This window comes from Haliotis rubra, unplaced genomic scaffold, assembly GCF_003918875.1.
Source record: "Haliotis rubra isolate DU_JTF1 unplaced genomic scaffold, ASM391887v1 Scf1377, whole genome shotgun sequence".
Lineage (NCBI taxonomy): Eukaryota > Metazoa > Mollusca > Gastropoda > Lepetellida > Haliotidae > Haliotis > Haliotis rubra.
In genome coordinates, this window is record NW_025765311.1 from 38,426 (window position 1) to 110,514 (window position 72,089).

The following is a 72,089-nucleotide window of genomic DNA, read 5'->3' on the forward strand; positions in this document are numbered from 1 at the left end:
TAGTTGTAATGTCCCGGATGTCCGATGTTTCGTAATAATCGTGTTTCACTGTATTATTGTTCATACATGTTAATGCTCCTGTCAAAGAGGGGTTTGCATGTATCGTTGTTTCACAGGGACGGTGGTTAAAGCGTTCCCTCGTCATCCCGAATACAAGATCTCGATTCCCCACAGGGGTACTATGAGTGAAGCCCATTTCTGGTATCCCCCGCCGTGATATTGCAGGAACATTGCATAAAACGGCGTAAAATCCCATTCACTCACTGTTGAGTTGCAAACGTTCAGTAGTCATGACTGTCGGTCCACATTCACACCAGGGGATCGGTTTATTTGAATAATGAATGTAGTATAGTATGTCGCTTCAAAGCCACTTTTAGCAATATTCCAACAAAATCACGGCATTGGACACCAGGAATGGGCTTCACACATTGTACTCATGTGGGGGATCGAATAAGGATGTACTTGGATTGGCGATGTGGACTAACCTGGTTCGGTGTACTTGGTTCGGGAGCTCCTGTACTTTCTTAAGCTTCAAACCTTTACAAACAGTTTCTTTGCAGATCGGATATATGAATGTCATGCCAATCCTCATTGTTCCATAGCTTTTGGCATCGCTATTTCAGTATCGCCTGCATGGGTTTCATAACAAGGGCATCCCATTACAAAACGACCAATATGACAAGAAGTCGACATCGGCCATTCAGAAAGCAGCTTACTGTTAAATATCGATTCAAATTCAATTGGATGGCCCAAACTCTATGACATTAAAGTTGTTTCCCTTTCAATACGCTTATCTAACTGAAGCCAGAAACAGACATCATTATTTCCGTGGAATAAGGCGTTGTGACGTAACTGTCGTTCGGAATACCCCGTGTTAAATTTTTCGAGGTTTCGTGATTGAAATACGTATTCCGACCTTCACTTTCCATATATTGTTGGCATGGTTTTATGGAAAGTTCGTTGTGACGTGACCCTCAAATTTAAGTCCTCACATCTCTATTTAACGACAGAGGCGGTGGGGAAGCCCAGTGGTTAAATTGTTCACTCACCGAGCCGCAGACCAAGCTTCGATTCTAAACATGGATACATGGATTTCGTGTATCTCCCGCCATGATAATCCTAGATTATTGAAAAAAGCTCACTCACTCACTCACTACTAACGATAGTGATCACACAAACCTCTACTTGTAAGGGTTGATAACTTCCTAAATGACAAGTCAAGTGCATGTTGTTTGGTTTATTGCACGGACATGGTCAGCACTGACCGCAGCTGAGTCTACACGAAGACAACATGTAGCCGGGGTTCCGTCCCCACTCCCCCCATCATCGACCAGCTCCTGCAGTCGGTGTTTGCATCCACACAGGATCCACCTAGAAATACAAGAATGAAAATGTATTCTCGTTTATGCAATTTGTCCACAATTACAAACACGTTTTTCACACCTACAATGCCAATAAAGGCAGCATAAATGACACATGGAATTTGAAAAATCGACAATTTTCGGTAACGATCGATATTCTTCGGCATGAAATAGTGCCCTATATTTTAAAGGTAAGTCAGTCAATGAGTCAGCGATTTGATGGGACATATTTTATTTTTTAGCCAACCTTGCTCTTTTCAGTGCGGGGCAGATTAAGACCAAGTTCGTCAATGGCGAACGGCACGACACAATTCTGTTTGCGATGACTAAATGTACGTAAACTCATTATGACAGTGAGATGTAAGTGTCTCCAAAAGAATGGCGACTAGCGCGCTGACAGGCGCCCTCGGTTCAACATGTTTTGGTGCATGTCGTTTGTGCATACAGTGAAATAAAGAAGAAAATGGGTGAGTTACCGCTACAAATTCTGAGCAGGGATTTTGGCTCGGAATCGAGAAATCACGATTTTTCGAGCTTCAGAAGATTCTAGCTCCCAAAGTACTTCTTCGATTATTGTGCTGTATGTCTCATTTTGTTGGTAAATCTATTGGCTTGAAATGTGTGCATACTTTAAATGGGACAAATACAGTGAGTATTGTTGAATTCGCGCTGAAACGAACCTGGTGTGTTTGACCTCGTTAATCCCTTTCCTTTTATTAAGGGTAATGCTATTTTTGAGGGCATTATCATTTTCAGAAGTCCGAGGTCTTCCATTAATTAATGAAAAAAACGAGGGCTTCTGCAGATCATAATGCCCTCAAAAATAGCATTATCGTTATTATTGCTAAAATACATGGAATTTGTGTTGAAAAGAAAAAAGGAAACAATGAAGGAATTTGACTCAAAACCAACTTCCATGTAATAGTTAATAGTGCAATTGTTAAGGTTAGCACCAGCAAGAAAGCCAATATTACCGCTATTTAAAGCGGGAATTCGGGTTGCGTTGACTTGTTTGCCCCAGAATATCTGCCAGTCCAAAGCCAAAGTCGAATGAACCGACGCACCCACTATGACGTCACTTGACAACAGAACTGATAGTGGCCCGTCGTTAAGGTTGAGCGGTCCAATATCATTTGCAGCAGCCCGCAAATTTCTGATAATAGGACGGCCGTTTCATGATAATTCCATGTGTTTTAGCTATAAATAGTACAAAGACCCGTCAGTGACAGTATATACATTGATGGCAGATTTTAGCCCTGTGGTCTGTGGTTTAACGCCACACTCAGCAGTAGTCATTCGGGCTCAGGGGAATATAAACAAACATCGAGGGTACGTCAGCCCATGGCCCCCTCGATTCCAGTGAACAACGAATTTATCTTACCGAACACCTCAAAGGTAATTTTGAACTGTTTGAAGCACGGGTATGGAATCATAGTATGGAGTACCAGACGACAAGAAAAACAAATTTAGAGTTATCTCCCTTCCATCGATTTGTATTCGCAAAACATCGGTAATTTACGTACATCATAGATGATTCAATGTTATTCGAGATAAAAAGATACTACTACCAAGTACCAAATGAGTTTGGCATTCCCAGCGGGGTACATAGAAAAGGTTACTCGCTTGTAAGCGGGGTACATTGAAAATAATATTAGAGCGCTCAGCCAATGTGTGAGGCAAGATAAATGGCTATATGTAAATAATCGAGTCAGGACTAGGCCATCCAGTGATCAACTGCATGAGCATCGATCTATGCGATTGAGATACGACGACATGTATCAACCAAGTCACCTGACCACCCGATCCGTTAGTTGCCTCTTACAACGAGCATGGGTTACTGAAGATCAATTCTAACCCGGATCTTCACGAGTTCAAAGGACAGGTATAGTGCTGACAAAAGAAGGTTCTTATTAATAATGAATGCTGATTTTGTACCAATGATCATAGGATACCGGTACGCCAAACGGACGCAACTCTATCTACTGATGTCACACTAGACATACACTACAAAGTGAAAGATCATGGGTAAAATTCCATGTCGAACCTGCTCCTCCGCCTCCTGAGCATCTGTTGCAACTTTGTCTACAGTACACGTTCATGTAGCGAGGATTGGAGCCACACTCTCCTAGAGAAGCCCATGACCTGCAGTTGCGGTTCCTGTCCAGACAGTTGCCTAAAACAGCCATAAGTGTTATTCAAATATTTTTTGTTAAATTCTTGAGGCTTCCAGTTTGGCCGTGTATTACAGAAGCATCCCATTATAGACTTTCATACCTGAACCAGTTCCGGTTCCGGTTCCAGTTCCAGTTCCAGTTCCGGTTCCAGTTCCAGTTCCAGTTCCAGTTCCAGTTCCAGTTCCAGTTTCAGTTTCAGTTCCAGTTCCTGTTTCAGTTTCAGTTTCAGTTTCAGTTCCAGTTCCAGTTTCAGTTTCAGTTTCAGTTTCAGTTTCAGTTCCAGTTCCAGTTCCAGTTTCAGTTTCAGTTTCAGTTCCAGTTCCAGTTCCAGTTCCAGTTTCAGTTTCAGTTTCAGTTCCGGTTCCGGTTCCGGTTCCAGTTCCAGTGCCGGTTCCGGTTCCGATTTCGGTTTCGGTTCCAGTGCCAGTTCCAGTTCCGGTTCCGATTTCGGTTTCGTTTCCAGTGCCGCCGCCCCCAGTGTTGCAGTCCATCATCAGACGCTGGCTTCTCTCAGCATCTGCAACATTAGCAGGAAACACATCACATAAAACTACCCTTATTCGAATTATACTATCAGAATACAGGAATCTGGTAGCCAGTTACTGTAACAGCTGAATGCTTGGGATCGTTACTCGTGATTTTAATTTTGGATGTGGGGAAAAACATATTTAAGTCTTGATTGAAACATGATAATCTGGACCAGTCGCGTCCACGTGAAGCACAATAACAATGGATATGACATTTTGCTTACTTCGGGTTGCCATACATCTTCTAAGGTACGTGTTCCCGCAGGGAAATACCTCCTGTATCAGAGAGAACAGCTGGGGGTCGTATTGCCGTAGTTTCTCGCGGGTGTTGACGCGGTTGTGGATGCCGTTGGGGACGGTGGAGTAAGCGTTGACGTTGAAGTAGCTTTGTGTCCCTTCCGCCTGAAGAGAAATGGTGACAATCTCTGTACTCACATGTCAATAGAATACGACAATTCAAGAAAATAACCAGTTTCGGTAATTAACTGAAGCCGACTTCATTGGGCACCCCAAGCGGAAATGTGGTGAAAATTTACGTAAATGAATAACTGAAAGATGACCGACTATCAGATGAACACAAACATAAAGTATACACATACACTGACATTCTTCCTTTGATCCGATGTTTCTTGTTTTATAATATAAGTTGCATGCTTCAACGTATTTATCTTACTGCCATGTTGAATGTTCAACACGATAAGCTCGCTACCGACTACATGACATGTAAACAAAATGGCGTTTGCCTCTCGACTGGATTTTTAAAATCAGTGAAACATATTCTGACAAGCGTAAAACTGCTATAAAAATGGCTAATTGTGTTTGTCTTGAGTGTGTCAAAGATGCAATGTATTCAATAGTTTAGTCGTGAAAGTCGACAAAATAAATGTGTACATAGTGAACTCAAAAACAGCTAATCGAACGGTTTTCGAACTCCGGACACTGCATGCGTCATATTATGACGTCATACGATTGTAAGCAATACAGCTTCTCGGCGGAGATTTTGGCGGTTACTGTGTCCACGGGTAACATTTTTTCCAGTTGTCACCCTCGTTGTGACACGGAAACTTGTTAAAGAGTCATTGACCACTGAAATTAAAGCATTTCACATGAAGGTAAGATAATATAAGTGATCGCCTACTGGCTCGGGTGGCACGGGTACATCAGACCATATTATCCTCGAGCGAAGCATACAGCATATTTACCGCCATGTTAAAGGGGTTTAAAATTAATAAGCTGATAAGCTCGCTACCGACCTTATGACATGTAAACAAAATGGTGTCTGCTCCTCGACTCACAGTCACAGTTAGATCACGCCTTTCGTAAGCCAATGATGTAGCACTGACTTACGAATAGGTCTCATCGTTACGAAGGCGTTGTGGATCGGGAGCCTGAAGTGGTTACAAAGAGTGCAGGCATTCACTTTGACAGATGCTATAATGATGATTCGAGTTCCACAACTTCTCTGAATGAACAGAAACGTTTTGTACCATGTGTTTAGACAACCTGCGTAATCTGAGTCAACAGCCACCATAGTTCTGGCTGATAAGATCTGGCTGAAATGAGGATTGGATAGGCGACATTGTTATTGTTATTGGCTGTTATCATCATGAAGCTGTTATCATGTAGCCAGAAAACTGCATAGAACGCATTCTCAAGCACACGCATACAAACACGCGCGCCACGTACAGTCATACTCACACACATTCATTCATACTCGATATGTTTGTACTTACAAAGTATTCTTCAATGTGGTCATGGCGTACGTCCTGCGCCACCTACCGGCAGACCTGGCCTGGTAGAAGAGCGACTGTAGACGACTCTGCCAACCTGGGATGGCATACTTGGCACCGAGTAGATGGATGCCATGGGCGAACTCGTGCAGGAAGATGTCCTCGAACCGATACCTGATGCCATATTATGGACAATACTTGAATCGTTCACATTCTCATAAAGTTCAAGAAGCATTTTCAAATACTTTGCTGTCTCTTTTTAACTTCTTTCAAAATAGTAATTTTAGACAGGATACCATAACCGTGTGATCGCACGGTAGAAGCATCCCCTTAGAATAGCCGAGGGTAGCACATGAAGAGTTACGTCCCTTCTTTTGTGGATCTTCTCGGGTTTTGTTTAATTGAGAAAGGTTTTCAACAGTTTCGTCGGGTAGAAATCATTGTCATTTTACCTGTCTATATTGTAACAAAGGATGTTTTCCTCGCCTCCTGTTGACACGGGGGCGTGTTCCGTCGCCCCAAGTCCACGTGCTCGGGCGTTCCAGGCGGGGCCAAGCCAAGCATGTTCCGGAATGGACACCGTCCCTTCCCGAGCTCCGATCACTGCCACCCTCCCCGACAGTCGGTAGTAGGACTGCCGGACACCGCTGTGGTCGGCGAGGAGGAAGCGAAGAATGTAACAGGCGCGGCGAAGAGCGTCGTCGGGGACGTTAACGGAACCTGCGGTGCATACGGGTATACAAGGATTGAAAAATAAATAGTATACAAAATTACAATAAGCATGCTTAAAAGAACTATAAGAAATATATATATAAAAGATTTGTCATTCGCATGACGTCCCACGTACCACCATCTGTTGATCTTATTTATCACTGAAATGGGTTTTTTCTCCAGAAGGAAAACAAATTTGTCTGATGGTTTCAATCTTGACCAAATTTTTAAAAATTTCATTCGCCAAATCAAGTATTAAAGAAACCAGCCAGAAGTATAAAGCAAAGGCAAAGAATTTCCTTGTAATATTCCTTGTTGTTTTGTTTTCTTTCTTTTTTTGCACTGGATCGCATTGAGCAATATTTCAGCTCTATGAGAAGTATATAATCGGGTCTGGATAAATAAGCCCGAGATTCACATTATTGGCATCGTTCCACCGTTGGGATACCAAGCCATGCGTCAACCAAGTCATCGAGCATATTCATCCATTCCCCCTAGTCGCCCCTTAAAACACTGTGGGGATGCTGAAGACTAGTGGTAACCCGGATCTTCACGTCCAAGTCCAGGTCAGAGATCTTCACGTCCAAGTCCAGGTCAGAGATCTTCACGTCCAGGTCCAAGTCAGAAATCTTCATGTCCAGTTCCAAGTCATAGATACTCAAGACCACAAGAGAAAGTCAAACTCCGCCGCTATTTATATTAATACACAGTGAAAAACTATGAGATATACATCGGATCTTTTAAGACAGAAGTGTAGATTGTAACAACCAAAGAACTCAAAAGTATTCAATTAAGTTTTATGAGTGAAATCCATAGCATTTGTTGTTGCCGTTATTGTGTTGCGTCAGTAAGCAATATTCCAGGCTTAACGCGGAGGTATGTTAATTTGTGAACTTCGTTTAACGCCAAACTGAGCAATATGACAGCATCCTGTACATAATCAGAAGAGATCATTCAGTGATTGAGATCATGAGCACCTGAAACGATGTCATGCACCAATACGATGTATCAAACAAGTCAGCGAGCTTGACCACTCGATCCCGTTTGGTATGGCTTGCTGACGAACACTGCTTCCTAAGGAATATAAAGGTAAAGGTCACTGATATGACATGCAAAGTTGCGCCACCTTGCCGTGCAAGGGTCCTCTGAAGGTTTTGACACAAGTTGATGAATTCTGATCTGAGAACGTTTTTTCCAGAATGGTATCGATTTTACAACCGACTTCAAACGAGAGGACAAGTGAATAACCCATGCTTGTCGCAACAGCCGACGAACGGGATCGGGTGGTCAGGCTCGCTGACTTGGTTGACACATGTTATCGTATCCCAATTGCGTAGATCAATGCTCATGATGTTCATCACTGGATTGTATGGTCCAGACTCCAATATTTACCGACTTCCGCCATAAACCTGGAATATTGCTGATGACGGTGTTAGTAACAAACAAAGATAAGATCACCTAATACGGGTATCCCATACGCCTCTGTATATTTCTGGTAGAAATACGACAATCCACTCGGTCTGATGTTGCTTGCGCTCCTTAACTGCGCAGGAACTCCCCGGATGTCGCTACACGTGTTGGTGGAGGTGGAATGGCCTGGACGCCCACCAGGCGCATTCATCGGGGCAAAGGCTTCATTAAAACAGTATAACGTAAGTTCAAGCTTGAATGTCAAACAGCAAGTTTGTATTAGCCTGGAAACAAACAGTAACGAATATTTTACCACTGTAACGCGGGTATCAGCTGCTGGCAATCGACATGGCATTCATTTTAAATATTCGCAAATCTACTGTCACTCTTTCACCTGAAGAAGCTTGACATGTAAACGTTTGAAATAACATAAAACGCCTATTCTGTTAGATGCAGCCTATTGACTCCGACGTTTGTCGGAATGTGATGCAACAACTAGAGCCAGGGCATTTGTATTCAATATCTGTCAGGTTGTCGTGTGAGCAGTCACGTTAGATACATCCCCATGTCCTCTCCTAACCTCCCCCATAAGATTATTTGGATCCGAGATTAATTAGCTCAACGCCTGTGCCGCCACACCCTCAGTTACCCGTCACTAAAAAGGAGCAGGAATGTACTGTCGTCCGACCAATGGGTGGTTCCCAGATAACAAGTCTTTTGTCATTAGACCAAGCTAAAACGGAACCTACAAACATGATCCAAGCGGCACCTACTTCCATGTTCCCAATCTGTACCCACCACCATAGTGCCAAATGGAACCTACTACCATCCCAAACGGATCCTACGTCCATGTTCCCAAGCAGACCCTACCACATTGATACCAAACGGAACGTATAAACGCTTTCTCAAGGTTCTAGTACACAGACATCAATAGGGCAGACATTGTCGCTTCAGGACGAGACACGTAGCAAATGGCTGTCTATACACTAATCAAGGAAGTGCGTTATGTTCGAGTTGGCGTCATATGAAGGTTCTTCCAAGCGTTTATTAGTAATGTTTTCTACTCAGTCGACTAAATACTTTGTTATGGTGCCCCATTTGACGCTAGATAACACTGAAGGATGTCACATACAGTGGTCCATTGTCGTGATCATCTTAAGCATTACAGGTGAAATTAACGGTGACATAACAAGCTTCACTCAGATCATGGGGAGATTTTCTTTCTTTGTCCGGGTGTAAATTTATAAAACTTTAAACAAAAAGCAAAGGTATTGGAAACAATATAGTGATTCAAACTAATACTGAACGGACACTGGCAAATCGCAAAACAAACCCATCTTATCCATATGGCCGTTTATCAGCAGCGGTGACAGGGAGTGTAGTTGCCGGGAAACAATTCTCAGCTGCCGTGAGTTGCTTTCTGTGCATTAGATTTAACAGAAAGCCACGAACCTTAGAAAGTGGAACGATATGAAGTATTTCTCTCTCACAGAATGCATAAATTATACAATACATACCTCTTTGACAACATTCGTGAACATGAAGATACACAGCTTCACAGGAGGTTTAGAAAGGTGTTATATTTTCTGGAGGACAACGTCTTTTTCATATTTTGATGCGACGTTTCGGTATAGATTTTTACACCGTTGTAAAGCAAGAGTGAAGTCATGCAGCATGGAACCGACTCATATACATGTAACAGGGATTAAGTAAGACAACATGAGGATATGTATCAAGGGGATTAACAACTACAATTATTATTGGCAATAATGGGGCAACAATAGGAGTAAGCAGCCTGTTCACGAGACGGACCAAACAGTACACAGCTGACATCAGCACTGATCTTAGCAAAACAGTTCACTGTTTAATTGAGAGAGTGGTATGGTTTAACGCCATTTTTTAGCAATATCACGGCGGGTCCACCAGAAATGGGCTTCACACATTGTACCGATGTGGGGAATCGAACCCTGGTCTTAGGCGTGACGAGCGGACGCTTTAACCACTAGGCGCCAACTTTAATTAAACAGCCTATAACCAGAAATGCTGTGAGCTGTGGCCTTTAATCCCATATAACAACATATAGGGTGCAGGCACAATGAAGAGTGGACTGCTCTGTTCTGTTGTTTTTATCAGTTCATTGTAGATGGGTGGGAAAAATGGTAATAATAAAGATGTTGCGACCCATAAAGTATCATACCTTTCTTATTATTAATCAACTTCCAAAATTCCAATTAAACACAACTGTTCATAGTGTTTCTTTATAAGGAACTTCAACGTGGATAAAACCATCCTACCTGCAGCATCTGTGGAGTGATAATAATCAGCCTCGGTTAAAGGTCGCAGAAGGTCATCCCAATCAAAGGTCAAGGCAAAATCACTGCCTGGAATTTGTCGTCTGATCCGACCTGTGATCAAATGATAACAAGTCTCATTAATAATCAGATCTTAATTCTTGCTGTAGATAAGCAAAAATCCAAGAATATCATAATACATGTCGCGTTCGAACAGCTTTTTTCTTTGACAGACCAATGAAATTGCTTACAAGAAGTCGACGTCAGCCAATCAATAATTAGCTTTAAAGGGTATTATAACACTAGTTTCCAACTGGCGATTTCCATTTCACACTTGGTTTGAAATATTCCACGGGCTGTAAAAAGTCTCTCTCGTTTCAAATGTTTATCCAACTGAAACGAGCGATAGGCCATGATTATGACGGAATCAGTCGCCCAGCCCGTTACGAATAATCGTGTTGACCTTTTCGAAATTGCATGTTCGGAAAGCATGTATTATGTCATGTTATTGGTGACCAGTTCTGCTACATGTTTTTATTGTAAATCGCTTTCCAATCAACGAGCTGATTTTATTGACATAGTATGATGGGACAATCATCTTTAAGTTTGGAAAACCTTTGAACTAAAAACAAAGAATACCTGTTATCGACAAATTATCAAACTTCATCATATTCATATATGCTCATTTTTAGTTAAGATCTAAAATCTTTAGTGTTTATGGATTTGTCATATTCCTGTGCCATAGGTTGCGTTATGTTTATAAGTGTTAATTATTTGTACTGGCCATGTACCACTGCTAATGCTCCCACAGAGTAAATAAAGGTTATTGGGTGTTGTTGTGTTTTCCTTGTTCGCGAGAACTAAGATCTCATGTTAGTTATAACATTAGCCTTGACGATCCGGGTTAGAATATGCCTGTCGTATGAGGCGAATAACGGGATCGGGTGGTCAGGCTCGCTGACGTGGTTAACACATGTCACCGTATCCCAATTGCGTAGATCGATGTTCATGCTGTTGATCACTGGATTGTATGGTCCAGACTCGATTATTTACAGACCTATATTCCATATAGCTGGAATGTTGCTGAGTGTTGCGTTAAACAACAGACAAATACAAAAATCTGCCTCTGACCATCATGTGATTGTCTGTGATTACATCACAGCAAGAAGTGGACATATGTTTTTATGTTTTCAGGTTCAAAAGATGCGTGCATGTTTGTTAAAGTGTCATTTTTAAGTTTTGGAATAATATTTTGTTGTAGCAAGGCTCCAGATAAGGGCGTATCGGCGTATGTACGGATACAAAATATGCACGATACGTATGGAAATAATTTAGAAAACGTAGCAGATACTACAGCAATGGTGTACGGTCTTAGAATCATTTACAGACGTGTTTATCTGAAAAAGTATTGCTTTATTATTTATTGACCTGTGTACAAAAGAGTAGCAATGTTGTGGTGCATACATGAAACGAAACACAAGATCACTGATACTCCAGGTTTTCCAGTACTTCTGTGTTGAATAAGGAGTACATACTTCTGATGTTGAAAAATTATCTGGAGCCCTGGTGTAGAATCCCTTACCTTTCATTGTTGTGTTGGTTTATTCCTTGAAATTAAAAACATGACGCCAATGGTAACATAAAACTTTCTCTACAATTACACCATTGACTTAAGTGATAAAACATACGGCGGACAGCCTAGATTAACAGTGTCATGACAATATCACGGCATGACCTTTGTACCTCGTATATTTAGACATTAATAGATAGGGTCTTAGATCAAATAAAAAAATAAAGGTCCAACTGTCATATGAGAAATATATGCAAAGAATCGGATGATACTGACTTACCTGAATGAGCGATCTGGAATCCGGCGAGTATAATCACCAACAGGCCTATGTGTAGATCCATAGTGACTGTGACTTATGTCAACACGTCCCCAGCTATATGCCACATCCACTCATCTGGTGGCAGTCCCGGGGGTCACGCACTGACGGTCCTGTGACATGTAATTGGTTCTCAAACAGGATGTAGTTATAACAATCTGCTCTTCATCTGGGGTCAAATCTGACACCCCTGGTACTCATTCGAACTTAACACGAGTAGACTATTTATATACCAAATGACTGCGATAAGCCCAATTTTAAATATACTAATCTACCCGTGAAGATCCGGGTTAGAATTGGTCTTTAGCATCCCATGCTTATCGTAAGAGGCAACTAACGGGATCGGGTGGTCAGGCTCGCTGGCTTGGTTGACACATGTCATCGTATCCCTACTGTGTAGATCGATGTTCATGCTGTTGATCACTGGATTGTCTGGTCCAGACTTGATTATTCACAGACCGCCGCAATATAGCTGGAATATTGCTGAGTGCGGCGTAAAACTAAACTCACTCACTCTTCCCGCGAAGAACGGGTTAGAATCGATATTTATTTATCCATGCTCAGTGCTTCCTGTTTAGATAGTACTAAAACATAATGCCTCTCTTTAAAATAATCCCTGTGAAGCTCCGTCTATCCGTGCCCTGTTAATCTATTTTTTATCATCTTGTTGTTCATTATGCATTTACTCCTCGCCCGAAAAGCAATAAACTTATGTTCTGTGATAGGGGCTAAGGGGACACTGTGGTTAATGAGTGTCATCGCATCATATTAGCAAAGATTTATTTGCATCTGTCACAATAATATCCCATAAAAACACTTGTAAAAACCAAAAAATCACCGAATTGTGTGGACCAGACTCGATGTTTGTTTCTTTCTTTATTGTTTAACGCTGCACTTAGCAATATTCCATAATAAAATCTGGACCAGCCAATCCAGTGATCAACAGCATGGGCATCGACATACGCAACTGGAAATCGATGACGTGCATTAACCAAGACAACTTGTCTTACAACCCGATCCCGCTAGTGGCCTTCTACGACAAAGCTTGTTAAAGACCAATTGTAACCCGGATCTTCACAGATTGAAATGTAGATCAAAGAACATGAACATTTTGATACAAATATTCTACTCATAATAAAGGTCATACCCGTTAACCGTATAATAGCTTTTAGATCAGTTATTCTGATCTCGGTATAATTTGGACAGGTAGGTAATGTAAGCAGTTACTTCCATTTACATTCAGCATTGTCATCAATAAATCGTTCAAATTACTGCGTCCTTGTAACTTATGGGAGTTGCGCTTGAACAAGTGAGTGAGTTCAGATTTTAAGTCACATCGGCAATATTCCAGCCATATCGTGACTAAATCAAGTTATTTTATAATAATTAAAAATGAATTATAAACACCTGTCAACGAAGGACAGGGAAACAACTAAAATATCACAGACATAGATGAAAAACTAGTAATTAAACCTAAAATATTTTATCTATACAGGTCAACACGATATAAAACAGGCTATAATATTGACAACTGAAGGTAGATCACCATACCAGGGACTATGGGGGCTTACAGTACATTTGCTTCCTGCATGGACCCTAGCAGGATTTACACCATCCGTTCAGCTATTAGCAATTTTTGACAAACTAGCCATAAAATAAAATAACATGTATTCTACATTTTAAAAAAGTGGTATTTTTTACTTTACTTTGAATGTTTTGGCACTTACATACCCCCACAGGAGGACAATAAGCTTGAACTAGTTATACAAATGACGTGACGGTTAGTGAGTGAATCAGGTTTTATTACCCATGTGGTGAAACATAACCAGTGTCATGTGTATGATGCACATGTCACTTTTGCCGAGCATTCTGCAACCATTCCGTCCGAAACGAAAATACCTTTGAGGTCCATGATTATTAGAGACGGGGACCATTACCTCATTAAATAAAGCAACACGTGTTGATCAGTTTGTCAAACATTTCAGAAGTTCAATAACAGATCAAAATATTACCGTTTTATTAGCTCTTTTGTTTGTTCAGCGTTTATTAGACAAAAGTTGATCGATGTTGTTGAAACAATGGTCATCAGCGACAGCAATTTCGACTTTTGGATTAATATGTCCTCATATTTTTATCTGTATTAATATTTGAGATCGACTAGGGCAAGTTTCACTTCTGACAACATCCTCGACGCAAGCACGTGTTGTGTTCAAACAGAGAACAATGTTCTCGGGAGCCTGAACAAACACACAATCACGTCCCTGGCATAATCACTCAGCGCTAATGTCATAATTCATCGTTCTCACATTTCATTAGACACTTTAATTCGGGGCATCTCTGGCAGTTTTCTAAAGTTTGTTTGCTCGATTAAACGGCCATGACAGAAAATCTTCAAAATGGCTACTAATCGATATTGCTATGAGGCGTTCGGGCACCAGTCTCGTGGGTTTTGTCAGCTGAGATCGTTGGTTCCGTAGCAAATTTTATTGTTGGATTGTAGTGTTGGAATTTAATCCCGTCTCCTGTTTCGGTGTGCATATATATGTCAAACTTACGAATAGTATATATATATCATGCCTTGAAATGTACATTTGTTGAAAAATCATGTTCACATTAACTATCGGGTAAAGCAATGTTTACACCCATCTCTAACTGGCAGAAAACGAAACCGATGACATGTGTCAACCAAGTCAGCGAGCCTGACTACCCGATCCCGATAGTCGCCTCTCACGACAAGCATGGGTTACTGAAGATCAATATTCTCACCCGGACCTTCACGGGTGAAAAACAAAACCAACAACATATGGTTATTCAATATTGTTTATTTCATATGGGGATCATAATTAATTTTTGACCTAATCTTGTAACTGACACAATACTGACAATTGTTTTGTGATTTTCTTTTCAGGCTACAAAAACAAACCCAAACCCAAACAAATAAATTATCATTTTTGTAATATAACACCGAAAAAGAAAATATACCCCTATGTTTTATTTCATGGTGCCTAAAGGAAACAACAAGAATGGTTATTTGCTAGTGATGTATTTGATACGGGTATCATAAGTTGGTATTTGGACCTTAAGTTTGACGTGTGTCAGCGACTGTTACCATCCTGGTGACAGTTTGATAATATACTTCTCTTTAAAAGTTTAGACTCACTTAAAGCACTCACTATATGTTATGTATATATATATGGTTACATCGAAGGTTGATTTCTACACTAACTTGGGGAACCAACTGCAAACTTTATGCAGATAAATTGCACGAGGATCATGCATCAAATTGCTGAAAAGCATGTGCAAATATCGTGCATGTGAACAGCTGCGTTTTGGTGTACAGTTTTGTTAAGAATTCGCCATTTTCACTGATTTTCATCATTTACTGAACTTACGACAATAATCTTTTCAACGTTATGAATTTGTTTTACAATACATCAGTTCATGTGTAAGCAGCACCTTTAAACAGTATGGAATATTTTGCAAAATTTAGTTCAGAACAGTTGCCTGAAGTAAGTGGCTACATTTACACTAGTGAGTGTAAACTTTGGATGAGAAGTATATTTATAACAAAAATTATGAAATCCATTTTCCAAGCTTATACATTTTTTGCCCGGTATTATACTACTCACACTTCGCTGAGGATCGAAACATGGATTCAACAGAAAACTATGATGTGGGGTCAAATTTGGTTTAAATATCTAAGCTTGTTGTAAGCATGGATCCTAGGTTTCAGGTAGTCATTTCATCTCGTGGAACCCATACCTACCATTGACAGGTGTTTCAGTGATGTTCCATGATTTGCAAAATCGCTGCCATGCCATGAAAATCATTTTTATGGTCACTCGTGTATCAGGTGCATAAGGCAAGATTAAAGTGGCTGTTTGCCTAAAGAGGGGTTACCATGTTATAATGTATCCAGTTTTAAATGGATACAATTTCAAATTATGAATCTACGTTTAAGTAAAGTTGTGAATTTTTGTGATCCTTAGCAAAGTGTGAGTAGCATATATGTTCATATTTCACAGGTTATATACTCAATGATAGCAAAATCCCTTTCCAATGAAATGTGGTATATATTTATTTCCCTGTACGTGACCATATTGCTGTCTGCTGCATGTGAGTTTCAAGCAGTGGTATTTACAGGTAAGTGTATAGAAGTAGAGAGCTTTCGAAAGGGTGTTGCAGGTGCATTCAATGTAAGGACATATTTTCTTATGTGTTGTGCGTAGCGACCATAATCTTAAGTTGGATCGGTCGGTTTAAAATTAATAAAATTTGGATTACACAAATATTGATTTGTTCATATCTACATTAGAAAAGAAGATAAAGACATCTATAACTCTGTTTAGGAGTGACTATGGAAAATCTGCATCTAGAAAAAGAAGAAAAAGCCAGTCTAATAAAACAAAAACAAACAAAAACCGTGTTCGCATTAGCAAGGTTCCGGATTGATATATCTATAGTAGGGCTGGCTATCGATATAGATCATAGAGATCGATAATCGTAAACTTAATATCGATCGATGATCGATAAATATAGGAGATGTCATTTTAAGCAAAAATGTCTGAAAGAAATGAATATATTTCACATCACTGGCGAGTGGTGACATGTTTATGCATGGATTATTAACAAAACAACGTCTTGAACATAATTTAGACGCAGACCATGAATAAAGTCCTAAATTTCTACATTGTGTACGAAAACGTTTTTCTATCATGAAAGTTAATGAACAATGTTATCGGTAACACAATTATCATATCGGCAAGCATTAACGATCTTTCCTAGTGACCATTTTTCCGATTATCGATAATTTTACCCAACTCTAATCTAAACATTATATAAATGTTTATGATGTAATATTTTACCATGAATATGCAAATACAGTTATACGTTTTAGGTATAAAACAGGGATTAAACAAGCTTGATTATAACTACCAAGTTTGGCTGTGTAAAGCCTTCAGTTTTGCCGCATGTACTATTCTGAAACCAATTCTGTCATCATATATAACTTATCTTAAAAAGAGCTACATTTATTTGTATAAATTTTACAATTAGAATTTTGTGGGTTCGGTGTAATGGGAATGTTTCATATCACAAGGCGTGTATGTGTAACAAGATAGAAATCTCATTATTCCGAACTCTGAAGATTTGTTTCATAATAATATATATATAAATTATTTTGATTAATAACATTTCGTTAAGTTTGAAGGTTTAGTGACGGAACACTGCCAGTCCCATAAAATGCATGCGTTATCGGCAATCTACCATTAATATAATGACTGTATCGAACAGCGATCAGACAAAACACCCACACACGTTGAGATATGTACCTTTGATGTATAATAATTTATAAACAAGATTAGTATATTACGGATCCAATATCCCCAGTGAAGTGAAATGTAAGCCCAATATCCATGGTGAATGTTGATAAGTAGCTATATGAAATGTATTGTTTTGAAACTCGTGAAAATATTTATCTGCTGTTATAGGTATGATTTCATACGGATATAAAACAGAAATATATATGGATATAGAAAACAGAAATATATATGGATATAGAAAACAGAAATATATATGGATATAGACAAACTGATACACAGAGAAAATACACAATGGGAAAACAAGGGAGCCTGTATGTAAGCAAACCAATCTGTGTGGATTTAAATCGCATACCATACACTCGTGATTTCTCCTATCAAAGCACTTCAATCTTTACGAGCAGGTTGGTTGGTTTGTATTTTCGCACATAACGTTCATCGATGGGAGACGAGTCCTCTAGCAGGCACGGGGCGGTGGGGTAGCCTAGTGGTTAAAGCGTTCGCTTGTCACGCCGAAGACTGGGTTCGATTTCCCACATGGGTACAATGTTTGAAGCCCATTTCTGGTGATATTGCTGGAATATTGTTTAAAGCGGCCTAAAACTAAACTCATTCAGTCACTCACTCACTCATGCAAGCACGTGTCACCAGTGGACATGTGTGGAGACGATCCTAGTTGTAATGTCCCGGATGTCCGCGGTTTCGTAATATATATAAATGGATACATGGATTTCGTGTGTCTCCCGCCGTGATAATCCTAGATTATTAAAAAAAAGCTCGCTCACTCACTCACTATTAACGATAGTCATCACACAAACCTCTAATTGTAAGGGTTGATCACTTCCTAAATGAGAAGTCAAGTGCATGTTGTTTGGTTCATTGCACGGACATGGTCAGCACTGACCGCAGCTGAGTCTACACGCGAACAACATGTAGCCGGGGTTCCGTCCACACTCCCCCATCATCGACCAGCTCCTGCAGTTGGTGTTTGCATCCACACAGGATCCACCTAGAAATACAAGAATGAAAATGTATTCTCGTTTCTGCAATTTGTCCACAATTAAAAACACGTTTTTCACACCTACAATGCCAATAAAGGCAGCATTAACGACACATGGAATTTGAAAAATCGACAATTTTCGGTAACGATCGGATCGATATTCTTCGGCATGAAATAGTGACCTATGTTTTAAAGGTAAGTCAGTCAATGAATCAGCGATTTGATGGGACATATTTTATTTTTAGCCAATGAGCTCCCTTGCTCTTTTCAGTGCGGGCAGAGGTCAAGGTCGTCAATGGCGAACGGCACGACACAATTCTGTTTGCGATGAATATATGTACGTAAACTCATTATGACAGTGAGATGTAAGTGTCTCCGAAAGAATGGCGACTAGCGCGCTGACAGGCGCCATCAGTTCAACATGTTTTGGTGCATGTCGGTTGTGCATACTGTGAAATATACAAGAAAATGGGTCAGTTACCTCTACAAATTCTGAGCAGGGATTTTGGCTCGGAATCGAGAAATCACGATTTTTCGAGCTTCCGAAGATCCTAGTTCCCAAAGTACTGCTTCGATTTTTGTGATGTATACAGTATATGTCTCATTTTGTTGGTAAATCTATTGGCTTGAAATGTGTGCATACTTTAAATGGGATAAATACAGTGAGTATTGTTGAATTCGCCCTGAAACGAACCTGGTGTGTTTGACCTCGTTAATCCCTTTCCTTTTATTATAAGTGTAATGCTATTTTTGAGGGCATTATCATTTGCAGAAGACCGAGGTCTTCCATTAACTGCCTGACGAAGGAGGGCAGTTGAAAAAGACCGAGGGCTTCTGAAAATGTTAATGCCCTCAAAAATAGCATTACCGTTATTATTGCTAAAATACATGGAATTTGTGTTGAAAAGAAAAAGGAAACAATGGAGGAATTTGACTGTAAGTTGACTCAAAGCCAACTTCCATGTAATAGTTAATAGTGAAATTGTTAAGGTTAGCACCAGCAAGAAAGCCAATATTACCGCAATTTAAAGCGGGAATTCGGGTTGCTTTGACTTGTTTGCCCCAGAATATCTGCCAGTCCAAAGCCAAAGTCGAATGAACCGACGCACCCACTATGACGTCACTTGACAACATATAGTGGCCCGTCGTTAAGGTTGAGCGGTCCAATATCATTTGCAGCAGCCCGCAACTTTCTGATAATAGGACGGCCGTTTCATGATAATTCCATGTGTTTTAGCTATAAATAGTACAAAGATCCGTCAGTGACAGTATATACATTGATGGCAGATTTTAGCTTTATAAGCCCCTGTGGTCTGTGGTTTAACGCCACACTCAGATGTAGTCCTTCAGGCTCAGGGAATATATACAAACATCGAGGGTACGTCAGCCCATGTCCCCTTTCGATTCTTACCGAACACCTCAAAGGTAATTTTGAACTGTTTGAAGCACGGGTATGGAATCATAGTATGGAGTACCAGACGACAAGAAAAACAAATTTAGAGTTATCTCCCTTCCATCGATTTGTATTCGCAAAACATCGGTAATTTCCGTACATCATAGATGATTCAATGTTATTCGAGATAAAAAAAAATACCCCTACCAAGTACCAAATGACTTCGGCATTCCCAGCGGGGGTACATAGAAAATGTTACTCGCTTGTAAGCGGGGTACATTGAAAATAATATTAGAGCGCTCAGCCAATGTGTGAGGCAAGATAAATGGCTATATGTAAATAATCGAGTCTGGACTAGACCATCCAGTGGTCAACTGCATGAGCATCGATTTATGCGATTGAGATACGACGACATGTATCAACCAAGTCAACTGACCACCCGATCCGTTAGTTGCCTATTACGACCAGCATGGGTTACTGAAGATCAATTCTAACCCGGATCTTCACGAGTTCAAAGGACAGGTATAGTGCTGACAAAAGAAGGTTCTTATTCAAAATGAATGCTGATTTTGTACCAAAGATCTTAGGATACCGGTACGCCAAAGGGACGCAACTCTATCTCCTGATGTCAAACTAGACATACACTACAAAGTGAAAGATCATGGGTAAAATTTCATGTCGAACCTGCTCCTCCGCCTCCTGAGCATCTGTTGCAACTTTGTCTACAGTACACGTGCATGTAGCGAGGATTGGAGCCACAGTCCCCTAGAGAAGCCCATGACCTGCAGTTGCGGTTCCTGTCCAGACAGTTGCCTGAAACAGCCATAAGTGTTATTCAAATTGTTTTTGTTAAATTCTTAAGCCTCAAGTTTGGCCATGTATTACAGAAGCATCCAATTATAGACTTTCATACCTGAACCAGTTCCGGTTCCAGTTCCAGTTCCAGTTCCAGTTCCAGTTCCGGTTCCGGTTACGGTTCGAGTGCCGGTTCCGGTTCCGATTTCGGTTTCGTTTCCAGTTCCAGTTCCGGTTCCGGTTCCAGTTCCAGTGCCGGTTCTGGTTCCGATTTCGGTTTCGTTTCCAGTTCCAGTTCCAGTTCCGGTTCCGGTTCCGTCTCCAGTTCCAGTGCCGGTTCTGGTTCCGATTTCGGTTTCGCTTCCAGAGCCAGTTCCGGTTCCGGTACCAGTTCCTGTTCCGGTTCCGATTTCGGTTACGTTTCCAGTTCCGGTTCCGGTTCCGGTTCCGGTTCCGGTTCCGGTTCCAGTGCCTATTCCGGTTCCGATTTCGGTTTCGGTTCCAGAGCCAGTTCCGGTTCCGGTTCCAGTTCCAGTGCCGGTTCCGGTTCCGATTTCGGTTTCGTTTCCAGTGCCGCCGCCCCCAGTGTTGCAGTCCATCATCAGACGCTGGCTTCTCTCAGCATCTGCAACATTAGCAGGAAACACATCACAAAAACTACCCTAATCCGAATTATACTATCAGAATAAAGGAATCTGGTAGCCAGTTACTGTAACAGCTGATTGCTTGGGATCGTTACTCGTGATTTTAATTTTTGATGTGGGGAAAAACATATTTAAGTCTTGATTGAAACATGATAATCTGGACCAGTCGCGTCCACGTGAAGCACAATAACAATAGATATGACATTTTGCTTACTTCGGGTTGCCATACATCTTCTGAGGTACGTGTTCCCGCAGGGAAATACCTCCTGTATCAGAGAGAACAGCTGGGGGTCGTATTGCCGTAGTTTCTCGCGGGTGTTGACGCGGTTGTGGATGCCGTTGGGGACGGCGGAGTAAGCGTTGACGTTGAAGTAGCTTTGTGTCCCTTCCGCCTGAAGAGAGAGGGTGACAATCTGTGTACTCACATGTCAATAGAATACGACAATTCCAGAAAATAACCAGTTTCGGTAATTAACTGAAGCCGACTTCATTGGGCACCCCAAGCGGAAATGTGGTGAAAATGTACGTAAATGAATAACTGAAAGATGACCGACTATCAGATGAACACAAACATAAAGTATACACAGACACTGACATTCTTCCTTTGATCCGATGTTTTTTGTTTTATAATATAAGTTGCATGCTTCAACGTATTTATCTTACTGCCACGTTGAATGTTCAACACGATAAGCTCGCTACCGACTACATGACATGCTAAACAAAATGGCGTTTGCCTCTCGACTGGATTTTTAAAATCAGTGAAAAATATTCTGACAGGCTTAAAACTGCTAACGATGCAATGTATTAAATAGTTTAGTCGTGAAAGTGTATTAAATAGTTTAGTCGTGAAAGTCGACAAAATAAATGTTTACATAGTGAACTCAAAAATAGCTAATCCGAACACTGCATGCGTCATATTATGACGTCATACGATTGTTAGCAATACAGCTTCTCGGCGGAGAGTTTGGCGGTTACTGTGTCAACGGGTAACATTTTTTCCAGTTGTCACCCTCGTTGTGACACGGAAACTTGTTAAAGAGTCATTGACCACTGAAATTAAGACATTTCACATGAAGGTAAGATAATATAAGTGATCGCCTACCGGCTCGGGTGGCACGGGTACATCAGACCGTATTATCCTCGAGCGAAGCATACAGCATATTTACCGCCATGTTAAATGGGTTTTTTTTTAAGATTGATAAACTCGCTACCGACCTTATGACATGTAAACAAAATGGCGTCTGCCCTTCGACTCACAGTCACAGTTAGATCACATCAATCCACAAGGCGTTCGTAGCATTACGCCATTCGTAAGCCAATGATGTAGCACTGACTTACGAATAGGTCGCATCGTTACGAAGGCGTTGTGGATCGGGAGCCTGAAGTGGTTACAAAGAGTGTAGGCATTCACTTTGACAGATGCTATAATGATGATTTGAGTTCCACAACTTCTCTGATTGAAAAGAAACGTTTTGTACCATGTGTTTAGACAACCTGCGTAATCTGAGTCAATAGCCACCATAGTTCTGGCTGATAAGATCTGGCTGAAATGAGGATTGGATGGGCGACATTGTTATTGTCATTGGCTGTTATCATGCGCAAGCTGTTATCATGTAGCCAGAAAACTGCTGCGAACGCACACGCATACAAACGCGCGCGCACCCACGTACAGTCATACTCACACACATTCATTCATACTCGATATGTTTGTACTTACAAAGTATTCTTCCACTGTGGTCATGGCGTACGTCCTGCGCCACCTACCGGCAGACCTCACACTCTCACACGCACACACGCGCTGTCGCATTTTTACTTACGAAATATTCCTCCACTGTAGTCATGGCGTATGTGTTTCGCCATCTACCGGCAGATCTGGCCTGGTAGTATAGCGACTGTAGGCGACTCTGCCAACCTGGGATGGCATACTTGGCACCGAGTAGATGGATGCCATGGGCGAACTCGTGCAGGAAGATGTCCTCGAACCGATACCTGATGCCATATGGACAATACATGAATCGTTCACATTCTCATAAAGTTCAAGAAGCATTTTCAAATACTTTGCTGTCTTTTTTTAAGTTCTTTCAAAATAGTAATTTTAGACAGGATACCGTAACCGTGAGATCGCACGTCTTTAAAATTGTCTTACAAAGAAACGAATTACTCGAAACACATCTTCAGGAAAGCAACAGCGATAAAATCCCCTTAGAATAGCTGAGGGTAGCACATGAAGAGTTACGTCCCTTCTTTTGTGGATCTTCTCGGGTTTTGTTTAATTGAGAAAGGTTTTCAACAGTTTCGTCGGGTAGAAATCATTGTCATTTTACCTGTCCGTATTGTAACAAAGGATGTTTTCCTCGCCTCCTGTTGACACGGGGGCGTATTCCGTCGCCCCAAGTCCACGTGCTCGGGCGTTCCAGGAGGGGCCAAGCCAAGCGTGTTCCGGAATGGACACCGTCCCTTCCCGAGCTCCGATCACTGCCACCCTCCCCGACAGTCGGTAGTAGGACTGCCGCACACCGCTGTGGTCGGCGAGGAGGAAGCGAAGGGCGTAACAGGCGCGGCGAAGAGCGTCGTCGGGGACGTTAACGGAACCTGCGGTGCATACGGGTATCATTCTTGACCTTTTGTCAATCCACTTCTTCAAAACCGTAAACAAGGATTGAAAAATAAATAGTATACAAAATTACAATAAGCATGCTTAAAAGAACTATAAGAAATATATATATAAAAGATTTGTCATTCGCATGACGTCCCACGTACCACCATCTGTTGATCTTATTTATCACTGAAAATGGTTTTTTCTCCCGAAGGAAAACAAATTTGTCTGATGGTTTCAATCTTGACCAAAGTTTTTAAAATTTCATTCGCCAAATCAAGTATTAAAGAAACCAGCCAATAGTATAAGAGCAAAGGCAAAGAATTTCTTTGTAATATTCCTTGTTGTTTTGTTTTCTTTCTTTTTTTGCACCGTATCGCATTGAGCAATATTTCAGCTCTATGAGAAGTATATAATCGGGTCTGGATAAATAAGCCGTGAATCACATTATGGGCATCGTTCCACCGTTGGGATACCAAGCCATGCGTCAACCAAGTCATCGAGCATATCCATCCATTCCCCCTAGTCGCCTCTTAAAACACTGTGGGGTTGCTGAAGACTAGTGGTAACCCGGATCTTCATGTCCAAGTCCAGGTCAGAGATCTTCACGTCCACGTCAAAGCCAGAGATCTTCACGTTCACGTCCAAGTCAGAGATCTTCACGTCCAAGTCCAGGTCAGAGATCTTCACGTCCACGTCAAAGCCAGAGATCTTCACGTTCAAGTCCAAGTCAGAGATCTTCACGTCCAAGTCCAGGTCAGAGATCTTCACGTCCACGTCAAAGCCAGAGATCTTCACGTCCACGTCCACGTCAAAGTCAGAGATCTTCACGCCCAAGTCCAGGTCAGAGATCTTCACGTCCACGTCCAGGTCAGAGATCTTCACGTCCAGGTCCAAGTCAGAGATCTTCACGTCCAGGTCCAAGTCATAGATACTGAAGACCACAAGAGAAAGTCAAACTCCGCCGCTATTTATATTAATACACAGTGAAAAACTATGAGATATACATCGGATCTTTTAAGACAGAAGTGTAGATTGTAACAACCAAATAACTCAAAAGTATTCAATTAAGTTTTATGAGTGAAATCCATAGCATTTGTTGTTGCCGTTATTGTGTTACGTCAGTTAGCAATATTCCAGGCTTAACGCGGAGGTATGTTAATTTGCGAACTTCGTTTAACGCCAAACTGAGCAATATGACAGCGTCCTGTACATAATCAGAAGACATCATTCAGTGATTGAGATCATGAGCACCGGAAACGATGTCATGCACCAATACGATGTATCAAACAAGTCAGCGAGCTTGACCACTCGATCCCGTTAGGGATGGCTTGCTGACGAACACTGCTTCCTGAGGAATATAAGGTAAAGGTCACTGATATGACATGCAAAGTTGCGCCACCTTGCCGTACAAGGGTCCTCTGAAGGTTTTAACAGAAGTTGATGAATTCTGATCTGAGAACGTTTTTTTCAGAATGATATCGACTTTACAACCGACTTCAAACCAGAGGACAAGTGAATAACCCATGCTTGTCGCAACAGCCGACGAACGGGATCGGGTGGTCAGGCTCGCTGACTTGGTTGACACATGTTATCGTATCCCAATTGCGTAGATCAATGCTCATGATGTTCATCACTGGATTGTCTGGTCCAGACTCCATTATTTACAGACTTCCGCCATAAAACTGGAATATTGCTGATTACGGTGTTAGTAACAAACAAAGACAAGATCACCTAATACGGGTATCCCATACGCCTCTGTATATTTCTGGTAGAAATACGACAATCCACTCGGTCTGATGTTGCTTGCGCTCCTTAACTGCGCAGGAACTCCCCGGATGTCGCTACACGTGTCGGTGGAGGTGGAATGGCCTGGCCGCCCACCAGGCGCATTCATCGGGGCAAAGGCTTCATTAAAACAGTATAACGTAAGTTCAAGCTTGAATGTCAAACAGCAAGTTTGTATTAGCCTGGAAACAGACAGTAACGAATATTTTACCACTGTAACGCGGGTATCAGCTGCTGGCAATCGACATGGCATTCATTTTAAATATTCGCAAATCTACTGTCACTCTTTCACCTGAAAAAGCTTGACATGTTAACGTTTGAAATAACATAAAACGCCTTTTCTGTTAGATGCAGCCTACTAAGAAGGGAAATTTACTGCCTGTGACTATTCATGACTGTGATATAGAAATCGTGTCAGACTATAAGTATTTGGGAACTGTTATGGACAATAAGCTCAACTGGAACAAGAATACGGACAGAATCTATGCTAAGTGCCAACAACGCCTGTACTTCTTGAGAAAACTTAGATCATTCAATGTTAGCACACCCACGCTTGTTTTATTCTACAAAACATTTATCCAAATTGTTCTTTGTTTTTCCATTGAAGCGTGGTCGGGGGCTCTCACAATAAAACAAAGAAACAAATTCTCCAAAACAATAACTCAAGCAGGCAAAATTTCAGGTACAACCTTCGAGGACATCACATGTCTAGGTCAGCGGCAAGTCAGAAATCTAGCACTCAAAATTTGTACAGATTCGAACCACTTTCTTCATCCCGAATATAAACTTCTTCCTTCAGGCCGCCGCTATCAAACTCCCCGCCTCAGGACAAAGAGAGCCACCGACTCATTTATCCCATACAGTATTGTTATTTTAAACAAACAGAAGTAGTTTTATTTATTCCATTAGCATTCTACTGTGTTTTATGTATCTGTTCTGTATCCAGTGCTAGTCTTAAAGTGTTATACATTGTAGTTTATTTATTTATTTTCTTAATGTCCAGTTTTATCCTTCCCCTTTACATTCGTTTAATCTGTGAAAACAACAACAATTTGGTCATGTTATAAACGTACTTTAAATCATATTAACCACTGTTGATTGCTCACTGTGATCTGTGAGAGCTCCTCAGATCGTGTGACTGATGTTGTTCGTGTTGTAATGTGTGCTTAATGGATATATGTCTTCATTGTAATTCCAGCGTCCATAACGCAAGACAAATTCCCTTTTTGGGCAATAAAGTATTATTATTATTATTATGTTTTATAGATTAAAGATAGTATGCAGCAGAGAGGGTTCGGGTGATCCTGGCACAGTCAGGCTGGTAAGGCTCATCATCAGCTCAGGGCCCTTGCCCCCTCTACACGCAGCCCAGACAGCGAATGGGACTTCTCCCAGGAAACGCTGCCTAGTCGAACCCACCAAGAACTTTCCGGAGAATATGAAGGCTCCCCAACACTGCAGCCTTCTGCATTACCCAGAGTGTCAGAAGGGCTGTACTCCCGGTGGAGAACCCGGGCACTCTCCTGATCTGCGCCAAAAGATCAGGAGGTACCAAACCAAGGGCACCGAGAACAATGGGGAGCCTGACGACAGTGTACTTGGGATGCAAGCGAGACATTTCAAAGGCGAGGTCCGCATATTTATCATGCTTTTCCTTGATCTTGTCAATCACATTCCTGTCAAAAGGGACAGAAAATTCAATGATATAAATAAATTCATTGGCTTTATCAAAAAGGACAAGATCAGGTTTGTTGGCAGGAATTCTTCTGAGGCTGTATATTGGCCTATTCCAGAGAAGTTTGAAAGCATCATTTTCCATGACGCCCTGACGTTCAGGGTCGTACCATGGATGGACCTCGGAGTCAAAGCCACAGGCATGTCGGAGACGGTAGTAAAAGCAACGAGCCATGCCATCATGTCGTTTAAGATATGCTGTTTGTGCCAAGGAAGGGCATCCACTGACAAGGTGTTGGACAGTCTCTGTGAATTCATTGCAAAGTCGACATTTCATGTTAATATTCTCTTTAAGAATCACATTTAGGCGATTGCGAGTGGGAAGTGACTGGTCCTGAGCAGCAAAAAGGAAGCCCTCAGTTTCACATTTAAGACCAGCCGACTTCATCCAGGCGAAGGAGTCGGAGGGATTGCTATTCTGTTCCACACACTGCATGTACACACGATGCAATGGCTTCTCAGAAAGCTTCTCCACAAAAGACCGACTCTGGGCAGACTTGGTGAAAGACTTCACCTGGTTTACTCCCATCGCTGTACCGTCCAGCAGTACATCGCCATCAGCAAAGTCAACTTCAAATTTCAGATTCTGTCCAACAACCTTGGCACGCTTAAAATAGCTGTGGAATTCCTTGCTTTCATCATGAGTCTTCACATGCATCACCAGAGGATCATCCGATAAATAAATATGTGCAAAAGTACACAATAAAATTCTATCATGAAGAGCCTCCACATTAATCAAACCCCGACCTCCAGAATTGATTGGCATATATACACGGTTAAGAGAGGAACGAGGGTGGTGGGCTCTGTTATCAGACATGATCCTTCTGCTCAGGCGGTCAAGACTCTGGATGTCTTGTTTCGTCCAATCAACTACTCCAAAGGAATAGGACAGGACTGGCACAGCAAAAATATTGGTGGCTTTGACCTTGTTTCGAGCATTTAGCTCTGAGCTCCAGATTTTCTTTAAACGAGATTTGTACTCGGCCCGCAGTTTGTCTTGAATCTGGGCATTCTGGAGCTTATCTCGAACTTGCATTCCAAGATAGGTGTAGGCCTGATCTTCCATAACTCCTCCCCCCTTGTTATTATTATTATTATTATTATTATTATTATTATTATTATTATTGACTCAGACGTTTGTCGGAATGTGATGCCACAACTAGTGCCAGGACATTTGTATTAAATATCTGTGAGGTTGCCGTGTGAGCAGTCACGTTAGATACATCCCCATGTCCCCTCCTAACCTCCCCCATAAAAATCATTTGGATCCGAGATTAATTGACTCAACACCTGTGCCGCCAAACGCTCAGTTACCCATCACCAAGTCTGTTTGCAGTAAAAACGTACTTATGAATTTCACTTTAAACAAAAATGTAAATCAAATTAAGTGAATTTTAGATTGCGAATCCTCATAATTTTACCCTGCCAGATGAACATTTAAATCTCAGAATTTTAGTCATCTCAGGATAAAAGTTGTTTCACAAACGATCATAGATTTAACTCGCAATTATTGGTTTGTATTACAAGGGGCTAAGCGCAGTAGATGGAACAGTGAAACAAATGCACGTGCGGTACGTGATGAGCGTTATCTTAGACCAGCCCTACTTGTTCTCGGTGTTTCATTTAATATGCATTTAATCTAAGATCTTAAGTGTTTATTGACTTGTATTCTTCCTGTGCCATATTTTGCATTTTGTATATGAGCGTCAATTATAATACAATCTGGTGGTCCCTGGTGTAGTGGTTAGAGCGTCCGCCCGGAGAGCGGAAGGTCGCGGGTTCGATCCCCGACCGCGTCATACCAAAAGACGTTAAAATATGGTACCTGTTGGTCTCTGCCTGGCGCTCGGCATTAATGGGTACGACAAGGACTGGTCAGCTCGGAGTCAGTATAATATGTCTGAGTGGGGTATTCATGCTTCACGGCGGCATGGTATCTCAGTGGGCTAGCACTATAAAACCAGCTTAAGTCTGGGCTAGTACAAGCAGCCGCACATACACATACACACGCATGCACGTCGTCATATGAGCGAAATATTCCTCAGACTGGTCCCACAGACTAAATAGAGGTTATTGGGTGGAGTTATTTTGTTCGCGAGAACTAAGATCTCGTGTTAATGATAGCATTAACCTTGACGATCCGGTTTAGAATTGGTCTTCAGTAACCCATGCTTGTAAGAGGCGATTAACGGGATCGGGTGGTCAGGCTCGCTGACTTGATGCATGTCATCGTATCCCAAATGCATATATCGATGCTCATGATATTGATCACACGGTTATCTACAGACATCCGCCATATAACTGGAATATTGTTGAGTGCGGCGTAAAACAACAACCAAAACAAGACATTATAGCAGAAGTTACATCACTGTAAAATATGAACATATGTCCTTGTGTTTTCAAGTTCATGCACGTCTCTATATTGTAAGTTATTTATAATTTCAGTTTTAAGTTTTGGAATATTATTTTGTTGTAGAATCCCTTACCTTTCGTTGTTGTATTTGTTTATTCCTTGAAATATAGAACATGAGGCCATCATAAAACTTTCGCTACAATCAAATGATTGACTGAAACTGATAAAACATACGGCGTACATAAGGAAGAGGGTTTTTATGGAAGTCACCTCCTTTATTATGAGGAATACAACGTTTTGGAGTACATTTAAATCCTTACTCCTTCACAGCAGCCAAGATGAACAGTGGCATGACGTGGCATGACGGCTGTACGTCGCTTAGACCAGTTTGAGAAATTAAGGCCCAACTGTCATGTCTCGAAACATATTCAAAGAATCAGATGACATTGACTTACCTGAATGAGCGACCTGGAATCCGGCGAGTAAAATCACCAACAGGACTATGTGTAGATTCATAGTGACTGTTACTCGTGTCATCATGTTCCCAGCTATATGCCACATCCACTAATCCAGTGGCAGTTCCGGGGGCTCACGCACTCACGGTCCTGTGGCGTGTAATTGGTTCTCAAGAAGGAAGTAATTATAACAATCTGCTCTTTAACTGGGGTCAAATCTTGCTGCTCCGGTACTAATTCAAACTTAACACGGCTAGCCTATTTATATACCAAATGATTGCAATAGGCAATTACAAATATACTAATCTATTCGTGAAGATCAGGGTCTTCAGCAACCCATGCTTTCCGTAAGAGACGACTAATTGGATCGGATGGCTGGCCTGGTTGACAATTGAGTAAATCGATGCTCATGACGTTGATCACTGGATTGTCTCGACCAGACTCGATTATTCAGACATTCACATAGCTGGAATCATTGCCGGGTGCGCCGTTAAACTACAAACAAAAACACGAAAGTACTTATCTCATTCCTCAGACTGGTACCTAGGGCATGCACTGACGCGCCAGCGCAGCATACTCCGGGAACCAGGCTACAGATTTCTTGGCGAATATAACTTCGAGAGCGACCGCACTCAGTCCTTTACAACAGGTTACATTCTCCCCGTGAAGAAACGGGTTAGAATCGATATTTATTTATCCATGATCAGCCCTTCCTGTTTAGATATATAACTAAAACTTAAAATGTCTCTCTTAAAAAATCTCTTTCAAGCGCTGTCTATTCGTGTCCTGTTAATCTATTCTATCAGGGTAGCTTAGTGATTAAAGCTGAAGACCCGGGTTCAATACCCAACATGGGTACAATGTGTGAAGCCCATATCTGGTGTCCCCGGCGGTGATATTGCTTGCCTATTGCTAAAAGTGGCGTAAAACTAAAGTCACTCACTCACTATTCGACCGCCTCCATGGTGTAGTGGTTAGAGCGTCCACCCGGAGAGCGGAAGGTCGTGGGTTCGATCCCCGACCGCGTCATACCAAAAGACGTTAAAATATGGTACTTGTTGGTCCCTGCCTGGCGCTCGGCATTAATGGGTACAACAAGTACTGGTCGGCTCGGAGTCAGTATAATGTGTCTGAGTGGGGTATTCATGCTTCACGGCGGCATGGTATCTCAGTGGGCTAGCACTATAAAACCAGCTTCAGTCTGGGCTAGTACAAGCAGCCGCACATACACATACACACGCTTGCACGTCGTTATATGAGCGAAATATTCTCAAGCACGACGTTAAACCCAATTTCACCTCACCTTAAAAATAATCTCATTCAAGCGCTGTCTATTCGTGTCCTGTTAATCTATTCTATCAGGGTAGCTTAGTGGTTAAAGCTGAAGACCCGGGTTCAATACCCCACATGGGTACAATGTGTGAAGCCCATATCTGGTGTCCCCCGCCGTGATATTGCGTGCCTATTGCTAAAAGTGGCGTAAAACTAAAGCCACTCACTCACTATTCTATCATCTTGTTGATTATATGCATTTACTCCTCGCCTGAAAAGCAATGAATTTATCTTCTGTTCTGTGAAGGGCGACTAACGGAATGCTGAGGATGATGCGTGACATCGCATCATATTTGCATAGGGTTATTTGCATATATCACGATATATTATGTCCAAAAAGAAGAACAACAAATCACAGGATTGTGTGATCTAGACTCGATGTTTCGATGTAAAACTAGTAATCAAATCTAAAACGTTTTTTCTATACAGAGCAACACAATATAAAAACAGGTCATATATATGGTGCAATTTTGTCTAGCATTCTGCAACCATTCCGTCCGAAACGAAAATACCTTTGAGTTCCATGATTATTAGAGACGGAGACCATTACCTCATTAAATAAAGCAACACGAGTTGATCAGGTTGTCAAACATTTCAGAAGTTCAATAACAGATCAAAATATTACCGTTTTATTAGCTATTTTGCTTGTTCAGCGTTTATTAGACAAAAGTTGATCGATGTTGTTGAAACAATGGTCATCAGCGACAGCAATTTCGACTTTTGGATTAATATGTCCTCATATTTTTATCTGTGTTAATATTTGAGATCGACCAGGGCAAGTTTCACTTCTGACAACATCCTCGACGCAAGCACGTGTTGTGTTCAAACAGAGAACAATGTTCTCGGGAGCCTGAACAAACACACAATCACGTCCCTGGCATAATCACTCAGCGCTAATGTCATAATTCATCGTTCTCACATTTCATTAGACACTTTAATTCGGGGCATCTCTGGCAGTTTTCTAAAGTTTGTTTGCTCGATTAAAAGGCCATGACAGAAAATCTTCAAAATGGCTACAGCACTTTGAATGCATCACTAATCGATATTGCTATGAGGCGTTCGGGCACCAGTCTCGTGGGTTTTGTCAGCTGAGATCGTTGGTTCCGTAGCAAATTTTATTGTTGGATTGTACAGTGTTGGAATTTAGTCCCGTCTCCTGTTTCGGTGTGCATATATTTGTCAAAATTACTAATAGTATATATATCATGCCTTGAAATGTACATTTTTTGAAAAATCATGTTCACATTAACTATCGGGCAAAGCAATGTTTACACCCAGCTCTAACTGGCAGAAAACGAAACCGATGACATGTGTCAACCAAGTCAGCGAGCCTGACCACCCGATCACGACAAGCATGGGTTACTGAAGATCAATATTCTCACCCGGACCTTCACGGGTGAAAAACGAAACCAACAACATATGGCTATTCAATATTGTTTATTTCATATGGGGATCATAATTAATTTTTGACCTAATCTTGTAACTGACACAATACTGACAATTGTTTTGTGATTTTCTTTTCAGGCTACAAAAACAAACCCAAACCCAAACAAATAAATTATCATTTTAGTGATATAACCCCGAAAAAGAAAATATACCCCTATGTTTTATTTCATGGTGCCTAAAGGAAACAACAAGAATGGTTATTTGCTAGTGATGTATTTGATACGGGTATCATAAGTTGGTATTTGGACCTTACGTTTGACGTGTGTCAGCGACTGTTACCATCCTGGTGACATTTTGATAATACACTTCTCTTCAAAAGTTTAGACTCACTTAAAGCACTCACTATATGTTATGTATATATATATAGCTACATCTAAGGTTGATTTCTACACTAACTTGGGGAACCAACTGCAAACTTTATGCAGATGAATTGCACGAGGATCATGCATCAAATTGCTGAAAAGCATGTGCAAATATCGTGCTGCGTTTTGGTGTAAAGTTTTGTTAAGAATTCGCCATTTTTCACTGATTTTCATCATTTACTGAACTCACGACAATAATCTTTTCAACGTTATGAATTTGTTTTACAATACATCAGTTCATGTGTAAGCATCACCTTTAAACAGTATGGAATATTTTGCAAACTTTAGTTCAGAACAGTTGCCTGAAGTAAGTGGCTACATTTACACTAGTGAGTGTAAACTTTGGATGAGAAGTATATTTATAACAAAAATTATGAAATCCATTTTCCAAGCTTATACATTATTTGCCCGGTATTTTACTACTCACACTTTGCTGATGATCGAAACATGGAATCAACAGAAAACTATGATGTGGGGTCAAATTTGGTTTAAATATCTAAGCTTGTTGTAAGCATGGATCCTAGGTTTCAGTTAGTCATTTCATCTCGTTGAACCCATACTTGCTATTGACAGGTGTTGTCAGTGACTCGTTCCATGATTTGCAAAATGGCTGACTGGTGCCATGAAAACCATTTTCATGGTTACTCATGTATCAAGTGCATAAGGTGAGATTAAAGTGGCTGTTTGCCTAAAGAGGGGTTACCATGCTATAATGTATCCAGTTTTAAATGGATACAATTTCAAATTATGAATCTACGTTTAAGTAAAGTTGTGAATTTTTGTGATCCTTAGCAAAGTGTGAGTAGCATATATGTTCATATTTCACAGGTTATATACTCAATGATAGCAAAATCCCTTTCCAATGAAATGTGGTATATATTTATTTCCCTGTACGTGACCATATTGCTGTCTGCTGCATGTGAGTTTCAAGCAGTGGTATTTACAGGTAAGCGTATAGAAGTAGAGAGCTTTCAAAAGGGTGTTGCAGGTGCATTCAATGTAAGGACAGATTTTCTTATGTGTTGTGCGTAGCGACCATAATCTTAAGTTGGATCGGTCGGTTTAAAATTAATAAAAATTTGGATTACAAAAATATTGATTTGTTCATATCTACATTAGAAAAGAAGATAAAGACATCTATAACTCTGTTTAGGAGTGACTATGGAAAATCTGCATCTAGAAAAAAGAAGAAAGAGCCAGTCTTAAAAAACAAATATGTTCTCTTTCCATTGGTATGCAGGAAATAACAAACATCTACAGCGAAATCATTTGTTGTCAAATTTGCAGATTTGGAAATAATTAATAATTCAGATTGCACTTGAAGCAAAAACAGCAGAACAGCAAAACAGATTAAGTCCGATGTTATTGTCACAAAGTTAGATGCCTGGGTTTCTTTACTGTTTAATATATGGTAGTATAATGATACTGACTGACTGAGTTTGGTTTTACGCCGCTTTTAGCAATATTCCAGCAACATCACGGCGGGGGACACCAGAAATGGGCTTCACACATTGTACCCATGTGGGGATTCGAACCCAGGTCTTCGGCGTGACGAGCCAACGCTTTGACCACTCGGCTACCCCACCGCCCAGTATGATGATAGATGATATGTAAAGAAGAAGAAAGTAAATACAATCCCTAAGTCTTCTTGTGAATTTTTACTTGTCATCCTCCTGCAGCCTTCATCCCAGGACTGACACAGAAGGAAAGCAATTAAATGAGAAGTCGGTACGTCCTGAGTTCGAGTCGGCCGAAATAAAAAACACAGCTATATGACGGCGGTCTGTAAATAATCGAGTCTGGACCAGACAATAGCATAGTGTGAAACAAGCCCGACGGGTAGGTATCCGACGTATACTACTCTGTCGAGACCCATGAGCACCTGGTGCTTACAAAAGTGGAAACATAACAAGAACGAGACAGGAATCCACAATCATAGGTTTCTGTGTACCCAAAAGACACAACAAACAGCGATTTGCTACGCTCCAGATGACTGGGCCATCCAACATGTAAAATTGTATTGCTGGTGATGGAACTAGCGTCAGTTAAAAAGTATCTGATCTAAGCATACTATGCACAAAATATCGAAAATAGAGCCTCGAGTTGATAATATTGTTTAGTTCAACGAACTACCACATCATAAGTATTAGTGCATTAGTGCATTGGGCTTCAGAAATGGGATTGTGATCCGCGAATATGATCCGCGTCACCTGACTGTATTTGATTGGAGAAGAGACTTTAGTTTTACTTCAATATGTCCGAGCCTCGTCCAGCAAGGATGTTTCCACACACCCAGACGTCACCTGTCAGCTGCTATTGAGGCAGCGTGGGAGTCTGACGCGGCAAAATACTGACCTTTGCTTGTAATCTCCAGCAACTAATGGAAATATAACCTCCCACAAAACTACGGATTTTCTATTTATCCGTCTACTTTTAAATCAATAACTAAAAAATACAATGGAGACTTGTTTAGATCGATATCTCGCCCGGTACACTGAAAAACCGTCGTTCTGGAACAAAAGTCTAAAAGACGTTTCGTTTAGCGTTTAAAATTATTTACAAGGCGTTCATTACGTTTATGGAACTGTAAGCATCAGTGTAGAATGTATTCGCGCGAACGTTGTACTGATATCGTCTGCTGACTTACCGTCGACGTCAGCGCCCCCTAGCGCCCGACTCTTCACGAGATTAACGCGGCAATTAGTGGTGTTCAGAGTGGATTAGACAGCTCAGCTGCGCCATCTGCCGGACTTGAGCCGAACTGGAGAGGTTTGGGAGCCGGTTATGACTTGGAGTGGCATACATTCAATATAATCTCTCGTTGGGCATCGTGTGCCGCAAATCTCTTGTCCAATGGCGGGCCAATGAAGTGACTGATTATGTTTCAAGGATGCAAGGTTTTTGAAGATTTGATTGGGAAAGTTGTGCAATATTTTGGTGTCGTGACGAGTTTCGATATTACTTAACACACATAACGACGAATAGCCGGTCTGGGTTTAATGATCAATGTCTTCTGACTCTAATGAGTAAACGTGATACATGACATTAATACGCAACCGTGGATTTTAAGAGAATTAAACGATAGCTTCAATCGGCCAGTCAGTAACAGGTTCCGATAAATGAGTTTGTACATTGCGATAAATGGTTAAACTGATGGGTTGGTGGGATGAATAGATGGGCAAATGGATGGGTGGGATGGATAGATGAATGATTTGATGGGTGAATGGGATGGTAGATGGATGTGTTGATGGGTGCATAGGATGGATGAATTAATGGGCATATGGGTGGGTGGGATGGATAGATGGATGAATTGGTAGATAGATCAATGAATTGATGGGTGGATGAATTGATGGGTTGATGAGATGAATAGATTGATGAATTGAGGGGTGAGTGTGATGGACAGATGGATGAATTGATTGGTGGATGGATGAATTGATGGCGAGAGGGATGGACAGATGGATGAATTAATGGGTGGATGAGATGGACAAATTGATGAATTAATGAATAGATGGTTGAAATGATGGGTGGATGAGATGGATGATTTGATGGGATGGATATATGGGTGAATTGATGAGTGTATGGATGAAATGATGGTGAGATAGATAGATGGGTGAATTGATAGGTGGATGAGATGGATGAACTAATGGAAAGATCGATGAATTGATGGCTGTATGAGATGATAGATGGGTGAATTGGTGGGTGGATCAGATGGATAGATGGGTGAATTGGTGGGTGGATTAGATGGATAGATGGGTGAATTGATGGCTGGATGAGATGATAGATCGATGAATTGATGGCTGGATGAGATGATAGATGGGTGAATTGATGGCTGGATGAGATGATAGATGGGTGAATTGATGGCTGGATGAGATGATAGATGGGTGAATTGGTGGGTGGATAAGATGGATAGATGGGTGAATTGGTGGGTTGATGGATGGGATGGGTGGATGAGATTGATAGAAGGGTGATTTTGTGGGTTGATGAGATAAAGGATGGATGACTTGATGAAATGATTTGATGGGTGAATGGGATGGGTGGATGGTGTGGATAGATAAATGGATGAATTGATGGGTGGGTGAGATGATAGATGGATGAATAGATGGGTGGATGGGATGAATAGTTGGATAAGTTGATGACAGATAAATGATTTGATGGGGGAATTGGATGGGTGGATGGTGTGGATAGATAAATGGATGAATTGATGGGTGGATGAGATGATAGATGGATGAATAGATGGGTGGATGGGATGAATAGTTGGATAAGTTGATGACAGATAAATGATTTGATGGGGGAATGGGATGGGTGGATGAGACGGATAGATGGACGACTTGATGGGTGGATGGGATGTTCAGATGGATGAATTGATGGGATGGATAGATTGGTGAATTGATGGGTGGATGAAATGGATAGATGGACGATTTGACAGACAGACTGATGGTGGATGGATGATGTGGATGAATTGATGGCTGGGTGAGATGGCTGGATAGGTCAATTGTTGGGTTGATGGATGGGATGGATGAGGCGGATGGGTTGGAGAGATGGATGTGTGTAGGAGAAGGATGGATGGATGAATTGATGACACATGAATGATTTCATGGGTAAATGAGATGGGTAGATGGACGAATTGACAGATGGATAAATTGATGAGTGGATGAGATGATAGATGGCTAAATTAATGGGTGGATAGGATGGATGAATTGGGTTTTTTCTAAGTAAACCACGCCTATATTTGGCTTCAGAACGTCGCAGTAAAGAAATTGTCGGGCAAAAGAAAATGAAACCTTGCAAATTAGAATTTACCAAAAACACTGCTGAATATATATTCATATCTTGCATGCTTCATTTTAGACACCGTCAAACACGGGTGTAAAATGATTTTCAGGAATTTCTATTTTAAATTTTTGTTATAAATATTTCCTGCGCATCTGCATTTTGTTAAAAAATGGTTAGAAAACAATTATCAGTAATGTCTCACTTACAAGATTCATAAAAAGTCATTAAAGATTATTATATGTGTAGAATTATACAGTTGTGTTCAATTTAAGCCTCGATCAAACCGAGGTTTAAGTAGTTATTAGTTATGTGTTAAATTTCACTAAATGCAATTTTCTATTGGGAATAGTTTACTAATCATTTAATTATATCTGCCTTTAAATATCAATTTCAATACTTTTCTGAATTTCTTCAGACCATTCATTCGAACGTGTTTAATTGTCTCATTGAAAATTTACACCCTCAAAGTATTTGTCGTTCACAAATGACCGCCAAACTTAGATCATTTCTAACTTTCGCGAAGTTTTTATCCAAGATGGCGTCTCTGTGATTGAGCTGGCCATTCTGCAACCCGACCCTCCTCTCCCCGTAGTGATGTTGCTCAGCTGCACAGGATCAGTCGTCAATGTCACTTCACCCAGCCCAGACTGAAACTAAAATGAGCTTAAGACGCTTTCAACCTTTGAGGGGATACAGTTTCTAAAATGGACATGTTCTTTATTGACTTCAGACGTTGAAGAGGTCGAGCAAAGATCGATAACTCTGCTCTCTGATGTTCGATGTTAACGGCGATGCGCAAAATATCTTTAATAACACGTCCTCCGCTTAATATATTTGTGCACCTGTTCGTTGATCGAAGCGGAGGGGTATATAGCGCTAGGATGTTTCGTTTGGTAGTTTCTGCAGATAATTTACAAGACTTCGAAGACATGGGTAAGTTATGTATTTTGACACTTTGCTGCAGTTTCAGAATTATTTACGTTTACATTTGTGTTTCAAAAATATATTTTGTAATTTACGATACTGAAAGGTATGCCTTTGAATTAATGCGTGTATTGTTTCCTCATGCTTTCTATTGTTTATGCAACATTTTATGCAATAATTTTATACATACTACATTCTTACTTCACACTGCCGGTGCTGAATAATGGTCATTTTAGTGTTAATGGCAGATTATGCTTCTTATAACTGACGCAACATACAGTTGTTTTGGTTTTTAAAATTTATTTTTCAATTTTTTTAAAGAAAATAGACTTTCGCAGAAATGATATATGACAAATTTCGTAATACGGAAAATAGAGAAGGAAAATATTACCCCAAATTTGACTGAATATAAATTAAACAAAAATAATTATTCGATGGTGATATGTTTGAAACAAACGGATATCACAGCTATTTTTACGTTAAGTTGTTTGTGTTTCGGATACTGTTTCCAGTCCAGTAATGTTTTAAAAGGGCTTTCAGTTGTGTTCGGTCAAATGTAGCTTTCAAGTGCACACTCTTTTTCCCGGCAGTTTATATATCTGTTACTTCTATTCTTATCAATATTTATTTTTGGTTATTTTATCCAGAAAAGCTTGACGGGCATACTTTCAAGACGGTCTATAAAGCGTTATATTTATTTATTAAAATGAACGGGAGTTTGTGCACTCTTTTTCGGGGTTTTAAAACTTTTTAAACGATCGTTGCTTTAATCTTCGATCGTTCTTACTATATCCGACTTTTATCGTTGTCAAGGATAAATTTGAAAATCCACATGTTCAAATGCCATATTTATCAGTTTTATGGATCTATACTTTAATATTTAAAAATTCACCTTAATATTTTAAAACATCATATATTCTAATATTGCAGATTGGTTATGTCCTGAACTGGTAAAAAGGATCTCACGTTTACGTTTCTGTTATCCCAGACTAATATTTAAAACTGTGCGCTGAACACTTTGCACGGTTAAAAATTTAGATTTTCTAATTTATTATTGGGACTAACAAAGCCTGACAAAGCCATACTGACAGGCCACCCAGTGCAGTGACTCTCACAGACTTTCTACTTGATCTGCTGTACATGCAATTACAACTTTCAGATGTAAATTTCAGAGCCGAAGTTTTAAAAAGTCGATTTCGTGCACAATTCGATCTATTGTCTCTCATAAAGACCCTCTCGAAATCTCTATCCTTACGCGAAGTCAAAGATAGCCTATAAAAGTGATCTTTTAAAATGTCACTCACAACTGTGTTGAAGGATGAGTTTGAAGGGCAGGGGATGTGTCATAACCATTACAACATTTTCCTCGTTATTACAACTGTACCGATATAAAGATACTACCACTAGGTGTTTTAATGATCGCGGAACGCCTTACAGTAAACAATGTATGATTCACGATAATACATAAACTTCGATACCAAATTTCTTTTGAGACGGACCCTTGATTTGAGACTAGGAAGCGTGCTACGTTTAATTGTAAAGCTGTACTTGTGTCTTCGAGACGCGTGACCGAGCGCTCATTGGCGTCAAATCGACTGTCATCGCGTCGTTCAGAGACTTCAACAACAAAACCAGGATATTTTAGGTTGCGGTGAACCACAGCTTGAATGCATTTCAATGCCTTTAAACTCTATGACTCTATTGCGTAAACGATAGTGAACGTTATACATTACCGGGTTTAAAACTAAAGCATTATAAGCGGCACTTAACACAACGAGGCAGCTCCTCCTAGCTCTTCGACCAGACTGTCACAAGTATGTCGACGATGAATACGTATAATTTCCTCTCATTGAGAACATAATGGTTTATTATACGTAGCGTGACGCGCGATCTTTGCACGCGGAAGTTGGAGAGGGAGCGATGTGTGTTAATTCTGTTGTGGTCGGTTACACGAGTTTTGCATAAACGGATGAATAGATCGGCTTGCTCGTCGGGTTTCTTCCCGTTTAATGTTTTAGAATATTTAAATTAGTTTCATTATTAAAGCGGTACAATGAATTTAAATGAAATAGCTCAACAAGGGAAATTGTTCATAAGCGGTACAATGTAAACGGATAATGAAATACACGATAAGATAAAAATTTCTCAAGCGGCACGATGTAGTTTATTAATGAAACATCAGATAAGAGAAACTGTTTTAAAGCGGAAAACTATCAATCATGTGGTAGAAACAAAATGCAAAATTGTTCTGAAACGGAAGCAATATAATTATATTGTAATACCAACAAAGAAAAATAGTTTTCATGCAGAACAAAAAATAATCAGATAACGCGGGAAAAACGACGTTGCAGCATGACAATGATTTTCAAATACAATACAAATGAGAGAGAAAACAGTTTATTGGAGTAAGTGTAATTTAGATAATTTTACATAAATTTGAAATGAGATTTGTAGCAGTACATTACTTCAAAAAACATGACAGGGAATGTTCTCAGAACGGTAAAATATTCATGAGTTTTTGCAACATAAACGAATAACTTGAAACGGAAACTAGTTTCAAAAGAATATCGTGCAATTTAAAAGAAACAAAATGAATCGAGAAAAAGTTTAAAAATGAAAATCCGTAAATGTGAAAATTACAAATAATAATTAAAACGAAACGAGACACTTTTAAAACAGTTGAGGTGATTAGGTGAAATGAAATTTAATTTAACGTCTATAAGATAACAGTATCATTAAAAAACATGCACTATATTCATTTAGCTAAGTGCATGTGTGTGCGTGCATGTGTGTGCTTGTACTAGTCCAGACATATGCCAGTTTTAGTGCTTTCCTCCTGAGATACTATGCCCCTGTAACATATGTTATATTTGGGATTACACTTTCTTAGTAAAGTACAGATTCTAGTACTTTTGTTGGGTTGAGTCCCATCCGGGATTCGAACCCACACACTCAGAGTCAGGCACCTAATCGCCAGCACACAAAGTCAGACGCCTAGACCGCTCAGCCACCACGGCTTACTAAGAAAATGTAACCCAAATATAACATATGTTACATTTGACCACTTTCTAAATGGCATTGTGTATTTCATAGCTTTCGGCCGTGGGAGCCGTGCCAATTAACACTTATCAGAGGGGTACACAAAGTCCGCAGTCTAAAATACCAGTTGTCCGACTTCCATTTTTGTGGAAGCCGCGGTGGCTGAGCGGTCTAGGCGTCTGACTTTGTGTGCTGGCGATTAGGGGCCTGACTCTGAGGGTGTGGGTTCGAATCCCGGATGGGACTCAACCCAACAAAAGTACTAGAATCTGTACTCTACTAAGAAAGTGTAATCCCAAATATAACATATGTTACATTTGACCAATTTCTAAATGACATTGTGTATTTCATACTATGCCCCTGTTTAACATGCATACGCAACTGAGACAATGTATTAACCACGAGCTGAACAGTCCTTGTTGTACACCAAAAATGCGGAACACAAGTGAGGGTGACAAGTATGAATTTGTTATAAACGTCTTTTGGTACGAAGCAACCTGAGAGTCGAACCACAGACCGTCTGCTCTCGGAGTATACGCTGGATATACAACAAGAACATACACGCCTTCAGTGTCCAATGAAACGAACAGTCTATTAAAATAAGACTTAGGGAATAAAAACGCGAAACAAAGTAAAACGAAATGACATATTCCGGCATGACAGAATATATATAGTGGACAAAAGGGAATTTTATTATGGTATTTGTTTAATTTGTTATTTGATATTTCAAAAACGTTTCCTATTGGTTCGATGCAATTCACTTTGAACTGTATTTGTATATAAGGCTTGTATATATTGGTGTTTCGCCGGTCGCGTCCATTATGCAAGGGAGGCGGTGGGGTAGCCTAATGGTTAAAGCGTTCGCTCGTCACTTCGCCGAAGACTTGGGTTCGATTCCCCACATAAGTACAATGTGTTGCGGATTTCTGGTGTCCCCCGCCGTGATATTGCTGGAATGTTAATACAAACGGCGTAAAACCATACTCGCTCACTCACCATTATACAATGACGCCAACAATTACACTGGTTCCATTTTCTAACATAATATCAAGAAAAATACATTTGCGGGGTTCGGAGAAAAAGGGTGAGAATCGGCACAGCGGTTGTATTAAAAGGAAACCTGGACAATAGCTGTTCAAATAATACACCTACACGATTTTGCTTTCTTTATTCACTTCGTGCGCAACCTGGAGATTTACCTATCTGTCTCACAGTCCTTGAACCGTATTATTCTCCCAACAGCCTAGCCCTCTCTGCAGTGCTAAAGCCCTAAATGAAGCAAATCTAGATTTTTTTCAGGTACAGGTTCTGAATCTCCCATCACACTGGGGTTACTTTTCAATTTAAAACTTCTAAGGTATTGTTTTGTTTATTTATCAAAATTATATGTATTCAGAGACTAAGCGTTAGACTGGGGATGTACCTGCGATGTTTATGCTAAGTATAGCCTAAATAGAAATTAATAATAATAATAATAAAATGTAGCTTAAATATAGTCACATGACGGCCGAAACTTAACCGTATGGTACTCACGTGACCGAGACAGGGGCTTAGCTTGTGGAGCAATCGATTGTCACCCTCAAAACACGGGTTCGATTCCCCACGTGGGTACAAACAGGTGAAGCTCATTTCTGCTGCTGTGATTTTGCTAAAAGCTGCCGTGGTTTAATTGGAGGGGATTTAATGCTACATGACACACAATTGTGTATCCCTGCAGAATCTAAGTCGCATAATATGTATTCTTTACCATGTGATGTTGTTGTGGGATGAATGGGAAATTTAACCAATATTTAATCACTTTAAGAAATGGCTGGAAGGAACCACATACTCCCAATGTAATTGATGAACAACCGAGTAGGTTCAACTTCAACATCGGCATTGTTTGATTCAACTAGCTGTGTTAACAGAGTCCTAGTAGCTATAGTCTGTTTGCAGTGAAAACGTACCGGTGAATTTCACTTTAAACAAAAATGTAAATGGAATAAAGTGAAATTAAGATTGCGAATCCCCATAATTCTACCTTGCCAATTGAAAATTTAAATCTTAGACTTTTATACAACTTAGGAAAAAAGTTGTTTAACAAACGATCATAGTTTCAAATCGCTTATATTGGTTTGTATTACAAGGGGGTAAGGGCAGTAGTTGGAACAGTGAAACAAATACACGTGCGGTAAGTGATAAGCGTTAACTTAGACCAACCCTCCTTGTTCTCGGTGTTTCATTTAATGTGCATAGCCCATTGTAATACAAACCAATAATACCGATTTGAAACAATGATCGTTTGTAAAACTACTTTTATCCTAAGTTGAATAAAATTCTGAGATTTAAATTTTCAAATGGCAAGGTAAAATTATGAGGATTTGTAATCTTAATTTCACTTTATTTGATATATTTTTTTGTTTAAAGTGAAATTCATCGGTACGTTTTCACCGCAAACAGACTATACAAGCACGTAACGATACAACAAAGATATGTTAATAAGCAACGTTACCAAGCATATCCCTCCACTTTGGAGTGGAGTGGCAAGACCCCTAGTAGACTTACGTCATCAAGCTAAATACTAGCGGTTGTGCACCCTGTCAGTATACAAACGTCTCTATCATGTGTGTGAGTATGGTTTTACGCCGCTTTTAGCAATATTCCAGCAATATCACGACGGGGGACACCAGAAATGGGCTTCACTCAGTGTACCTATGTGGAAACCGAACCCGGTGTAGCAGCCCAGAATAACCCCCACCAGATTATACCCCGGGCTAGCCCAGTTTAACCCCGGGTATAGTCTGGGACAGGGGTATACTCTGGCCTGTTACACCGGGTTCATGAGCCAACGCTTTAACCACAAGGATACCTCATCATCCCGCCTCTGTTAAGACATCTCATAAAAGTGAAGTTAAACCATTTTCAATCGTCTCGACACTTTGATAATCCCAAAACTCATTCATACAGCCGCCATATAGCTGGAATATTGCTGAGTGCGGCGTAAAACTAAACTCACTCACACATACAGAAGGATTTTTCTAATTTCTGTATCGCAATATGACAAGAGAGTCTCGTCCCGATAATGATTTTAGGTTTGTCAGTAACCTTCTCATAGATTTCACGAAAGTGGTTCACGTCTGACAAGTGCATTACTTCGGGATTTCCTCCCACATTACGCAGGTATGCCGTGATATAACTGGTATACTGTTACAAGATAAAATGTGAACCGATTTACGGTTACAGATGGAGTCAGCGGTAGACAGATATTTGTAACATATCTACAGATAGCAACGATGTGTTTATTATCACCGTAATACATGCACCGAAGTACCTGTAGCATTTCATACTGTGAGTGAGTGAATATTTGAAGTCACATGGGCAATATTTCAGCCATATCACCACCCAACGGAAAGCTCTGTGAACAAAGTAAATCAACATTTTTGCTCAGAGACCGCTCACTCGTGCCATACATAAAAATAGCATTGTTCGATAGACAACATAACATTACAGGTGTTGGTCAGGCAGACAGAGCTGTGTAACTCCTTCGGGTAGCGTTCGCTCGGCACGCCGAAGGCCCGGGTTCGATTCCCCACATGGGTACAACTTGTGAAGCCCATTTCTGGTGTCCCCCGCCGTGATATTGCTGGAATATTGCTAAAAACGGCGTAAAACCATACTCAGCCAGCCAGCCAGCCTTCGGGTAAATCTAAAATGGCTGTTGCCAAATCCTCGATCAACGGCAAAAACAACACCGGACACAGTACACAACCCTGATTCACTCCAACCACTTAAAAGATGTACCGTTTCATCTCACACATGGCTTCATAAAGACATATATGGATTTAATAGTGTTGAATAGGTCTCTTCAAAGATCAGAGCATAGTCTAGATGATAGAGAATGAAAAACGCTTTCTTGAAATCATCAAAGGCTGGAACAGATCTGTCACTATATCAATAATTATCGTCTTGTTACGGTCCAGGCAATGGGGTAGCTACATGCACGTCGTAATGTTTCTCCAATACATATAAACGGGGCATGAAACCTAGAGAGTCAACTATAATTACCCAGAGCAATTTATAATGTTTTGTCCTGTTACAGTTTTATACCAAATACAGTATGTTATCGGAATTGTTACAAATGTAATCCAAATCCAATGCAATTACAATGCATTGTCTTGTTACTGACGTTTTCCAAGTCCAGTTAGGAAATAGTTTATCTCTTTTCAAATGCGCATCACGTACAATGTAATTGCGATGTGTCTTTTTGCAGAGGTACACCTAATACAACGTAAATGCGAAGCGTTTTATCTTTTCACAGATGTACCCTAAGTACGATGTAGTTTCTCTTGCAGCAGTTGTATTCCGACCAGACGTTAGGTATCACGCATTTGATCTTGTTACAGATGTACTCAAAGTACAATGTAATTAAATTGTATTTCATCGTCTTACAGTTGTACTCCAAGTAATAACCACATATTTGATCTTACTACAACTGTACTCCCAAGTACAATGTAACACCATGTATTTTATCTTGCTACAGCTGTACTCCAAGTACAGTGTAATACCATGTATTTGATATTGCTACAAATGAACTTCAAGTAAAGTGTAATCACCATATATTTGATCTTGCTACATATGTACTCCAAGTACAATGTAATCACCAAATATTTGATCTTACTACATCTGTACTCCAAGTTCAATGTAATCACCACACATTTGATCTTGTTACAACTGTACTCCAAGTATAATGTAATCACCATGTATTTGATCTTGCTACAGCTGTACTCCAAGTACAATGTATTTTATCTTGCTACAGCTCTACTCCAAGTACAATGTAAACACCACACATTTGATCTTGTTACAACTGTACTCCAAGTATAATGTAATCACCATGTATTTGATCTTGATACAGCTGTACTCCAAGTACAATGTAATTGCCATATATTTGATCTTGCTACAGCTATACTCCAAGTACAATGTAATTACCATATATTTGATCTTGCTACAGCTGTACTCCAAGTACAATGTAATCACCATGTATTTGATCTTGCTACAGCTGTACTCCAAGTACAATGTAATCACCATGTATTTGATCTTGCTACAGCTGTACTCCAAGTACAATGTAATTACCATGTATTTGATCTTGCTACAGCTGTACTCCAAGTACAATGTAATCAGCACACATTTGATCCTGCTACAGCTCTACTCCAAGTACAATGTATTCACCATATGTATTATGTTGTTACAGCTCTACTCCAAGTACAATGTAATCACCATGTATTTGATCTTACTACAGCTGTACTCCAAGTACAATGTAATCACCACACATTTGATCTTGCTACAGCTCTACTCCAAGTACAATGTAATTACCATGTATTTGATCTTGCTACAGCTGTACTCCAAGTACAATGTAATCACCATGTATTTGATCTTGCTACAGCTGTACTCCAAGTACAATGTAATCACCATATTTATTTTGTTGTACAGCTGTACTCCAAGTACAATGTAATCACCATGTATTTGATCTTACTACACCTCTACTCCAAGTACAATTTAATCAGCACACATTTGATCCTGCTACAGCTCTACTCCAAGTACAATGTAATTACCATGTATTTGATCTTGCTACAGCTGTACATCAAGTACAATGTAATACCACACATTTGATCTTGCTACACCTTTACTCCAAGTACAATGTAATCACCATGTATTTGATATTGCTACAGCTGTACTCCAAGTACAATGTAATCACCATGTATTTGATCTTACTACAGCTGTACTCCAAGTACAATGTAAACACCATGTATTTGATCTTGCTACAGCTGTACTCCAAGTACAATGTAATCACCATATATTTGATCTTGTTACAGCTGTACTCCAAGTACAATGTAATCACCATATATTTGATCTTGCTACAGCTGTACTCCAAGTACAATGTAATCACCATGTATTTGATCTTGCTACAGCTGTACTCCAAGTACAATGTAATCACCATGTATTTGATCTTGCTACAGCTGTACTCCAAGTACAATGTAATACCATGTATTTGATCTTGCTACAGCTGTACTCCAAGTGCAATGTATTTGCCACACATTTGATCTTGTTACAGCTGTACTTCAAGTACAATGAAATTACCATATATTTGATCTTGCTACAGCTGTACTCCAAGTACAATGTAATACCATGTATTTGATCTTGCTACAGCTCTACTCCAAGTACAATGTAATCACCATGTATTTGATCTTGCTACAGCTGTACTCCAAGTACAATGTAATACCATGTATTTGATCTTGCTACAGCTCTACTCCAAGTACAATGTAATCACCACACATTTGATCTTGTTACAGCTGTACTTCAAGTACAATGAAATTGCCATATATTTGATCTTGCTCCAGCTGTACACCAAGTACAATGTAATACCATGTATTTGATCTTGCCACAGCTGTACTCCAAGTACAATGTAATACCATGTATTTGAGCTTGATACAGCTCTACTCCAGTTACAATGTAATCACCACACATTTGATCTTGCTACAGCTCTACTCCAAGTACAATGTAATACCATGTATTTGATCTTGCCACAGCTGTACTCCAAGTACAATGTAATCACCATGTATTTGAGCTTGCTACAGCTCTACTCACATTACAATGTAATCACCATGTATTTTATCTTGCTACAGCTCTACTCCAAGTACAATGAATCACCATGTATTTTATTTTGCTACAGCTCTACTCCAAGTACAATGTAATCACCATGTATTTGATCTTGCTACAGCTCTACTCCAAGTACAATGTAATTGCCATATATTTGATCTTGCTACAGCTCTACTCCAAGTACAATGAATCACCATGTATTTTATCTTGTTACAGCTGTACTCCAAGTACAATGTAATCACCATGTATTTGATCTTGCTACAGCTCTTCTCCAAGTACAATTTAATCAGCACACATTTGATCTTGCTACAGCTCTACTCCAAGTACAATGTAATCATTATGACATATCCTAACATCAGATATCAATGTCCGACAATGCCGATCGTTTAAGTAACACTTATTTTTTTGTTTTATTTGAAAGTTCAAATGGCATTGCAATGTCGGCATTTAACCAACATTTGATATCAATTATCAACTCCTTGTCAGATATAAATACATTTTCAAATTTACGAGAAAAACGTCAATGTTGAAACAATGTTGATATAACGAATGTGCCATGTGCATGGAGAGAAGGTAAATATGTATAACCAAAGAAAAGTTGCGTGTTCATGATCAGATACATAAAGACAAAATTCCAGTTTAAACTGCTGGTCATGATCCGTCACTTTATGTGGTCCACGGTCCTCTTACAGCTGGACTATTGCGGTTTTAAACAACTAGGAAATGTCCGAAAAAGACCTGGTATTCTTGAATATAGCCCATGTTAGATAAAAAAACATTTAAAATTTCTATGCAATTCAGAATAGAACTTAACAAAAAGGGTTCGTCAGCAGTTCATTACCTAATTGCTAAGTAAACAAATAAATATTGGATGTAAACAGAAAATGCATGAATATCGCATGTTACTTAATAAGTAAATCAGAGACGATTAAAAATCTGTGAACTGGCTGATGGTTACCAGGAATTCGAAGTCGAAGCCATATAGCGAAGAGACCAAGTCTGCATTCATTCACATTTTAAGTACAACGTTTAAATGAGTTTTCGCGATTTGGTAAGCTGTGTTCTGATTGGTCAGTCCAAAAGGTTAGCTGACACGACCATGTACTAGGTTTTGTTAGACTCGGTATAGCAGTGTAACGAATAATACTGAGCCTAAGTTTACTTAGACTGGTAGCGCTACGACGGTCGTACCTCCTATACTGGGCCTAGATTTTCGAAGCTCTCTCGGCGCTAAGATAGTCGTAAGTGCCATACATTAAGATTAACATACGACTATCTCAGCGCCACTAGCAAACAAGGATAAGTTGAGCACCGACCTGACAATTGACCCGTGTTATCATGTATGAGTGCCGCCCACTGGCGCTTGCCATTGTTAGAGAAGGGACCCAAGGTTGTCCGCGATCGAGTGCAGTGCGATGGGTGAAGCAAGGCGCAAGGCGTGTGCAGCTACGCGCTGAATCAATTTCCTCGTCATGTAATGTACGTGCACAAGCCTACATCTGCTCTACCTTTCACAAACCAAATGGGTTTGCTCATTGCCGTGCACCACCTTTTTCTCGTAGACGCGCTCTCTGCGCCGGTCCAACTTATTCTTGTTTGCCAGTGAAAGAGCTTCGAAAATCTAGGCCCTGTAATATAGACTTACGACAGTCATAGCGCTGCGATAGCTTTGTGAAACGGGGCCCTGATTCATAGGATCTCTGTGCTGTTTTCATTGTGGGATATATATGTGTAATGTGTGTACACACTTTCATATGATACATTGCCTCTACATTCAGGTCGGACTTTACCTGTGCCCGTGGCGTGCGAGGTGTGCGGCGACAAGAGCTACGGCAAACACTACGGCGTCTACTGCTGCGACGGCTGCAGCTGCTTCTTCAAGAGGAGCATCCGGAAGAGGATCTCTTACACGTGCATAGGTCAGTTTAAACTTGTGCAGGCCAGTTTACACTAGGCTTGGTCCGTTTATAGTTGTGTAGGCCAGTTTCCACTAGCCTTGGTCCGTTTATAGTTGTGTAGGTGAGTCTACATCAGCGTTTGTCTGTTTATGTTTTGAAGTAGGGAATTGCGTCAATGTCTTTTGTTTATAGGCACAAGTCCTGGTTTTTAGAGAGAGAAAAAGCAAATTGTTTCTGAACTACCTGCAATACTTCGTTATATTTTAAGTTTTCCATACAGTTGTATCTTGCTTGGAGACCGTCCTCCATCCAATCGTAATTGTTATTAAGCCACACGTTAACTTTTGAAGCATGAGAGTCAGATAGATTTACTCGTTGTTCCCCAGTAAACTAATGACCTCCATGCATATACGGGCATGCACACTAACAGCTGCTGGTTTCTGCCGACAGGTAAAGGTGGCTGTGTGATCGACAAGGCACGGAGGAACTGGTGTCCATACTGCCGACTTCAGAAATGTTTTGCCGTCAACATGAATAAGAATGGTAAGTCCTAGAATCCCATCCTTTGCGTCCTATGTGTCCCTAGCTTGGTAGTGGTAAGTCCTGGAATCACATCCTTTCCGTCTTGCGTCCCGCTCAGGGTGACGGCCAGTCCTGAAGTCATACCCTCTACGTCCGGTGTGCCCAGCTCGTGGTAAAAGCCAGTCCAAGAGTCACATCCTTTACGTCCTGTGTGTCCCGCTCGTGGTAAAGGCCAGTCCAAGAAGAGTCACATCCTTAACGTCTTGTGTCCCTAGATTGATAGGGAGTCACATCCTTTATGCCTTGTGTTCCTCTTGGGTAGTGTCCAGTGCTAGAATCACATCCTGTACGTCTTGCGTCCCTTTCGGGGTGGTAGTCAGTCCTGGAGTCACATCCTTTTAAGTCTGGTGTACATCTTGGAGCCGTTGCCAGTCCCACATTCACATCCATAATATACGGATCTCGGGATTCAGATTCGTTAGGGTTTGTTCATGCCTGAACGAACTCGCACAGAATCCCTGCACTCAGGAGACTGGGCCGGCAACTCGCCTTATGCCACAATGTCAATGTCATATACTCAACAATCGAAATTCCCTTTTCAGCTGTCCAGGAGGAAAGGGGGCCAAGAAAGAACAAAGGCTGTCGCAAGAATCCAGCTTCTACCACATCTCGCCGCACCGTTGCTATAGCGACGTCTACGTCATCATATATGCACCAAGGGGAGCCACTGGATGCCAAATCGGTGTTGGGCAGCAACGTGCAACGTCTTGCCTGGAGCTCCTACTTTAGTGCGTTTAAACCCGTTGTCCCACGTGGTGCGATACCAACATGGCCGACACCATATGCGATACCCTACTGGATGGCGGGGGCGGCTGAGGGGTCAGAGGTCATGAAGCGTATTGAAGGTAAGAGTACGTTGGCGTAACGTCACAGTGACCCCGTATAACGTGATTTGATTTGGTTTGTTGTTTAACGCTGCTCTCAGCAATATTCCAGCTATATGATGGCGGTCTGTAAATAATCGAGTCTGGACCAGACAATCCAGTGATGAACATCATGAGCAACGATCTTCACAACTGGGATACGATGACATATATCAACCAAGTCAGCGATCCTGACCACCAGATCCCGTTAGTCGCGAATTCTAACACAGATCTTCACGGGTCGTGAGATATAATAACCGCTATCACCGGGCTCGAACGTCTGATATATTTTATTCCTCGGAGCCAAGTATACAGTATTGATACTTGTACACGCCCGGGACGTCATCATTCTCTAGGCGGTTGGGTAGCCTTATGGTTACAGCGTTCGTCCGTCTCGTCGAAGACCAGGGTTCGATTCCCGAGCAAGGGTATCATGTGTAAAGCCTACTTATGGTGTCCTGCGCGTGATGTTGCTGGAATATTGCTAAAAGTAATACTCACTCACTCCTGGAGCCCGTTTCAGTAAAGACCGGGGTGTTGGCATAGCCTAATGGTTAAAAGCGTCCGCTCGTCACGCTGAAGACACGGATGGGTGCAACTTGTGAAGCCCATTTCTTGTGTCCCGCGCCGTGATATTGCTGGAATATTGCTAAAAGCGGCGTAAAGCCACACTCACTCACTCACTACAGGACCATATAAAGCTATGTTCGTGTGATTGACCGAGTGGAGAATAACGCCGCGATATCATAGTAAAAATGCCTGTTAAGATTACGTTGATCATCATCATTGTAACAATTAACACTCATCAGAGGGGTACACAAAGCCCGCAGTGTAGACTACCAGTTGTCCGACTTCCATTTTTGGTGGAAGTCGCGGTAGCTGAGCGGGTTTGGCGGCTGACTCTGTGTGCTGGCGATTAGGTGCCTGACTCTGAGGGTGTGAGTTCGAATCCCGGATGGGGCTCAACTCTAAAAGTACTAGAATTTGTACTTTATTAAGAAAGTGTAATCCCACATATAACATATGTTATCATTGTAACAACTGCAACTACTTCTCCGACAGGCTCCAACATCATGAGCGACCCCAACAGCCTGCTGTACTCCACGGCGCAACAGATTCTAGCCACGGCACTCCGCCGGACTCATTACAACCACATTTTCAAATCGCTACATCCGCACGACCAACTAGTTCTCCTCGAGAGCAAGTGGAGCGAGGTGTTCCTGTTTGCGGCTGCGTACTGGCCTATAGATATCTCCAGACTGGCCAGGAAGAACGCGGGAAAAGATGTAAGTACCATTCCATTTCATACCAAATACAATTCTCAAGGAATGGTAAAGAGAGACGCTGTATTCATGAAATCGCTCCGAGTGGGATGAGGTTTACCCCCATACTGATAGGTTAATTCACAAAGTTAAACTTGTTTGAAACCCCAGGCTTGGTTCAAATTAAATTATATTTATCTCTCTATTGAAAACATACAACAGTTGATGCAGTCTAAACCAACTTTTCCTGGAACCAAATATTTAGTCCTGTTTAGACAGAGGTCTGCATAAGTGAAATTATAGCAGGGTTAAAGAACGAGGAAATAAAGATAAGGTTGAAACAAACATTTCTCATAATCACAGTAATTTCGGAACCGTATATATGGTCCAGCGTTGACAGAACTCCCGTTTAGCCAGAATCTGAATGGTTTTGAGGGGCGGTGGAGTAGCCTAATGGTTAAAAGCGTCCGCTCGTCACGCCGAAGACCCGGGTTCGATTCTTCACGTGGGTACGACCCGTGAATGTCCGGGTTAGAATATTGATCTTCAGTAACCCATGCTTGTCGTAAGAGGCGACTAACGGGATCAGTGTGGTCAGGCTCGCTGACTTGGTTGACACATGTCATCGGTTCCCAATTGCGCAGATCGATGGTCATGCTGTTGATCACTGGATTGCCTGGTCCAGACTCGATTATATACACACCGCCGCCATATAGCTGGAATATTGCTGAGTGCGGCGTAAAACTAAACTCAATCACTCACATGCGTACAATATGTGAAGCCCATTTCTGGTGTTCCCTGCTGTGATATTGCTAGAATATTGTTAAATCGGCGTAAAATCATACTTACTCAGAGATTTCATCGTATGGTATATCTCCAACTTCACTCGGGACAGACAATCTGCAATTCCCCGTACATCAGCAATTCCCCATAGCTTGTACATCTTCCTTTCACTGCTTTACGAGGAACGTTCACCGCCAAAAGTGTTGCACCTCTCACCGATCTTTCCTACATGTTATTTATACAACTATCCCAAAAGCATCTCCAAATATATTTTACGACAGTAAAGCATTTCTACAGTTTTCATCACCCATAACTAATAACTTTCTGTTTATTCATTAACAACCATGATTGTTCATGACCCTAACCGACCGCCTCCGTGGTGTAGTGGTTAGAGCGTCCGCCCGGAGAGCGGAAGGTCGCGGGTTCGATCCCCGACCGCGTCATACCAAAAGACGTTAAAATATGGTACTTGTTGGTCCCTGCCTGGCGCTCGGCATTAATGGGTACAACAAGGACTGGTCGGCTCAGAGTCAGTATAATGTGTCTGAGTGGGGTATTCATGCTTCACTGCGGCATGGTATCTCAGTGGGCTAGCACTATAAAACCAGCTTAAGTCTGGGCTAGTACAAGCAGCCGCACAAACACATACACACGCATGCACGTCGTCATATGAGCGAAATATTCTCCAAGGCGACGTAAAACCCAATTTCACCTTCATGACCCTAACCATGGCACCGCCACATGTTTACTGACCTTCACCTGACCTTGTAATATTCCAGAGCGACAGGGACGATGACCTTGCCTGCGTTCAGAAGGTCATCACCACGTGCCAGACGCTTCACGCAGACTCTACAGAGTTACCGTTCCTGGAAACAATTGTTCTACTCCGGCAGGGTAAGTTCATTTGTAATCTTCAAAGGTTCAAACACATGATGGCATTTTTCCGGATTTGACTTTTAACTAGCTACAATATTCATTATAATTATATAGCAATACTTGTTATTTCAAAGCAGTTAAGACACGTGGAGGTCCGGGTTAGAATATTGATCTTCAGTAACCCATGCTTGTCGTAAGAGGCGACTAACGGGATCGGGTGGTCAGGCTCGCTGACTTGGTTGAAACATGTCATCGGTTCCCAATTGCGCACATCGATGCTCATGCTGTTGATCACTTGATTGTCAGGTCCAGATTCGATTATTTACAGATCGCCGCCATATAGCTGGAATATTGCTGAGTGCGGCGTAAAACTAAACTCACTCACTCCTCACTCACTCAAAGCAGTTAAAAGCATTGTGTGAATTGGATATACATGTATGTTATCCTAAATTCTACCATAACATTCAAGGGTGATCAAATGTGACTGGTTAAGTTTGTACATAAAAGTGGACATGCAATAGCCTACACTTTCTGCTACGTGTCGATTCCTAAGGTGAAACTGAAAGGTAACCGGGAATCAGTCTCTAAAGACACTTTAGTGTGAAACTAGCCATTCTGGTTCCGTTGGTATGCTGCGATGGCGCTTCACTGATCCCAACAAGGCCTGCACAATGGCGGCCTCCACTTCTAGACGACACGCCATACATTTACTGTAGAACAAAACAAGAACGGATGGTTAGAGATTTTCTTACTATTTTCACCGCTACCACAGCAAAGTTTACGTCACCAAAATGCCGCACATTAGAGTATGACAACGTTATTTAAGCAGTTTCGTGACCTGAAGGTCGTCCTTACATGGGCGAAATGTAATCGATGACGTGATTTGATATTTTGTGTCAACGCGCTATTGTCACGAAATTTTGCACACAATACAACGATGGAAGGCGCCATTGTGCAGTCCGTGCCGTGGTCAGCGAAGCGCCAGCGCAGCATACCCAGGGAACCAGGATTGAAGCCAACAAACAAGAAAGAGAGTAAATGAGTTTAGTTTTACACCGCTTTTAGCAATATTCCAGCAATATCACGGCGGGGGACACCAGAAATGGGCTTCACACATTGTACCCATGTGGGGAATCGAGCCCAGGTCTTCAGTGTGATGAGCGAACGCTTTAACCACTAGGCTACCTCAACAAGAAAGAAACTAAACAAAGCTGATTAAACACTGCTAAATGTCATTTACATATGAACGCATATGCATTCAAATACCTTCCACGCAGCGTGTAACGAATAGAGATTCATAATCACGTTTTCTTTCAAAGATTGTTTCTTTCTTCAGATCAGTCAGAACGTCTGTTTGAACCAACCAAAGTTGAGACACTTCAGGATCAGGCACAACTAGCCCTTGCACACTACGTCACACAAGCTCATCAGCATAATCCCGCGAGATTTGGAAAGATGCTCCTCACACTTCCTGTCTTGCGCACTGTGGCAGCTGAAATGACAGAGAAACGCTTCTTTGGCGATATTTCCACCTCTGTGAGACAGTTGATAAGATCGTACTACTTGTAGAGAAGACAGCTAATGCTTTAAAATAAGGGAGACAAACCATCACCTCACAAAATTATGAGTTTATCCGAGCGTGGCATAAGGTGATCTACAACGGCAGGGATGTCAACTCATTTAGAATTAAACTTTAGGAAATGAATGGGGGTAAAACAGAGTAATCTGATTGTGTCGGCAGTACCAATATGCGGTTCTTTTAACCGTTTCCTTACTTCTGGTTTGTTCGAGACTTAACGCTGCACTCAGCAATATTCCAGCTGTATGGCGGTGGGCTGTAAATACTCGAGTCGGAACAAGACAATCCAGTGATCAACGGCATGAGCATCGATCTACGCAGTTTGGATACGATGACATGTGACAAGCAAGTCAGCGAGCCTGACCACCCGATCCCGTTCGACAAGTATGGGTTGCTGAAGACAAATTCTAACCCGGATCTTCACGGGTCTGTCTTCTCAGGCCAATGTGAAACAAGTGACAGGAGCTCCTCGCGTTCCTAAATTTAATCACTCAGACGATGTTGTGTTTCTAAAGTTATAACAGTGTGCCTGCAATAACTTCCTCTCTGCACCCGCAAAAATCGATCGATACTTGTCCGTGTATTAGCATAACCAATCCGGAACCTTGTATCACTGAGTTATGGACTTTTTAACACGTGACTTGAAAGCATGGCTGTCAGTGGTCAGCGTATCATCGGTATCGCTTTAAGTCACCGGTTGGCTCTCCACAATATTCCAGTCGAACATCTTTTTGTCGAATATTGATATGTCGAACGTACAGTTGTCTGGAAGTAAAAACCTATTCCCTGCGTATTCCTTATGTTGTCATCATTTCGGGGTTGTGTCGAACATGCGCTAAGTCGAAGTGTTTTCGAAGGTAACTTCAACTTCAACACAATGGTGTTTGACGGTATAGCATGAAAATAACTTGTGAAATAATGTGGAATGTGGAGCAAACGGGCACCCATTACTTACAACATGGTCTGATGTGTCATGACTCGTCAAGGTGTACAATGTATGATCTTTGTGTAGTAATATTTGAAGTACCTACTCATGGTTGAAGACTGATGTGTTGTGAATTATCAACATGTACAAGCCTGTAGTAGGCATGACATCTGTATAACAATGTATGAACGTTCTTACCTCTTGGCTACCCCGAATGATATGTTGCTATAATGAAAACAAACCAAATGAACCCTTGAGCAAACAGGTAATATTACCCACAGCACTGACTTACCTAATTGCTCAAGCCTAGATGATCCGTAAATATACAACTTGGTATGACTTTTGTATAAAATGAATGTACCTGCTGATGTGAATAAAAAAAGTTGAAAAACAACCACTTGTGAAATAATCGCCCAAATCGGTATATGGGAGGAAACGCATAATGTTCCGGTACAAAACCAACGTGACTGTTGTCAGTTCTGCATTTACACGAGACGTATCGTGTATATTGTAAATAAATTAATATATATGTAATAAATAAATGCATTGATGGTATTTTCTGTTTTCATTTTGATGTCAGACGAATGTGTTCATATCTACTTGTCTTTGTGAGTATATCACCGCACTGAACAATATTCCAGCTCCACGAAGTCCGACCCAATCCTGTTAGTCGCTCTTTTTGACAAGCACAGTTTAGAATTTCAGTTCTAACCCAGATCTTCACGTGTTTACTGTTGCGTGAGCTCGTTCGTGAGTGATAATACACTGTCTGAAGTAGCACAATTATGAGCGATCAGTGAGTGGGTGGGTAACGGACCACTCGTTCATCAGACGGACATACAAATAGAACTCGTTCATCAGACGGACATACACACACAACTCGTTCATCAAACGGACATACACAAAGAAATCGTTCATCAGACGGACATACACACACAACTCGTTCATCAGACGGACATACACACAGAACTCGTTCATCAGACGGACATAAACACAGAACTCGTTCATCAGTCGGACATACACACAGAACTCGTTCATCAGACGGGCGTACACACACAACTCGTTCATCAGACGGACATATACAAAGAACCCGTTCATCAGACGGGCATACACACACCACGCGTTCATCAGACGGGCGTACACACAGAACTCGTTCAGCAGACGGGCATACACAAACAATTCGTTCATCACACAGAACTTGTTCACCAGTCGGACATACACAATGAACTGAGTCTCGTTAATTAGTCAGGCATACACACAGAACTCGTTCATCAGACGGGCGTACACACAGAACTCGTTCATCAGACGGACATACACACAGAACTCGTTCATCAGACGGGCGTACACACAGAACTCGTTCATCAGACGGGCATATACACAGAACTCGTTCATCAGACGGGCATACACACAGAACTCGTTCATCAGACGGACATACACACACAACTCGTTCATCAGACGGGCATACACACAATTCGTTCATCAGACGGACATACACACACAACTCGTTCATCAGACGGACATACACACACAACTCGTTCATCAGACGGGCATATACGCACAATTCGTTCATCAGACGGGCATACACACACAACTCGTTCATCAGACGGGCATACACACAACTCGTTCAGCAGACGGGCATACACACAACTCGTTCAGCAGACGGGCGTACATACACAACTCGCTCATCAGACGGCACACACTCACAACTCGTTCAGCAGACGGACATACACACACAACTCGTTCATCAGACGGACATACACACAATTCGTTCATTAAACGGGCATACACACAGAATTCGTTCATTAGACGGGCATACACACACAACTTGTTCATCAGACGGGCGTACACACAGAACTCGTTCATCAGACGGGCATACACACAGAACTCGTTCATCAGACGGGCATACACACACAACGCGTTCATCAGACGGGCGTACACACAGAACTCGTTCAGCAGACGGGCATACACATACAATTCGTTCATCACACAGAACTTGTTCATCAGTCGGACATACACAATGAACTGAGTCTCGTTAATTACTCGGATCATACACACAGAACTTGTTCATCGGTCGGACATACACACAAACTCGTTCATCAGGCGGGCATACACACATTAACTCGTTCATCAGACGGACATAAACACAGAACTTGTTCATCAGACGGGTATACATACACAACTCGTTCATCAGACGGGCATAGACAGAGAACCCGTTCATCAGACGGGCATACACACGCAACTCGTTCATCAGACGAGCATACACACAGAACTCGTTCATCAGGCGGGCATACACACAGAACTCGTTCTAGGCATATAAAGAGAATTCGGGTGTGCGTGTCTTCTTCGTTGCCCAGCTCTGACATCACGTTCCGTCCTGACAATCTCTGAGAAACTGATAGTTTATTATATAGGATTATATGGGATATTTATATAGCGCACATATCCACGCACTAGTGCATGCTCAAGGCGCTCCAGTTCCAGTCCATAATAACGTTCAGTGAGAAAATCGATATGTGGATTTTCGAGACGCTTCGTTCAATTTATCAACCATTACTCAACAATCGCCCATTGCTGGTGTGTTCTGCGGTCAACCAATGATCGATGTTGTAAGCTATAGTCCGTTTGGCTCAAAAGCAATATAACTCAAAAAACTAATAAACATATTATAATACTCAAAGAGAGGAAGAGCCAGGTGTGCGAGGAAGGATGGAGACGGCACAGCACAGGTAAATTAATCTGTAACTTTATTGGCACTTGTGCACATGCTTCTCGTACACCTGGCCGTTCCTCTCTTTGCACTCCTCCCTCGTAACAAATAGTGAACCGTGTCAAAATTTTAATGATAATTTGTTAAACAACTTTTTTTTATTTTTAGGACATAAATTCTGCAAAAACGAAAGAGTTAGTCTGATGTTTTGATTATGATCAGCGTTTCATTGAGTATTATATACTCAGCAGCAGAAAGAAAACGTCAGTACGAATTCAAAATTAGATAGGCACTGTAATCAAATCCTTACAGAAATGGACATAATAAGCGGATCAAAAACGTTTTTGTGTACAATATCTTGACACATCAATGAATAACGTTTCAAGACATTACGTGAACGTTTGCAGTCCATTCAGACTCTTGTCTTCAGTATCTAGTGACCACCACGAGCGGCAATAACTGCAGCACAGCGTCTATGCATGGAGTGCACCAATCGATTGATGAAGGCCACTGGCACCTGGAACCACACTCTGAGAAAAGCCTGGCACAATAAATCGGGTGTGTTCGGCCTTGGTGTGACATTATTCAGTCTCCTCTGAATTTCATCCCAAAGATATTCATTTGGGTTTAAATCAGGACTAAGGGCTGGCCACTGCATAATGTTGACACCGTTCTGCTGTAGGAAGTCCTGTGTAGCTCGGGCAGTATGGGCCCGGGCGTTATCATGCTGGAAAATGTTGTTCCGGTGACGTGCGAAATGTTGTATGACGTGGGGTCTGAGAGCTTGGTCGATGTTGCGCACCACTGTGATGCCGCCTCTTCTCCCTGGACCAAGGTTCTGGAACACCACAGGATCCACTCTCTGGTTCAGGCCTATTCCATCCCATACCATGATGCTTGCACCTCCCCATGTCTCTTTCCATAACACATTGGTCTGAGTAATATTCTAGTTCTGACATCTGCAGTTGATACGCAGTACCGGCTCTCATCTGTGAACAGAACAGCTCCCCATTGCCTGTATGTTTTGGTGTTGTAGGGCAAACTGTAGACGTTCACGCCGATGACGAGGGGTGAGGATAGGTGCACTGTAAGGTCTACGGCAATGGAGGTTCTCGCTGTTACGACGTCGGCGTACTGCATCAGTACTGATTGGTCTTCCGTGTGTTCCCACTGTCTGGCCTGCTCTTTCAGATACCTGCATGAAGGGATTCTGTACATGCTGTCGCACAACATGGCGGTCTTGTCGTCTTGTGGTCACCCTTTGTCTGCCAGTACGGGCTCGGTGTTGGTGGCCCGTAAACGTTGCTGCAGCTTGTAAATGATCCGAACGTTGACCTGGAAGTGATTGGCAACGGCTTGTGCATTGTGGCCAGCTTAAAGTCTTCCTAGCGCCTGGATCCTCTCAGCTGTCGTGAGTCGCGGCATCCTGTTTACGTTGTTATGTGCATGTTTCAACCAGGTTTGGGGGTGTACTTTATAGGGCTGGTCCTTGTGAACAGCACATGCAGCATATGTTGCATGAAAAACATGGAGAACACCGTACCATCTCCGGGATCAGGTTGCGTTTTTAGACCATTTCCTGGATTCCATTCTAGGTTTGCAAGGAATGTCTTTGCTCAGATTAAGTTGGAGATGTCAATATATACAATCATGAAATGGGTTTACAGTTATCCGTTTCTGCGAAGGAAAATTCCAAACTGACGTTTCTTTTGCTGCCTAGTATATGTTTAGTAGTTTTCGAGTTAGATCGCAATTCATCGGTCCGCTTTTGAGCCAAACGAACTACACGAGCCATAATGTCAGTGCACGAGGGCAGGTTATCTACCAATTTACTCTACCAGACGCCAGCACAGATTTCTGGAGACCTATTCTAACCAGTAATATCCATGATGAATGGGTGACGATGTGGGATCTGGTATTGAAAAACACACCCCATCCAAGACGTCGAAATGTGACAAGCCACATTGGTACTACCTATTCCTTACTTCTATAGCATACTTTCGCGTCAACAGTGCTAAATACGGCGTAAAATCATTCGTGTAAACACGCTGCTTACTTTGATAACTCTGAAACTGAAGAAGCCAAGGATGTTTTCCCTCAATTATCACAAGAACAACCCTCAATTGAATAAAGCAGTTTAATTTTAATTAAATTACAAAAATAAGAAATTGTAAATAACTTTTGACATGCGAGACATAAATTACACATGCCAGATAAAATCATCAAAATGTCAAAAAAGATCATTTATGGTCGAAGGGAAAGAGGACATGTGTCAAACAAGTCAGCGAGCCTGACCATCTGATCCCGTTAGTCGCCTCTTACGACAAGCAAGGGTTACTGAAGATCAATTCTAACCCGGATCTTCACGGGTCCCTTTGATATGAAAAATATATTTCTGATAAATCGTAAATCGTGATCAATGCAAACAATTACCGTACGTTCAGGCAAACGATAACACAAAGATATTTTATAACAAACATGAAACCCATCTCCGGGTTATACGAAGTTGACTAGCACGTATAATCAGTCATAACACACGTTATTCCGTGGGACCAGTTCCCCAAAGAGGTCCTTAAGTACTCACGAAATAAAAATAAAATGTTTTTTGGCGTTTATTTGGTTAATACTTCATTAAAATAGGTAGTTTTAACAAATATTAAAATAGCTATGATTTTCCCAACTAGGTCTTTTTATTTGGTCATCTAATCATTATCCAAAATACCATTTTACAGGTATCAACAAATTTAGAAACATGTTATAACTTACCTCACAATTAACAATGGGTGGCAACAACTACCTGCAGCACTGTTTAGACGCATTTGCACGTGCGTTGCTATAGCGACTGTACAATAGACAATCAAAACTATGAGTGTGTGTGTGTGTGTGTGTGTGTGTGTGAGTTTAGTTTTACGCCGCACTCAGCAATATTTCAGCTATATGGCGGCGGTCTGTAAATAATCGAGTCTGGACCAGACAATCCAGTGATCAACAGCATGAGCATCGATTTGCACAAATGGAAACCGATGACATGTGTCAACCAAGTCAGCGAGCCTGACCACCCGATCCCGTTAGTCGCCTCTTACCACAAGCATACACACATGGGTTACTGAAGGTTCATTCTAACCCGGACCTTCACGGGTACTATGAATGTACACGTAACAAAAGTAAACTTTCAACATGAGTACAGGCATTAACAATGTAATGAGAAAATCTCTAAATCAATTATTTGGTATATCAATTAGGATGAAAGACTGACTGACTGACTGACTGAGTTTGGTTTTACGCCGCGTTTAGCAATATTCCAGCAAAATCACGACAGGGGACACCAGAAATGGGCTTCACACAATGTATCCATGTGGGGATTCGAACCCGGGTTTCGGCGTGACGAGCCAACGCTTTTACCACTAGGCTACCCCACCGCCCCTAGGATGAAAGAAATAAAGGATGAATGGTATATGACTTTTTAGTCAAAAGTATATTATGTAGGCGAACCTATGGAGATAACATCTCATTTGCATACTGCAGCTTGCATCTGAAACGTACATTTTGACTTTGATGAAATTTCAAGGGGTAAAATTGCTCTCCTGTATACTTATCTATTTCGGATGATTTTACAAAAAGTATTGAAAAAAAAGTTGGGAAAAACGAGTCAAAGAATATTTAACAGTCAAACTTAAGTTGTGTTCAAAACTACAAAATAAACGCGAAATCCATTTTATTTTATTTCCGTAAGTACTATAGTGTTTCGGTTCGATAAGTATCTCTAGGACAAGTTCTCGATTTTCCAGCCTAACACATCTGCATTAGATATCATATTATGTTTTGTCATAATAAAAAGGAGGTATAACAAACTGGATAAAGAGGGCATGTACGGAACTAACCATGCATTTCAGAGGTGTAATAGATGTTGTTGTTTTTGTGAACAGGACAACCTATTTTAGATATGAGGTACTGGATTTAAAGAGCCCTGGAATTCGTCACATCTTGAGTGGACTGGAGAATATCATAAAGACACAAGACTTCAAGCGCAGGTTCTTCTTATGACACATTGACATATCAAGTTTTTACAGGCCTGTTCCACGTGCTTTCCGTGCTAATTGTGACATACTGGGCGTTTCAAGGGTTGGTATAGTTCATGGGAAGCCTGCTGCATGCATAGTGTGACAAATTCGTTCTCACTTGAAAACGATACAAGAACCAGGGCCTAGATTTTCGAAGCTCTCTTAGCGCTAATATAGTAGTAAGTTAATGTTATTGTATGACACTTACGACTATCTTAGCGCTAAGAGAGCTCCGAAAATCTAGGCCCAAAATCGAAACGTCGTGCTCTAGAATAGAAGAAGTTGTCATCCATATATACTTGTTCTATCGTGAACAGTTTCTTGTCGGAAGCTGTTCGAAAGTTTGGTGCCTTCGAAAGTTTGGTGCCCCACAAATCTAAATTCTTTGATTTTGTGCAAAAAGTACCATTTAATCCTGATATATAACCTGACATTCACGCCTTTATAGCGCCAGTATACCTCAAAGGACTAGTATACATATCAACAAGATGGCCGACTTTCTGCACTCATGTTTGTTGTTGTTTCAGGGCATTTACTCAACATTAACAGAGATTGCAACAATAAGAATTGTTATAACACCTTGTACAATGAAAATGTAACAAAATAAACAATAAATTTAAAAAAAAATTGAAATCATCAAAATAAAAGAACAATTTAACAATATGCCCAGATGTGCCTGAGCGTTTCTCAAACAATTGACAACCAGGTCACATATTAAACAAAAGATAAGGGCGTCAAAACCTGCTAAGCTAATAGTTCTGCATTAAAAGTTACTTGGAATTAATAACACCCCTTCTACAGTTCTGTTTTCTGTTTAAAAACAATCTTTATTTAACACAAGAAAACTCTGCCTGTCATGAATATTTGGTGTCATTAGGAGTGCTTATTGAAAGCACTTACAGATTGCTTGTAAATTTCAAGACAGCACTGGACATAATTTAAGTCATAAAACTAAATAACAGGCTATAGGAAAAAGCAGGGTGATAAAATTCATGAAATTCCAAATTTGAGAAACCCAATCATGGACTTTTTCAGGTTTGAGACACAAATGACCACAGATAGAGGGCTAAGATGATCAAGATGAATTTTGGATTCAAACAGATCAGTTGTCACAAGGGAGGCAACTCTGCAGAGGCTGCTGCTATGGAGTGAACCACTGGGCTACGCTTTCCCCTACAGATGTACAACCAGATTCACATGACACACAAGTATGATGCATTTGAAGAAGAAATGATGAAGAAATGAAACATTGTCTCTATCTGTATTGCCTTCAAGCTTTGGAACTTTGAGTTAACAACCGTTTGTAATATTTGTTTGTTTTCTTTGTTCATTTGTTGATTAACGCCGCACTCAGCAATATTCCAGCTATATGGTGGCGGTCTGTAAATATTCAACTCTGGACCAGACAATCCAGTGATCAACAGCATGAGCATCGATCTAGGCAGTTGGGATACGATGACATGTTTCAATCAAGTCAGAGAGCCTGACCACCCAATTGTTAGTCACCTTTTAAGACAAGCATGGGTAGGAAGACCAATTCTAACCTGGATCTTTTGTATAACATAGAAATATGATCCCATACGGATAACGACAAATATATAAATTCTTTGATACAATAATGAAATAGCATTATTCTTTAAAAATATCATTTACAAGTGATTTGCAACAAGGAAATATATATATGCGTAATTGAGTACAGATATACTCAAAATTGCAAACATCAGGATACTCAAAATGTCTACATGATATTCAGCAGATATGTGCCGTTCTCATAAATAAGCAATATTGCAGTGAGTTTAGTTAAAAAAGAAACACACAACAGATATGTAAAGGGGCATGCTGGTTTTCAGTGAAAACACAAGTAAAGTTGGAATAAAATAATACAATTATATAAATTTGAAAGGATTCCATATACAAGAGACGTAACTCTGTAACTTGATCTTCATGTCCTTATCAACACATTTCTTTCCCTATAACTGATGTCCAACCAATCTCACTTTCGCTGATTCCATTGGATCTCCTTCAGGCTCCTCATGTGGACGCGAGTGTCTATCACCATAGCACAGCCCAGTTTCCATTCTTGCCATTTCAAGCCTACTTTCATGTGCTAAAACCTGGGAGGACTATACTACATTTTGTCATATTTTAAATTTTGCCACCAGGCCTGATGAAGTTACAATGAAGTTGTTTCAAAATTCAAATGAAGACAAATATATTTTGACATGGCTCCAAGTTTTCAATCACCTCTCATAAATACCTTTATATATTTCAGAGCAAACTTTGAATCTCATACACTGAACACTGAATGCATTAAAGCAATTAAGATGCTGTTCTATTTTTAGATGACCCCTGCTGAGAGTTTCATGTTACCACAGTTGTGATCTCTATTACTGTAAGATTGAATGGCTGCAGTCATAGACATTTTACCATAGTAATCTGTCAGCTGTATGTACATCCATGACAGTCATCTTGACTGACTGACTGAGTTTGGTTTTTACGCCGCTTTTAGCAATATTCCAGCAACATCACGGCGGGGGACACCAGAAATGGGCTTCACACATTGTGCCCATGACAGTCATCTTGTGAAGCCATTCGAAATAAGAAAAGTGATCTAATTCCATTTTCATGTCAAGGGACACAACTCATGGTTTTACATGGGATGGTACAAATGAGCTTGAAATGGCAAGGACATAATATAGTGTTTCATATACCTACTGGCAAACAAGGATAAGTTGGACTAGGGCAGAGAACGCGTTTACGAGTTTACGTCTACGCGTTTGCAATGAGCAAACCCATTTGGTTTGTGAAAGGTAGAGCATTTGTAGGCTAGTGCAGGTGCATTGCATGACGATGAAATTGATTTTGCACGTAGCCTTGCTCATAAGACCCTCACATGCTCGGTGTAGCAAGTTGGTAATATTCGGATACATAGATATATATACTGTCGAAGTCGTTGTTTGCTGAGACAGGCCACGTGCTTTACCCATCACACTACACTTGATCGCTGAGACAACCTGGGCTTCACCCTTCGCACTACACAATGGCAAGCCAGTATGGCAAGCGCCAGTAGGCGGCACTAATAAATGCTAATATGGGTCAATTGTCAGGTCGGTGCTCAACTTATCCTTGTTTGCCAGTAGTACACACTCTTACCGTCAGAAGATTAATCCTGTGCCAAGCAGTGGTTGCCATAGTTACTGATGACCTGGGTACTGTATTACCCAGGAATCTCTCACACTTCACAATAAGAAAATTTGCGAAATTGATTTATAAAAGCAAATATATGAAATTGGAATACAAAACACTGATTTCTCACAACTGTGACACAACAAGAGAAAATATGAACAACATATCGGATTGATATGTCAATGAAAAATAATGATTATGTATTTATGTTTAATAACATTTGTTTACAAATATCACACATTATATTTTTGGCACCAAGAAGCATACTAGATATTGTCTCATCCTTGGATATTAATCCAGCTGTGACCGTGACAGTATGACCTTGAGAGGAGGACCGAAGCGTCCGAGTTGACCTTTTGAAGGTATCAATGTTTAAAAAGACAGCGGGGCCGGTGGGGTAACCTAGTGGTTAAAGCATTCACTTGTCACGCTGACGACCAGGGTTCGATTCCCCACATTTGTGCAAGGTGTGAAGCCCATTTCTGGTGTCACCCGCTGTGATATTGCTGGAATATTGCTAAAAGCGGCGTAAAACTAAACTCAGTCAGTTAAAAGACAGCAAAGCTTGTGAAGATTAGTTAATGACCCACCAATGCCTAACTTTGCCACAGCCATTCATGATCTACAAAAGCATTTTTGCTTAACATAATGTGTACCACAACTTTCTGTTAGAACCATAAACAAAATACAAAATTAAAACACTAAGATGTCGAAGTTGTTGGGACCTACATAAATACAGGAATTATCTGAGGTGCGACACAACCGCAAAATGTTGACAAAATAAGGAATACACACTTCCCAAGTTTTTACTTTAGTGTTTAACTGTATACATGTGAAAATCGTTCACAGTTTACATAAAATTTCAAGGAATAGTGATGATAATCATACTTCTGAATGGAGACATTTGATAAAATCATAATCTTAACAAAAAGCATACATGAAGAAAATGTTCTCTATATCAGATATTGCAATATTGATGCACTGATGATCTTTTTTATATCAAAACTAAACCAACACAGACATATGCAAGCCAGTTCTAAGGGACTGGGCCCGATCCACAAAGAATGTTTGTAGCGTTACAGGCAATCCTAACTTAAAGGTGCAGTGCATTATCAGTATGTCAGTGTATTGAGGTTCATTCCACGATATGTATCACAAAAATATTTTTAACTGTTCAGTGTATCTGACGATTTCAAATAATGCATTTTTTTAATAATAATACCATTTATACTTCTCCTGACTTTTATCATGTGTTATTTGACATACTTGCCAAATACCTTCAAAATGTTTCTGTAATTCCAAAATGTACGTCCACAAGGTAAGAACTGAATTCACAGTTACCTCCCTTATTTACTTTTATAAAAGACACAATAAAATTCTGTAAAGTAACTAAAACAAACTATGCCTTACTACTGTGTCCCAATTAACCATTGTTTCAACAATACCCAAAATCAGACAAGGCTTTAAAATGTGTGAAATCATTATTCCATGAGTGAGGCACACTGATTATAATGAACTTGCATATCTTGAAGCGTGTGGACAGGTACTGTGGACATAAAGATTTTGATCAGCTTGCACTTCTTGAAGCATCTGAATGGTTTCTGTGTACTAGGAGTCGGTAGCGGCGCCGGGGTAAGTATTGATGGCCTCTTCTAGACACTTCTTCGTCTGTGGGAAGCTGCGGTTGGCTGACTTGAGCTGGAGCTGTACGGTGATGCTGGCTAGGACGTCGAGGCTTCTCTGTTGCATGATGTGTTCTGCGTGAGACCCTCCGTGCTTCTTCAGCTGCCGCCGGGAGGGTCGAATAAGTTTGTGATCCTGGACAGCAAAACAAAAGTATTTTCGCAACTTTTATAGTAGTTTTTTTTCTTCAGATTGTTATCTTATGCAACAATGTGCAATAATCGAGCTTTTCACTGTCTAGCTATTCATAGCCTTGCTACTCATTGTCTAGCTATTCACTGTCTGGCTATACACTGTCTAGCTATTCACTGTCTGGCTATACACTGTCTAGCTATTCACTGTCTGGCTATACACTGTCTAGCTATTCACTGTCTGGCTATACACTGTCTAGCTATTCACTGTCTAGCTATACACTGTCTAGCTATTCACTGTCTAGCTATTCACTGTCTAGCTATTCACTGTCTGGCTATACACTGTCTAGCTATTCACTGTCTGGCTATACACTGTCTAGCTATTCACTATTAGTTATAACTATTTACAGTCTATGTACTCACAGCCTAGCTATTCACTGTCTAGCGATACACTGTCTAGCTGTATATAATGGAGTCCAGACCTGAGAGTGTGTTAATTAACAAGGCAGTAAAAGCCCACAGTGATGTAAGAAGTACATACTACCAATTTTGATGAACCCCTTTGCCATGGACGGAGGCCCCAACTACATGGAGTGAAACGTATATATGTATGGTGTGAAACCTCCATGTGTACGATGTGAAACTCCCATATGTATGATGTGAACCACTTTAGGTATGGTGTGAAACCCCCAGAGTATAACGTGTGTAAATAAAGTAAAACATGTATTTAGCAGGATTCTGACTCAATGTGTATAATTGTACAAGTATTTCCATCCAGTGAGTGAGTGAGTGAGTTTAGTTGTACGCCTCACTCTGCAATATCCCAGCTATATGGCGGCGGTCTGTAAATAATCGAGTCTGGACCAGACAATCCAGTGATCAACAGCATGAGCATCGATCTGCGCAATTGGGAACCGATGACATGTGTCAACCAAGTCAGCGAAACTGACCACCCGATCCCGTTAGTCGCCTCTTCGACAAGCATAGTCGCCTTTTATGGCAAGCACATGGGTTGCTGAAGACCTATTCTATCCCGGATCTTCACGGGTCATTTCCATCCAGGAACCAAGTTGATCATGTGTTCAGGCTTCACTTCAAACAATGTAAACCAAAACTTCATGCTTAAATCCCAACACTGTAAACAAGGGAGTGAGTATAGTTTTACACTGCACTCCGCAATATTCCAGCTACATTGCAGCGGTTCCTAGATAATAAAATCTGGACCAGACAATTCAGTGAAAAACAGCATGAGCATCGATCTACACAATTGGGTGTGTCAACCAAGTCAGCGAGCCTGACCAACCGATCCCGTTAGTCGCCTCTAATGACAAGCATGGGTTGGTGAAGATCAGTGTAACAATAACAAACATCTGACCCTCATCTGTGCCTTGATGAGCTGCTGTGTGACCTCATGATGTTGGTCCCAGTCCTCGCCATCTTTCTCCACACTGACCCGGACATCCAGCTCCAGGGCCTGCACATAGGTCAAGGTCAGTTATCAATGTTAAGGTGAACTCAAGGCCCTGCACATAGGTCAAGGTCAGTAATCAATGTTAAGGTGAACACAAGGGCCTGCACATAGGTCAAGGTCAGTAATCATTGTTAGGGTGAACTCAAAGGCCTGCACATAGGTCAAGTTCAGTAATCAATGTTAAGGTGAACTCAAGGGCCTGCACATAGGTCAAGGTCAGTAATCAATGTTAGGGTGAACTCAAGGGCCTGCACATAGGTCAAGGTCAGTAATCAATGTTAAGGTGAACTCAAGGGCCTGCACATAGGTCAAGGTCAGTAATCATTGTTAGGGTGAACTCAAAGCCCTGCACATAGGTCAAGGTCAGAGCATCAAAGTAAAGGTTAACACAATGGAAGCAAATACTGACCATGTGAATCATTGAAATGGGTCTGAACTTCACATCATTACACATATATAGCGATGTGTGGACATAACTAAACATGGTTCAAGTGTCAACATATTAAGCAGATGATACACTCAGGTCAAGGTAGGAAGAAGGTATGAAATTAGGTCAAGGTCAGCTGCATGTGACATGTCTACAGAGGTCAAGGACTTCCCAGCACAGTGAATTTTAAAATTTAGTTTCAGCTGGGCTTCAAAACCCAGATAAATTTTTAGCAAGAATACTAACAGCATCTTCCCAAGGTCGTACTAACCTCTTCTAATGGGGTGAGATGTCGAGGTATTTCTTCATCCAGATGAAATTTGGCACACAATGCGATTGTTTCAAACACCAGCTGTCGGAGGTAGAGGTGTGCGCTGACAATAGCCTGTTGATAACACAACCACATAAATGAATTCAAAAAGACAAACATTTGTGTCAAGATCATGTAGATCGATAGTCAGCAACGAAATGTAGATTATCATTACAAAATAGAGAAGTAACTTAGCTCAAAACATAAATAAAGTCTAAAAGGAATCAAAATATTTCACATGACTTAAAGTAAGCATTTATGTGTGGATTACTAACAAAAACTACAACCTGAATAGAGAGTTGGAAGCAGCCAATAATTAAGACTAAATGAAATATGTCATCAGGGAAACTCTGTCTTAGTTCAATAATCAGAAATATCGTCAACAGGAATCACTATTCATGATTATTGATATGAAAATAGCGTCATTGATTATATCATACATTAACTTCTGAGATAGAAAAAAGTTTTAATTTTCTCATACAATACACAAATTTATGACTTTATTCATGGTCTGCTTCTAAATTATGTTCAAGACACCATTTTGTTAATCATCCATGCAAAAAATGTCACCAGTCACCAGTGATGTGAAATATATACATTTCTTTCAGACATTTTGCTCAAAGTGACATCTCCCATATTTATCGATAATTGATCAATATTTAGATAACGA

General features: G+C 40.9%; 4 protein-coding genes and 1 long non-coding RNA gene across 5 annotated transcripts in view; 1 reads left to right on the top strand and 4 right to left on the bottom strand.

Annotated features, from left to right (window-relative positions):
- Positions 1-1,222: 1,222 nt before the first annotated feature.
- LOC124268383 lies at positions 1,223-3,691 on the bottom strand. Its single transcript, XR_006896265.1, has 3 exons — positions 3,636-3,691; positions 3,406-3,534; positions 1,223-1,371 (listed from the first exon to the last, which is right to left on the bottom strand). It is a non-coding gene; the product is annotated as an uncharacterized LOC124268383 (long non-coding RNA).
- A 337-nt stretch (positions 3,692-4,028) lies between these two features.
- Positions 4,029-12,194, bottom strand: LOC124268382. Its single transcript, XM_046703351.1, has 8 exons — positions 12,055-12,194; positions 10,208-10,318; positions 7,962-8,135; positions 6,245-6,512; positions 5,796-5,966; positions 5,429-5,450; positions 4,336-4,464; positions 4,029-4,052 (listed from the first exon to the last, which is right to left on the bottom strand). The coding sequence occupies exons 1-8, from the start codon at positions 12,113-12,115 to the stop codon at positions 4,029-4,031; spliced, it is 960 nt and encodes a 319-aa protein (XP_046559307.1). The 5' UTR covers positions 12,116-12,194.
- A 6,077-nt stretch (positions 12,195-18,271) lies between these two features.
- Positions 18,272-30,252, bottom strand: LOC124268387. Its single transcript, XM_046703354.1, has 8 exons — positions 30,167-30,252; positions 25,571-25,744; positions 23,565-23,832; positions 23,058-23,229; positions 21,455-21,632; positions 20,715-21,221; positions 20,486-20,614; positions 18,272-18,417 (listed from the first exon to the last, which is right to left on the bottom strand). The coding sequence occupies exons 1-8, from the start codon at positions 30,249-30,251 to the stop codon at positions 18,302-18,304; spliced, it is 1,629 nt and encodes a 542-aa protein (XP_046559310.1). The 5' UTR covers position 30,252; the 3' UTR covers positions 18,272-18,301.
- A 16,804-nt stretch (positions 30,253-47,056) lies between these two features.
- On the top strand, positions 47,057-56,784 carry LOC124268389 (nuclear receptor subfamily 2 group E member 1-like). Its single transcript, XM_046703356.1, has 11 exons — positions 47,057-47,143; positions 47,414-47,479; positions 47,892-48,053; positions 48,369-48,434; positions 48,797-48,872; positions 50,454-50,594; positions 51,024-51,116; positions 51,698-52,000; positions 53,081-53,304; positions 54,843-54,957; positions 56,276-56,784. Exons 1-11 carry the CDS (start codon positions 47,057-47,059, stop codon positions 56,506-56,508), a joined length of 1,566 nt encoding a protein of 521 aa, XP_046559312.1. The 3' UTR covers positions 56,509-56,784.
- A 10,486-nt stretch (positions 56,785-67,270) lies between these two features.
- The window catches only part of LOC124268385, a 5,149-nt gene continuing 330 nt past the window's right edge, over positions 67,271-72,089 (bottom strand). Inside the window, exons 2-4 of the mRNA XM_046703352.1 lie at positions 71,381-71,494; positions 70,587-70,685; positions 67,271-69,215 (exon numbers count right to left, since the gene is read on the bottom strand). Of these exons, the coding sequence (XP_046559308.1) occupies positions 69,006-69,215; positions 70,587-70,685; positions 71,381-71,494 (423 nt within the window). The 3' untranslated portion in view covers positions 67,271-69,005. The remainder of the gene's footprint in view (positions 69,216-70,586; positions 70,686-71,380; positions 71,495-72,089) is intronic.

Coding starts and splice junctions, on each gene's coding strand:
- LOC124268382 (XM_046703351.1), bottom strand. CDS start 12,115: ATGGATCTACACATAGGCCTGTTGGTGATTATACTCGCCGGATTCCAG. Junction 10,319..12,054: donor ATTCCAGATCGCTCATTCAG/GTAAGTCAGTAT, acceptor ATTTGATCACAG/GTCGGATCAGACGACAAATT. Junction 4,053..4,335: donor TGTTCTCTCTGATACAGGAG/GTATTTCCCTGC, acceptor CTAATGTTGCAG/ATGCTGAGAGAAGCCAGCGT.
- LOC124268387 (XM_046703354.1), bottom strand. CDS start 30,251: ATGATGACACGAGTAACAGTCACTATGAATCTACACATAGTCCTGTTG. Junction 25,745..30,166: donor ATTCCAGGTCGCTCATTCAG/GTAAGTCAATGT, acceptor GTTTTAATGAAG/CCTTTGCCCCGATGAATGCG. Junction 23,230..23,564: donor CTTTGTTACAATACGGACAG/GTAAAATGACAA, acceptor ATATGGCATCAG/GTATCGGTTCGAGGACATCT.
- LOC124268389 (XM_046703356.1), top strand. CDS start 47,057: ATGTATTTGATCTTGCTACAGCTGTACTCCAAGTACAATGTAATCACC. Junction 47,480..47,891: donor AGCTGTACTCCAAGTACAAT/GTAATCACCATA, acceptor ATCTTGTTACAG/CTGTACTCCAAGTACAATGT. Junction 51,117..51,697: donor CGTCAACATGAATAAGAATG/GTAAGTCCTAGA, acceptor TTCCCTTTTCAG/CTGTCCAGGAGGAAAGGGGG.